At 48.1% G+C, this 68,689-nt stretch overlaps 4 protein-coding genes and 1 pseudogene across 10 annotated transcripts; 3 read left to right on the top strand and 2 right to left on the bottom strand.

Annotated features, from left to right (window-relative positions):
* The first annotated feature begins 12,869 nt into the window (after positions 1 to 12,869).
* Positions 12,870 to 20,119, top strand: GPKOW (G-patch domain and KOW motifs). Its single transcript, XM_068962646.1, has 11 exons — positions 12,870 to 13,088; positions 13,997 to 14,151; positions 14,251 to 14,375; positions 16,257 to 16,366; positions 17,169 to 17,382; positions 17,786 to 17,915; positions 18,483 to 18,609; positions 18,812 to 18,935; positions 19,024 to 19,093; positions 19,630 to 19,715; positions 19,808 to 20,119. The coding sequence occupies exons 1-11, from the start codon at positions 12,928 to 12,930 to the stop codon at positions 19,940 to 19,942; spliced, it is 1,437 nt and encodes a 478-aa protein (XP_068818747.1). The 5' UTR covers positions 12,870 to 12,927; the 3' UTR covers positions 19,943 to 20,119.
* A 3,907-nt stretch (positions 20,120 to 24,026) lies between these two features.
* Positions 24,027 to 26,980, bottom strand: LOC138071797 (large ribosomal subunit protein eL36 pseudogene; annotated as a pseudogene).
* A 12,640-nt stretch (positions 26,981 to 39,620) lies between these two features.
* Positions 39,621 to 44,842, top strand: WDR45 (WD repeat domain 45). 4 transcript variants are annotated; one of them, XM_068962451.1, is made up of 11 exons: positions 39,621 to 39,713; positions 41,118 to 41,189; positions 41,319 to 41,393; positions 41,483 to 41,587; positions 42,440 to 42,545; positions 42,668 to 42,762; positions 43,231 to 43,310; positions 43,423 to 43,631; positions 43,713 to 43,814; positions 43,901 to 44,046; positions 44,429 to 44,842. In XM_068962451.1, the coding sequence occupies exons 2-11, from the start codon at positions 41,135 to 41,137 to the stop codon at positions 44,536 to 44,538; spliced, it is 1,083 nt and encodes a 360-aa protein (XP_068818552.1). In that variant the 5' UTR covers positions 39,621 to 39,713; positions 41,118 to 41,134; the 3' UTR covers positions 44,539 to 44,842. The 4 variants fall into 4 exon arrangements, with proteins under 4 accessions (XP_068818552.1, XP_068818553.1, XP_068818550.1 ...); XM_068962452.1 differs by having other exon boundaries at positions 42,437 to 42,545; XM_068962449.1 differs by having other exon boundaries at positions 42,365 to 42,545.
* Positions 44,843 to 45,274: 432 nt separating this feature from the next.
* On the top strand, positions 45,275 to 47,968 carry PRAF2 (PRA1 domain family member 2). Of its 2 annotated transcripts, XM_068962713.1 has the most exons (4): positions 45,275 to 45,511; positions 46,528 to 46,745; positions 47,182 to 47,344; positions 47,502 to 47,968. In XM_068962713.1, exons 1-3 carry the CDS (start codon positions 45,333 to 45,335, stop codon positions 47,319 to 47,321), a joined length of 537 nt encoding a protein of 178 aa, XP_068818814.1. In that variant the 5' UTR covers positions 45,275 to 45,332; the 3' UTR covers positions 47,322 to 47,344; positions 47,502 to 47,968. The 2 variants fall into 2 exon arrangements, with proteins under 2 accessions (XP_068818814.1, XP_068818813.1); XM_068962712.1 differs by having other exon boundaries at positions 47,182 to 47,968.
* A 625-nt stretch (positions 47,969 to 48,593) lies between these two features.
* Positions 48,594 to 58,418, bottom strand: CCDC120 (coiled-coil domain containing 120). Of its 3 annotated transcripts, XM_068962240.1 has the most exons (11): positions 58,364 to 58,418; positions 55,740 to 55,876; positions 55,521 to 55,611; positions 55,247 to 55,380; positions 54,449 to 54,589; positions 53,577 to 53,874; positions 53,029 to 53,091; positions 52,562 to 52,736; positions 52,327 to 52,425; positions 50,213 to 51,127; positions 48,821 to 49,720 (listed from the first exon to the last, which is right to left on the bottom strand). In XM_068962240.1, exons 2-11 carry the CDS (start codon positions 55,791 to 55,793, stop codon positions 49,606 to 49,608), a joined length of 2,085 nt encoding a protein of 694 aa, XP_068818341.1. In that variant the 5' UTR covers positions 55,794 to 55,876; positions 58,364 to 58,418; the 3' UTR covers positions 48,821 to 49,605. The 3 variants fall into 3 exon arrangements, with proteins under 3 accessions (XP_068818343.1, XP_068818341.1, XP_068818342.1); XM_068962241.1 differs by lacking the exons at positions 48,821 to 49,720; positions 55,740 to 55,876; positions 58,364 to 58,418 and having other exon boundaries at positions 50,191 to 51,127; positions 55,557 to 55,569; XM_068962242.1 differs by lacking the exons at positions 55,247 to 55,380; positions 55,521 to 55,611; positions 55,740 to 55,876; positions 58,364 to 58,418 and having other exon boundaries at positions 48,594 to 48,943; positions 54,449 to 54,961.
* Positions 58,419 to 68,689: the final 10,271 nt, after the last annotated feature.

The raw sequence follows: 68,689 nt of genomic DNA, 5'->3' as shown, positions 1-68,689 counted from the left end.
TCGATCGTAGGGGGCCGTGAGGGTTCGCTGAGACTCAGGGTGGGACCTGATCTGTTCTTTTCACTCGCGCAGGCGGTGGCGGTCCCCAGCCCGAGGGCCCCCGCGCCAGACAGTTCCTGGCGCGGCTGGAAGCTCGTCCCCTGGCGGCCCGAGCTGCGGCCGACGTGGCGGCGCTGGTACGCAGGGCCGGCGCCACCTTGCGCCTGCGCCCCAAAGAGGGTGAGTGATGGAGCGTGGCCTTCCGGGGGCGTGGTCGGAGTGGAGCGTGGTTCTGAGGGGGCGGGCCCAGGATTGTTAGTTACTCCCCTCGGTGGGAGGGCTTCCCTGGTGCCTCAGAGGGTAAAGCGTCTACCTGCAATGCGGGAGACCCAGGTTCGATCCCGGGTCGGGAAGATTCCCTGGAGAAGCAAATGGCTAACCCACTCCAGTACTCTTTCATGGAAAGTTCCACGGTCGGAGGGGCCTGGTAGGCTACAGTCCATGGGATCGCAAAGAATCGTACACTAGTGAGCAACTTCACTTCTCTTGGTGGGACCAATGAGTGTGAATATGGAGGCCCGTGCTCGGCTGTGATTGGAGCGTTCTGGTTTTAGCCTAGAATATTCCTCTAGGAGGTGACATAGAGAGGGTTATTGGAGTAGTTGAACGCTGCAAGATTAGCTGTGGGTGGGGAGCTTGATATTTACTTTCGTCAGTGGGGTTTCAAGTGGTATTTCTGAGGAGGCCGTGCCTGGAGAGGGTTGGGGGCGGGCACTGGCTGAGGGGCAGGCCTGGAATGTTAGTCAAGGGGGCGGAGTCTATAAACGCACTGGGAGTGTGGCTGGAACTGTCAGGAATAATAGGTTGAGGTTTTATAGGTTTTACTGGTCTTCTCTCGTAGCTCAGTGGGTAAAGAATCTGCCTGTAATTCAATTCAAGAGACCCGGGTTTGATTCCTGGGTGGGATGATCTCCTAGAGTAGGAAATGGCAACCCATCTAGTATTCTTGCCAAATCCCATGGACAGAGGAAGTCTGGCGGGCTATATAGTGCATGGGGTAGCTATAGTGCATGAATCGGACACGACTTAGTGACTGCTGCTGCTGCTAAGTCGCTTCAGTCGTGTCCGACTCTGCGACCCCATCGACGGCAGCCCACCAGGCTCCCCCGTCCCTGGGATTCTCCAGGCAAGAACAATGGAGTGGGTTGCCATTTCCTTCTCCAATGCATGAAAGTGAAAATTGAAAGTGAAGTCGCTCAGTCGTGTCCGACTCTTAGCGACCCCACAGACAGCAGCCCACCAGCTTCCTCCGTCCATGGGATTTTCCAGGCAGACTTAGTGACTAAAACCCGGCTAATTAGAGAGCAGGACCTGGAATCCTGGAGAAGCACGGCGTAGTGTGGGCCTAAGGGTTTAAAATGAGGGGCAAAATCTATGTTTTATTTGAGGGATGTAGGAAATTTGGAGGATTGCTTGAATATTTGTTGCCAGGGTTGTTAGCTAAGAAGGTGGGATCAGGATGGTTATTCGGGTGGGTGGAGCCTGGATGATTACTAGGGTCTCGGCTTACATAGTAAGAGTGGTGAAACCCGGACGTGAATTCAAAGAGAAGCGGCTAGAATGTTTATATAGGGAAGAGCCCTATCCAGTTTCACAGGACCATCATTAAAGATTTTCTTTAGCAATGTGGGAGACCTGGGTTTGATTCCAGGAAGATCCCTTGGAGAAGGGAATGGCTATCCACTGCAGTATTCTTGCCTGGAAAATCCCGGACAGAGGAGCCTGGCCAGCTACAGTCCATGGGGTTGCAAAGAGTCAGATAGGACTGCAGGACTAACACTAGTCTCTTTTATTCTTTCGCCCTTAGAATACCAGAAGGACAATGACATCGTGGATTTGTCCCAAGATGCCCTTGCCTCCTAGGAAGAGTTCCTGGCATGTCAAGTACAGTTGGTTTTAAAAGTCTTGCGTTGCACTTCCCTGGTTGTGCAGTGGCTAACGTTCAAGGCTCCCAATGTAGGGGGCCAGGTTCAATTACCTTGGGGAATTGGATCCTAAGTAACTAAGACCTTGCACAGCCAAATAAGTAAGTATTAAAAAAAAAAAACTTGTGTAATTTTGGGAAGCTTGAACTATCCATCTTGCCAATATTTCCTTCATGAATCTTGGGTTATTGGATTGTGAGAGAGGGTGGAAGAGAAGGATGGGAGCTGCAGGAGAGCACTGAACAGGGCCATGCTGAGAATCCAGCACAAGCTTTGAGTCAATATTGGATGTCTCTCCATTTATTTAGGTCTTCTTTAATTTCTTTCAACAATGCTTTGCATTTCCTAGAGTACAATTTTTATGCTTCTTTTGTTAAATTTGTTCCAAAGTATTTTTATTATTTTCAGGCTGTTGTGAATGAAGTTATTTATTTCATTCTTGTCTGTAGAAATACAATTTATTTTTGTATATTGATTTTCTATCCTGTAACCTCGTGAAACTTATTAGTTCTAATTGTTTTTCAGTTGGTTCCTTAGGATTTTCTATGTAATGACATTTGCAAATAGAGATGGTTTTATTTGTTAAAAAGGAAACAATCAATGCAAAATGGAGTGACTTGCGCTAAGCTCCACTGATATTTAATATCTAACCTAATTGTACTTGCAGGCTATCCTAGGAATTGAATTTTAAGCCAATTAGTCCGTGAGGTTTTTTTTTTTCCTGGCCAGCACTAGTGAGGTAATCTGCTTAAGACATCCTCCCTTCCCTTCCCCCGAAGGGAAGGTGACCTTCCCAGAAATAATTCACTGTTTAAATTGTGGTTTAGTCACTAAGTCCTGTCTGACTGTTGGGATCCCATGGACTGTAGCCCACAGTCTGCTCTGTCCATGGGATTTCCCAGGCAAGAATGCTGGAGTGGGTTGCCATTTCCTTCTCCAGGGAATCTTCCTGACCCAGGGATTGAACATGCATCTTCGGCATTGCAGTCTCCTGCATTGCAAGTGAATTCTTCGCCACTGAACCACTTACTTGTCCTTTCTTTTGTCAACATTTTCCAATATGGATGCCTTTTATTTCTTTTTCTTGCCTACTTTTCCCAACTAGAATTTCAGGTACAATATTGAATAGAAGTAGCAAGAGCAGACATTGTTTTATTCCAGATCATGGGTACAAAGTATACAGAGTTTCATGATTGAGTAAAATTTTAGCTGTTTTCTGGACCCACTGTTTATGATAAGAAGCCTGCTTGGGACTTTCCTGGTGGCCTAGTGGATAAGAATCCGCCTGCCAGTGCAGAGGACAAGGGTTTGATCCCTGGTCCGGGAAGATTCCACATGTGTTGATGTCCTTTAATGGACCGGAACCTGGTGGTCTGGAATCGACGATGAGAAAGTGAAAGGAGAGAGGCTAATATTTCCTGGGTTGCAGCCGGCTTTTGCATTCCAGGAAATCAGCCAGAAATAGAGAGAGAGAGAGAGAGAGAGAGAGAGAGAGAGAGAGAGAGGAAGAAAGAGAGAAAGAAAGAAAGACACGGGACCAAAGCTCTGATGGAACAAAGGTGTTTTAATCAACATGGTGTGGGCATATATACTGTAGTTATTCTCAGCAAAGATAAGGATTAAAATTCCAGACTTACAAAACATAGGCGATCCATATTAAAGAGAGAGTTGTAAACAATCACTTTTACCCTATGGTTCATAAGGTACCATATTGAAAAACTAACGAAGGAAATGCCTGGATCCCTGAGCCCCGGGAGAGGCTTGCCTATAAGGAACAGAGGATTCCTGACAGATCCAGAACAGCACACAGGAAGCCTCCTGTTAAATGCTTCCTGACACACATGCCAAGGAGCAACTAAAGCCCTTGAGCCACAACTACTGAGCCCGAGTGCTGCAACTACTGAAGCCCCTGTGTCCAGAGCCTGTGTACCGCAATGAAAGAAGCTATCCCAGTAAGAAGTATGTGCACCGCAAGGAAAAGTAGCCCCCGCTCACTGCAACTAGACAAAGTCAGTGAGCAGCAATGAAGACCCAGTGGAACCAAAAAAAGAAGACTGCTTGTAATATTAGTTACCTTGGGGTTACCTTGTAGATTAGTCATTTTTCTCTTTGTTCTTTCAAGGTTTTCTCTTTGGATTTTAACATTTTTGACTATGATGTGCCTAGGTATCTATTTCTTTGCATTTATCCTGCTTGGAGTTGGTTAAGCTTCTTGGACATGTAGATTTTAGCTATTACTTCTTTGAGTCTTTTTGGCTCTTCTCTCTATCTCCACTTCTGCTTCCCCATTACACATATGCTGGTGCACCTAGTCGTGTCCCATATTTGTCTGATGCTCTATTCATTTTTTTCTTCATTCCTTTCACAATCTGTTCTTCAAATTGCATAATTTGCATTGAACTCTCTTCTAGTTCACTGCTCCTTTCTTCTGCTAGCCCCAAAGAGCTACTTTTAGTCCTTCCGCTTATTTTTTTTTCATTTTGGTTATTGTCCTGTAGATGAAAAACTAATTGGTTGATCCAAAAAAGAAATGAAAAATTTTATTCAAGTCAAATTTGAGGATTATAACCTGGGAAGAGCATCTCAGAAAGCTCTGAGAACTGTTCTGGCCCTTAGAAGTCAAGATACAGTTATATGTTTTTTGAGACAGAGGGATATACATCAAGTGATGTATGATGGTTTACATAATCCAGATCTAAGCATCATCATGGTAGGTCATGTTACAAGATCAAGAAAGAATATTGTCTTTTAAGGAGTTGTCTTGTTGATGCTTGAACCCGCTGTCTTTTAATTAAGATTTTTGCAGGAAGGGGGACCCCTTCCAGGGCCTCAGAGTGGACTCTTGTCTAACACTCTGTTAGACAGTTCACTCAGAAAGGAATTGTCTGAGGAGAACCCTGTGCTGACAAAGCAAGAGACTGTATTGGGAAAGGGCATCTGGGTGGAGAGCAGGAGGGTAAGGGAACCCAGGAGAACTACTCTGCTACGTGGCTCACAGTCTCGGGTTTTAGTTAATTTTTGGGTTATCTCTGGACCATGACTCTGACTCAGAGTCCCTCTTCCATGGCATGCACACTGCTCAGCCAAGATAGATTCCAGCAAGAAGGTTTTTGGGAGGTTGGTAGGATATATGGACTGGCGTCCCCCTCTCTCCTTTCCTGAATTATTTCGGTTGTTGGTAGCTTGTTAGTTCTCTGTTCTTTACCAGGACCTCCTGTTGTTAAGATAGTTCATGCAAGTTGTTACTGTGTGCCTGGCCAGGGCAGGCAGTTTCAGTTAGTGCTTCCCTAACAAAATCACTCACCTGGCATCAGGACTTACTGAAGCTCAGGTTCTTTATGTCTCAGCACAGAAGGAATTCAGAAAGAGACAAAGCAATGGGCAAGAAGTAGGCATATTAATGTAGGACTCTTATGAGGGAGACAAGCGTGCAGGCAAGGGGCACTGCCCCAGGAACTAAGTGGGAAAGTAGGTTTATTTAGGGAGATACACACTCCATAGATGGGCTTCTCATTGCTGTGGCTTCCCTTGTTGTGGAGCATAGGCTCTAGGGTGCACAGGGTTCGGCAGTTGTAGCATGAGGGCTCAGTAGTTGTGGCTTATGGGCTTAGTTGTCCCATGGCATCTGGAATCTTCCCAGACCAGGGATCAAATCTGTGTCCCCTGCATTGGTAGGTGGAATCTTTACTACCGAGTCAGCTGGGAAGCCTTGTAACTTTATTTCTTTACTGATATCCCCTATTTGATGAGATATTGTTTTCATACTTTCCCTTACATCTTTATACATGATTTCTTACTTCTTTCAGCAAATTTAATAGCTGATTTTGAAACTGCACATGTCAGATTTGGACTCAAACCCAGCTGAGACCCAGACTGGGCCTTAAACCCATTGCCTTCTCATTGAAATCACACACCTGGTCTCAGGACTTAATGGAGTTCAGGTTCTTTATGTCTCATCACAGAAAGAATTGAGTGAGAGACAAAGTGATAGGTAAAAAGTGGGTGTATTTAGAGATATACATTCCATAGACAGAATGGAGTCCATCTCAAAAGGCAAGAGTGGCCTTGGGAGAAACACACTCCACAGACAGAGTGTGGACCATCTCAGAAGGTGAGAGGCCCTGAAATAAGGTGTGGTTAGTTTTCATGGGCTGAGTATTTCATAGACAAATGACTGGGAGGATTATTCCAACTATTTTGGAGAAGGGGCAAGGATTTCCAGGATTTGGGCCACAACCCACTTTTTGCTTTTTTATGGTTGGTCTGAGAACTGTCATGGTGCCTGTAGGTGTGCCATTTAGCATGCTAATATATTAAAATGAGCATATAATGAGGCTCAAAGTCTACTGGAAGTCAAATCTTCTGCCATCTTGGACCTAGTTGGTTCTAGTCATTTTATGTCATATCCTCAACTGGTATGTAATTCTTTTAAAGGTCGTGCCCTGCCCTCTTCCCTCCTGTTTCACTTTGAAGTTTATCTGCTAGGTCTAACATTTGAGTCCTCTAATAGTTTCTGTTTCCTGATGTTCCTGCCACTTTTCTTGTTTCTTTGCATGTTTCATAATTTTCTGTTGAAAACTAAACATTTTGTATAATATATCATAACAACTCTATATATAGAGCTATCCATTTTTGTTATAATTTCCTTGTTTACTGTTTAGTGGCTTGACTGGACTAATTTAGCTAAATCTGTTTCCACCTTATAAACTTCTTCAAAGGGTTCAGCTTTGGGCATGAACATAGTCCCTTTCATGGATCACAGCTTTGTCATGGTGAAGGGGCTTATGTAACTCAGTGAAGCTAGGAGCCATGCAGGGCCACCCAAGACAGATGGGTCATAGGGAGGAGTTCTGACAAACCCTGGTCCACTGGAGAAGGAAATGGCAACCCACTCCAGTGTTCTTGCCTGGAGAACCCCACGGACAGTATGAAAAGGGAAAAAGATATGACACCAGAAGATAATGCCCCTAGGTCAGAAAGTGTCCAATATGCTACTGGGGAAGAGTGAAGAGCAATTACTAATAGCTCTAGTAAGAATGAAGTGGCTGGACCAAGGTGGGAATGATGCTCAGCTGTGGATGTGTCTGGTAGTGAAGGTAAAAGTTGATAATAAGATCAATATTGCATAAGAACCTGGAATGTTAGGTCCAAGTGTTAGTTGCTCAGTTGTGTCTGACTCTTTGTGACCCCATGGGGTATAGACCACCAGGCTACATTCCTGAGTCTTAGTCACATAAAATGTTTTTGTTTTTTTGTCTTTAAGCCCAGAGCTGATGATTACACAACAAGACAACTCAGCTTAAACTCCGTACTAAGGTACTAAGGATTATATCGGCTTCCCTTGTGGCTCATTGTTTACCACAACAACATGTGGTAGAGAATCTACCTGCAATGCAAGAGACCTGGGTTTGATCCCTGGGTTGGGAAGATCCGCTGGAGAAGGGAAAGGCTACCCACTCCAGTATTCTGGCCTGGAGAATTCCATGGACTGTACAATCCAGGGGTCACAAAGAGTCTGACAAGACTGAGTGATTTCACTTTCACTTTCAAGGATTAGATAACAATGTATCCTGCTTGAGGATAGTTTCTCCTTGAAAACCTTCTGACTAACCCTGTTATCTTAAAATGTACATTATGATAGTGGGTCTGGTAAGATCTTTCTATTGTTAGTTCTAATCCTGTCATCTTAAAATGTAAATTGTGGGAGTGGGTCTAGGAAGATTTTTATAATCTTGAGATATTCTTTTGATTTATTGTAATAGCCAATTTAAAAAGTATATAGCTCCCTAGCTAAGACTAGCAAGTGGGGCACTCTCCACCCCTTTCTGATGTCTATGTCAGAAGCTTTCTCTGTCCCTTTTCATTGTAACAAAACTTCTGCCACACAAGAGCCCTGAGTGGTAAAGCCTGGTCTCTGGTCCCAAATCTAAATCTTTTTCTTTAGAGATCACGAATCTGACATCGTTCACCGTAAGCTATCAATACTATACCTAACTTAACTGCCACTGAAGTTTTACAATACTCTGGGGCATAACTTGTTCTAATTAGCCAATTAAAATCTTATTCCATTAAAGTCAGGCCCCTTATTCAACTAAAATATTGGGTAGTCTTTTTAATCTTTTTTTTTAAGTGTAGTTGGTTTACAATGTTTAAGGTGTAAGCATGATGTAGTCTTTGAGAACAGCTTTTTTTTTTTTCCTTGAGAGGAGTCTTTGTAGCTTGCTCTGCCCCTAGAAGGACTCTTGTCAGCCGTTTCTCCCTGTTTTGCCTGTTGCTATCTTAATGGCTTCTAAAGCTCTTGTTCTTCAACTTCTTGACTTTCTGTTTCAAATAAAGTCAGTCCTCTAAGGGAAAGCTGTTAAACTCTCTGTTCTTTATATTCTCCCTCAAGAGTTGCTATATGCCCTTATGCAATTCCCAAAGACTTTATGGAGTTGGTTAAACTCAACATAGCTCATTATTAGAGAAATGCAAATCAAAACTACAATGAGGTATTACCTCACACCAATCAGAATGGCCATCATAAAAAAAAAAAAAAACTACAAACAATAAATCTTGGGCAGGATGTGGAAAAGGAAAACCCACTGCACGGTTTGTGGGAATGTAAATTGATATAGCCACTATGGAGAACAGTATGGAGATTCCTTAACGAACTAGGAATAACACTACCATGCGTGTGCTTAGTCACTCAGTCGTGTCCGACTCTTTGTGACCCCATGGACTGTAGCCCACCAGGCTCCTCTGTCCATGGGGATTCTCCAGGCAAGAATACTGGAGTGGGTTGCCATACCCTTCTCCAGGGGATCTTCTTGACCTGGGAGTCAAACTGGGGTCTCCTGCATTGCAGGCGGATTCTTTACCAGTTGAGCTACCAGGAAAGCCCAATCCCACTACTGGGCATATACCCTGAGAAAACCATAATTCAGAAAAATACATGTACCCCAATGTTCATAGCACCACTGTTTTCATATTTACAATAGCCAGAACATGGAAGCAACCTAGATGTCCATCAACAGATGAATGGATAAAGATATAGTACATACATATAATGGAATACTACTCAGCCATAAAAAGAAATGAATTTGAGTCACTTGTAGTGAGCTGGATAAACCTAGAGTCTGTCATACAGAGTGAAGTAAGTCAGAAAGACAAAAACAAGCATCATATACTACTGCATTTATATGGAATCTAGAAAAATAGTACTGATGAACCTATTTACCAAGAAGTCATGGAGACACAGACAGAGAGAACAGACTTGTGGACACAGCAAGGGAAGAGAGGGTGGTACGAATTGAGAAAGTAGCATTGGTTTATATACACTATCATGTGTAAATTAGAGAGCTTGTGGGAAGCTGCTATATAACAGGGAGCCCAGCCTGATGCTGTGTGACCACCTAAAGGGGTGGAATGTGGGCCAGTAACTGAAACTCAAAGGGAGGGGAGATATATATAATTATGACTGATTTGCGTTGATGTATGGCAGAGACCACCACAACATTGTAAAGCATTTATCTTCTAATAAAAAATAAAAGAATAAAAAGAAGTAAAACAAAAAAAAATTTCACTAGTGTTGGTTGCTTTGTTGAGGATAAGGCCCACCAAGCTCCTAGTACTACTATTCTGAATTCTCTATTTTAAAAAAATAGTGAAATAGAGAACATACATACTACATACACAAACAGTTTGACAAACTGTAAAATCAATACCTGTGTGACTCTCACTAGGTTAAATAACATTATTAATTTTCTAGAAATTCCTACATACTCCTCAAATTGCTTTTTCCATTTAACACAATACTGTAACTATTGTTCCTTGTCAAACCACGAAGAATTTTTAAACCATTTTAGTCAGGGTATAATGTAGATTCACTTATTAGCATACAGAATATCCTGCTCCAATTTTCCATTCTTTCCTTCAGATCTATTCTTAGAAATGTAGTCACTGAGTCAGGGAAGGCATGTTTATTATTATACTGCCCTGCATAAATGTCGAATCAATTTGTGCCCTTATTAACAATGTATGAACGTGCCCGTTTTCTTCTATCTTTAGTAGCTCTAGGATTCATCCATAGTACTTACTATTTTGTGATCTTGGCCAACTCAGCCTCTCTGGGCTGCAGTTCTCTTACCTGTAAAATGGATTTTTAAACTAGTTCCTACCTCACAGAATCCTTGGGAGACTAAGTGAGTGCTTAGATGGGCAATTGGCATAGAGAACCCACAGTAGAAGTGTTTGTCTTTTTAATTTTACCAGTGAGTTAAGAGAAGAACAGCACTTTATTATTTATTTGTTTGCATTGCTTTGAGTGTTTATTTATTTATTTGGCTGTGCCAGATCTTAGTTGCAGCATGTGGGATCTTTAGCTACAAGACCAGGGATTGAACCTGGGTCCCTCATATTGGGAGCCCAGAGTCTTAGCCACTGGACCACCAGGGAAGTCTCTGCTTTGAGTATTAGTGAGGCTGAGAATCTTTACATGTGCTTCAACTCTTTGTATTTCTCATTTCGTGAACCATCTAATTCTGTCTGCTCCCACTTTTTAGTTGGGAATTGCTTTCCTTTTATAGTTATTGAACTACAGGAGTGCTTTGTGTATTGAGCACGTTGTCTCTATACCTTTGATATACATTATTTTTCTAAAATACAAATTTTGTCATGCCACATAACCTTCGCATGGCACCCTTATCACATGCAGCAGAAAGTCTTTGAGGATTTGAGTCAGTTGTAGTGAGGTGGCCAAACTCCAGCCCATCACTCCAGCTTCATTTCCTGCCATCTTTCAGAATGCTTTCTGAATCTTCATCCCATCTTAGAAGTGGTATCATGTAAACCTATCCCCTCTGTCTTCTCAGCCACCCCTTCCCACAGTCCTTTATGTTTGCAGTCATAACCACGCTTGGAACCATGGATTGTCCCATTATCCCATAAGAGTACCTGGAGGGAAGAGTATATAATAGGGTAGGTGCTCAATTCATGTTATTCAATGAACAAAAGAATAAATGGTTGAATGTGCAAAAGTTTCCTATAGTCTTCTTACACTGCATGGTAAGCAAGTACTTTTCTTAATGCTTGCAAATAGAAAAAAATTCCTGATTTTGTTTTCAGAATAAAGGAAAAACAGAAAAATAGTGTCTTTTCTCCCACTATATTTTCACCGTGAAGACTAGGGTAGCTTGGCATGATCTCTGTGGCACATGTCAAGAGTTAGTCACAAATCAAGTGTGAACCAACTGAGACGGTAAGATTCTCAGGGACCTCTGGCCCTAGCCTGTGTAAGCCTGTATTGTGCACACTATCTCAGGTGGCTGCTTCAGGAAGTGGGTATCACTTCGGCCATGGACAGTTAGCCTCCCAGGCAATGTTCACATCATTAATAATAAAATAGAATGTTGTTGGGACTTCCCTGGGGGTCCAATGGCTAAGACTCCTTGCTCCCAATGCAGAGGGCCTGGGTTCCATCCCTGATCAGGGGACTGGATCCCATATACCATAACTTAAAAAAAGATTTTGTTGTTGTTGTTGTATATTTTGAAAACCACAATGGCTTCTCTCTTGAGATTTCAGGGCCCATCCCAGGATGCCTAGGGCTTATAAGCCTGAAAGCATAGCCACAAAATTTATTGAATATTGGGCTACCTATTTTCAAGAGCTTCCTATAACCCACTAAATCATTATTTACTTTCTGAACACTGTGACTATGTCCTCATTTCATTTAATTATAGCTTCACATTTAAAAGCTCTGTATTGGTTCCATCCAAACCATGTGCTCTAATTCATTTAGCCCATCCCCTTTTGTTGTTCATTTTAGTGGTCTTCAAGCTTTGCTACAATAAATAAGATATAAAATACTTTTTAACATCTTAGATGGTTTCCTTGGGATGAATTTTTAGATTTGTAGTTTTCTTTCTTATGACTATTTAAGTATCGGTCTTCTACTTTACAAACTCTAAGGTCCTACTCAGAGGACTGTCTCATTAATCTTCTGAGGCCTTAGGAGGTGGCTCTCACAACATTTAAAGTTGGTAGGAACATTTTTTTAATCCGTTTTGAGTGTCACTGTTTCCCACTAGACTTGGAGTCTCAAGAGAGGAAGCCAGACTATCTTATTAATACTGCTGGCCTTTGAACGATGTAGGGATTAGGGGCAACAATGCAGGGCAGTCTAAAATCTTCCAGATTCTGCATCTTCGGATTCAACCAACCTTGCATCCAACCGACCTCACATCATGTAGTAATGTAGTAGGTTATTTAGTGAAAGATCCACGTATAAATGGACCCTCACAGTTCGAACCCATGTAATCCAAAGGTCATCTGTATTTGAATCTAGTTTGTCCACTATTACATCTATCATCTTGAAGGCACCACTTACATGTCTATTATTTATTATTGTACACAATTGGCACTCACAGATTTTTTTCTTAATTATTTACTTTACCTACTTTCCCACACCAGTAGGGCAAAGCAGGCGATTAATAATGCCCACACATAAGAATGAATACTTAGCAAGAACGAACCCATGTTCTATCACGCCTACCTTCCCCAAGAACCCACCTGCCAACGCAGGAGATGTAAGAGACGTGGGTTCCATCCCTGGGTCAGGAAGATCCCTTGGAGGAGGGAATGGCAACTCATGCCAGTATTCTTGCCTGGAGAATCCCACGGACAGAGGAATCTGGCCTATGGGCTATGGTCCATAGGGTCGCAGAATCGGACACGACTGAAGCGACTTAGCACGCATACAGCTTCCCTAAGAACTACATTTCCCTCTATGCTTGGCGTCACGCGCTCCTGTGAAGTAAAAAGAACGGCAGTTACTTCCTACGGTCCCTATCCGCCTTTGCCGGCCAGTGCCGTAATGCTTCATGGGAAGGGTAGTTCTACCGGTCGTGCTCAAGGCCCCGGCAAAGTGAGCGTAAACTAAGCTTCCCAGAGAGCAGCACGACGGCCTGGGAAGAGGGGCAAGATGGCGGACGCCGGAGATGGTGTTTTGCAGCCGACGGGATCCTCCACTGCCCCGATTTCCTTCAGCTTCAATCGCACGTCCGCCCGAAGATGGCTAGCGGGAGACACGGCTCCGGAGGAGAAGGATTTCTTGAAGACCGTGGAAGGCAGGGAGCTGCAGAGGTGAAGTGCTGGGTCTTTCATCCCTTGGAAACCGGTGCGGTGGGTGCCTGCGGGAGGGTGGAATCAGTTCATGTCTTGGTGACAGTGGCCTGGGAAGTCTGAAGGACAGCCGGAGAAAATCTGTGAAGGAGAAAAGTCGGGAATCAGTAAGAGAGGTAGGGAGATTGGATCTGTTGGCCAGAGGGATTGAGAGGAGAGGATGTATTCCTGAGAGAGGGTGTGTTTAGGAGTCGAGGGGCCCTGCGGAGCGTGTGTTTGTGTTCTGAAAAAAGAAAAGGAATGAGAATGACAGGACTCCTAGTAGCCCAGGTGAAGCGGTGAGGCTTCTTCGATATGGGGACCGGAATTGAGCGCCAGATTCAGGTTGGGGGGAGGCCATCATCAGCTTAATTCGGAATGGACAGTTTGAGGGAGGTGCTTCCAGAAGAGAATCAACCACCCAGGAGGCTGGTATGGAGCCTGGAACTGGGGGGAGAGTCTGGGCTGAAGATGGTGATTTCTAGGTCCTTGTGGAAGCCACAGAAGTGGGTCTTGGGATGAACAGAAGGTTCAGAACTGAGGACTGATTCCACGAAGGCACTGACATTTAAGAGGTGGGGAGAGAGGGTTCTCTGGTGGTCCAGTGGTTAGGACTCCGTGTTTTCATTGCAGGGGGCCCAGGTTTGACCCCTGGTCAGGGAACTACTATCTCGCAAGTCACCAGGTGCAGCCAAAAAAAAAAAAAAAAGTTTGTGGTGGGGGAGAGAATCCAAAGAAAGCACCACTAGGGTATAACACGAGAACAGAGGGTGTGATCTATGGGGCTGGGGGTGAGTGTGGCTCTTGTGTTTCTTCTGAGTGAAGGGTTGTGGCTCAGGACTCACTGCTTGTGCTACTCTCCCAATTTCACTCCTCTGTGTCCACATCAGTGTGAAGCCCTCAGAAGCCCCCAAGGAACTTGTCATCCCTTTGATCCAGAATGGCCATCGAAGGCAGCCACCGACCCAGGCCCCTGGGCCATCCATACATACTGAGGTCTTGATGGATGGGATGCTGTCCCAGGCTGTGAAGGAGCTCATTGAGGGTGGGTAATCCCTCCTTTGCCTTGCCCTAGTGAAGGAAGAACGGGAGGAAAATGGAAGGAGAGGGTGGGACCTCATTGCTCCCTACCATTCTTCTTCAGAATCCAGGAAGTCTCTGGAGGAGAGAGAGAATGTGGGTGTTGACCCCACACTCACTATCCCCATGATCCAGAAAGGATGCATCCCCAATGGAGAAGGGACAGACAGCGAACCCCAGGCTGAGACAGTGAGCTGGCCCCTCACCTCCCCACTTCCCCAGTCTCTCATTGTCCTGTCTGCCAGGCTTGTCTCCCTGCACCAGCAGGAAAAGTCTGTGTGTATACTACAGGTCTGCCACCTCTCCCTTCCTTCTGTCCTTTTTGGAAGCATTGACAAATGAATCCAAATACTGAGGTGTGAAAAGGTTTGGACTCTGGGATTATCCGAAGGAGGTGAGGAGCAAAGGGAACAGGAAATGTAAAGATCCTAAGGGTAGACTCTGCTTGGAGCATTTGAGGAACACCAGGGAGACCAGTGTAGCTGGAGTGGAATGAGTGAGAGGGAAGGGTAGCAGATGAGGTCACAAGTGGGCCATCGTGAGGACTTGGGCTTTTGCTCTGAGTGGGATGAGAGGAATGAGAGGGCTCTGAGCAGAGAAGGGACAATACTTATGACTTGACAGGCTCTCTCTGGCTGCTGTGAGCAGAACAGACTAGTAAGCAAAGGTGGAGGCAAGGAGAGCAGCAGTCCATGCTAGAGGTGATGGTGACCCAGACCAGAGTGGTAAGACTGAGGCCAGGAGGATAGATAGGGTTTAGTGAGAGAAGGAAGAGGAGGTTGAGTGCTCCTAATGGCAGCAACCACCCAGACAATGGCATAGTGACAGGAAATCAGCATGGTATGTGTCCATCAGTGACACCTTGATGTGTCTAGAGTGAATATAAAGAATTAAGGGAGTGATGATTCTGATAACAGGAGAGATGAGGGGTGTGTCCACAGAAGTAACCAAGTCTGCCTTTCATACTCATGGACCCTACTTTCCACCTCTTCCTTCACAATTTTTTGGCAATGCTTATTTGGGTTCTAGTTCTCCTATAGCCCCAAAGCAGAGAGACTCTTTCAACTGAACCATTCTCCTCAGTCTTCAGACAACCTCTGGGTTTCTTTCATCTTAAAAAAGACCTTCACTTCACTCTCCATCCTGTTCCAGTTTTGGCCTCCTTTCCCTGATTTTCCCTCCTTTCAGAGCCTTCCACATCTCAGTCCATCACAGATCCATCCATCATTCCTCTCACTCAGCCTAAAAACCTTAGAGTCATCCTTGAATCCCTTCATTTCATACTCTATATACTGTCAGCAAAATCCCGTCATCTCTCTTTTCCACATATATCCAGAATCTGACCACTTCCCTCCATTACCACTACCACTCCTCTGGTCTGAGCCACCAGCATTTCTCATTTGGACTATTTCAGTAACTTTTTCACTGGTCCCGTTGCAGCTGCCATCCTGTCATGGCTTCTGGCCAGCTCTCCTGATTAATCTCTTACCACCCCTCTTTGCCTCCGCATCTGTTTCAATCACATTGGCTTTCATGATGCTCTTCACACACAACAGATCTTGTCCTGCCTTGGGGCCTTTGCTTTTACTGTCCTCTCTGGAGCACTCTTCCTGTATCTTCAGGGTTCCCTCTGTCATCTCCTTCGGTCTCTACTCAAATATCAACTTGGTGACACTCCCTTCTCCATCCCTCTGCATCCCCTTAACCTGCCTTATTTTCCTTCATCTGACTTATCCCTACCTGACATATCATGTTTTAGGCATTTCATTTATTCTGTCTCCACAACTAGAATGTAAGCCACACAAGGGCAGGAGTTTCTGTCTGTTTTGTTCACTGCTTTATCCTCGGCACCTGGAACAGTAGCTGGCACAGAATAGATGCTTTATAAATATTTGTCCAAGGACTGAACATGGAGGAATAAAGTGAGGGATGATGAGAGGAAAGAAAAACTCACCCTTGAGCTCACTGGAAAAGAAGCCTCAAGTGTCACTCAGTGGGTGATAGCAAGTACACTTCAGTGGGCCCATGGTAAGCCAAGCCTGACCATCCTTCCTCTGCCTAAACCCATAGGTGCCGGAGGAGGCTGATTACGAGGCAGTCCCTGTAGAGGCCTACGGGCTGGCTATGCTGCGGGGCATGGGCTGGAAACCTGGCAAGGGCATCGGCCGGACCTTCAGTCAGTGAGTTTCTCGGGTAGGGACAGGGGACAGCAGACAGGCCAGGGGACAACTGATGGGCCAGGGAACAGACCCCCCATGGTTACCGCCCACCCAGAACCATCCAGGCAGGGAGAGGGCACGTTACCACCCTAAGTATTTCAATAGTCACTTCCACTGCTGTTATAAACTCCTGTTTGCCCATTGAAACTCCATTAAGAGATCCTGTTTATGTAAACATTGCCTCCCTGGGCATCAGCTTCCTCATCTGAAAAATGGGGATAATAACAGTACTGACCTCGCTGTTTTCAAAGTTAAGTGAAATGATACACATAAAGCCCTTATAGTAGCCCTTGGCCACAGATAAGCATAGGCTAAACCCTTGATATTGTCATGATCATACAGACCTGTAATCCCTTCTCTACCTTCCAAACTCTAAAGAATTCTGAAAACAAGACTTTTTTTTTCATGAAATATTTGGTAGCCAAATATGACCTGAATTGACAGTGAGCATTTTACAGTCTATCTTGTTTGGTGTGAATAGTTTCCCGTGTAGAAATATTGGTATATTTGGCTATTGGGACCTGTCTCAGAATCCACTCTAGATACCATGTCATAGATGGTATACTCAGCATGTTATTCGATTGAACCAAATGAAATTGCCATTTCTGTAGGTCATAAATAGTCCTAATATGAGATTGGGAAGGATGTTCTTGAACATGTTGATAGGATGGGAGTTAAGTAGTGGTTGGGGATAAGGGTGGGGAACAAGACATTGAAGACTGATGCATCCCCCCAACAAGTCCATATTCTGTGCTCCCTGCAGAGTAGTGAAGCCCTGTGTCAATTCACTGAGGCCCAAGGGGTTAGGACTGGGCGCCAACCTGACCGAGGTCCAGGCCCTGGCCCCTACCAACCCCTGCCGCCTGCCGAGGCCAGATGAGGAGCAAGAGAAGGATAAGGAAGACAAGCCTAAAGGACTGGTGCCTGGAGGAGCTGTGGTGGTTCTTTCTGGCCCCCACCGAGGCCTCTATGGGAAGGTAAGGAACCTTGATGTGCCTGGAGCCAAAAAACAGGCAGCAGGGAAGATTGATGTGAGGGTCAGAAGGAGGCAGAATTGGGTGTGGAGTATAAAGGCTGGAAGTCCTTGTCTTTTAGGGCTGCCAGACCCACTATCTTATTCCGTAACTAAGGACTACTTGCCAGGCCTTTCTGAGCCTCAGTTTTCAACTAAAAGGGAGAGAATGCCTTTTGCCACAAGTCCCTGAGGATTAGATACTTAAAATGTATCCAAGCCTCATAGTCTGCTGGGAGAGACGCATAGAGATAAGATGCTTATTAGAGATAAGGGTGGACAACTTGGTCCTAGGAACATGGGTCAAGTCCACTCAACCCCTGCCTCATTTCCCCCCGCCCCACCCACCCGCCCCACACACACTTTAGGTGGAAGGCCTTGATCCTGACAATGTTCGAGCCATGGTCCGTCTGGCTGTGGGGAGCCGCATGGTGACTGTTAGTGAGTATTGCCTGCGGCCTGTCTCCCAGGAGGAGTTTGACAAGAACTTGAATCTGAGTAAGTGAGCCTATTACTCATCTGGGGGAGTTGGAGCAGTGTTCCTGGGAGTGAGAGTTAGATCTGTAGAGGGATGGGACAGTGGTCTGCATGGCAAGGGTGACTTCTGGTCAGAATTAAGAGGTGAGAGTGAACATAGTGGTTTATGCAGTTTGACTGAAGAGAAGTTTCTCTAGTAACCCTGGGTCTTTAGCCTCTTTCTAGGGAGGAAGCAACAGGAATGGAAACCAGTTCCTACCCTTGGAAAGTTTGTGTCTCTCGGGTGGTGGACTGCTCCATTGCTAGCGATGGAGAACAGCTAGGACTAGGGCATGATGGGGAGGAAGGCATTCTAGGCATGGATGGGCCAGTTCGGCACATGGGAGTTGGGTCAAGCAAGGCCTCCTGAAGGAAGCCGAGACAGCTGAGAGGAAGCAGGCAGTGTTCTAATAGCTAAGGCAAAGGCTAGATGGTGAGCCGGGGTACTCTGGCAGATGAGAAGTGGCCTGAGGCTGAGGTGTGGCCTGGAAGGGAAGCGAGAGAGATACCAAGGCTGTTTCTGGGTTCCCTTCACACCCTATTGAACAGGTCAGGTGAGCAGAACTTCCCCTGGGGGACAGCGCAGAACAACCTCATCACGGAAGACCCTCCAGGATCAGGACAGCCACATATGCTGGGAGGACTCAGAGAGGAAGCGGAAACACCATCCAGACCGGTGGGACACTGAGCATCTCGGGTGTAGGGGTAGGGGCAGAACTGTGGGGAGGCTCCAGCAGAGAAGGCTTCCAGGGCAAGGCAGGTGCCTAGAAAGAACTAGGAATGGCATTATGGGTGGGTTTCAAAACATTGGCAAAGGTGGGGTGACTGGAACATGCCCCCCATAAAGAGCTATGCCTGGTGTTGACCCCTCTCCACAGACAGGATGGGCCTGCAGCCAAGAATGAGAAGGCAGCCCCCCGGAGTCAGCACTGGCTGCACAGGGATCTGCGAGTGCGGTTTGTGGACAAGCTGCACAAGGGCGGCCAGTATTACAACACCAAGGTGGGAACCCCACACCTGGGTCTGCTTCTTCCCCCGGGGAATGGGTCCCCTTAGCTAACATTCTCATATCTGCTGACCCTTTCCCCAGATGACAGTTGAAGACGTCCTGAGCCCGGACACCTGTGTGTGTCGGACAGATGAAGGCCAGGTCTTGGAAGGTGAGTCTGAGGGATGGTTGCTGGGTCTTCATCATCCCGGAGGCAGATGAGAAAACTATCTTGGGTCAAGAGCCTGACCCAGGCAGAGGCTGGGAGTTTGGGCAGAATTGGGTTTTTTTGTAAGGCCCAACACCCTCTGACATATCATTAGACACTTCTGTGATGGTGAATATCTGAGCCCCACTTGCCTCTTCTAAAAAATTATCATGAAGATAACCTATTTCTCCCTCTTGGGACTGGTACCTTGCAGGGATGTGTGTAAGCTCCCCATGTAGGGCAGGGCATACGATGTGCCCACAATAAATGGTGTCTGTTATCACCCCCCACTCATCATTGTTGTACATAAATGGTCCCTTTATTACAGCTATTGCCAGGAATGGCTCCTTAGGTTTCTTCCTCTGGGAAATGAATATGGGGGACCACCATCTGTCAACAGGTATAGAGTGGCTCCAGGGAATACAGGAGAGGCCCTTCTGACAGGACCCTGGCTGGGCTGGCATTTGCTGCAGGTCTCACTCCCCTTTCCTTGTCCACAGGCCTGAGGGAAGACATGCTGGAGACCCTGGTCCCCAAGGTCCCAGGCGACCAGGTGATGGTGGTGCTGGGGCAATGGGCTGGAAGGGTGAGTTGCAGACCTAGGAAACGGGGGCAGGGGCCCACGGGAACGTCTCTGATCTGGCTTGGCCTTGCTGACTTGACCCACCCCTGCTATAGGTGGGCCATCTGCTGGACCAGGACAGAGCACGGAGCCGGGCTCTGGTACAGCTGCAGAGAGAAGACAGGGTGGTGGAGCTGCACTATGATGCCATCTGCCAGTTTGTGGGCCTCTGGGACGTGGAGGAAGACTGACCTGTGGATACGCTCCCATCCCCCGGGCTGTTTCCAGTCCTGTACAATGTGAAAAGCCCGCCTTTGTGAAGGTGGGGGGAGGGGGTCATGGTTTGCCCTCCACTTGGCAGTGCAGCCCTGGGACAGGATGGGTCAGAAGGGAGGCTAGAAACAAACCCAGTTTATCAGAAGTTAGTATATAATAAAAAGTTCAAATCGTTGGTGAAACAAAGAAATCATAAATGGTGTGCTAAGCTGTGAGTGGAGATGGGAACCATTCCTGTTTTCAGCCCCACCTCCAAGCTTGGGCTGCCAGCCAAGTGGAAGGATCCATTTGCTCCTGAACACACTATCAGAATCCCAAAGCTATGAACCCTGTCCCTGAGCAGAGACTAGGGATTTGGGTATGCTGCATCTCTGGAGAACATCCTAAGGAAGAATCTTGCAGGCTCTGCTTTTACTTGTGATCCACAGAAGATGCCCACAGGTTATCTTGAGCCTATGACAGGATTCAGGCTGAAGGGAGGCTTCTCCCCACCAATGGGACGTGTTAGCACTACTTTCCAGAGGAGCTAGTTAATCTCGGGGCCCCTGTTTTAGTCCCAAAACTTTGAAGGTAAAAAAGTTTTGTCTATCTTGGGTAGAATTTCTCTGGTTTCTCTGAGTAACTAGATTCTCAAAAGATTATCTTTTTCCTACTAAAGGATTCCAGAGAATCCTTTTCCCTGTTTAATGTCCTAAGATAGAAAATCAACAGGGAAGAAAAAAAATCCACAAGGGAAGTCAGAGTTTAGGCACAACTGTTTGTAAATCATCCTCAGTCATTAAATCATTGATATAATTAGTGGTGTTTGCATTAGATCTAGGCTTCTGGTATAAACTCCTGATGCTTCAGAACAGGGCACTGCTGTGGAGAATTTGAATACTTTCCCCTCAAGAAGAATAATACTGGTAAGCTGCTGTCTACACCAAGCAGAAGCAGATTATTGTTCTGAGCCAAAACGAGCAGGTATAGAAAGACAATGAGTTGGCCATGGGCCCAGTAAGCCAAGGGATTAGAAAACCTTCTAGTATTGTCACCCCAGTATGAGGGACACTTGCACAGACTGGCTTAATTTTTTTTTAATCATCCCTAACTAATTCCAGAACTCATCTGTTTTCAAGATTAGCCAAACAGGGTTATTAAGGCAGATACCAGAGAATAACCCCACCCTCAACCCCTCCAGTTCTTGCATCATCACTGTGATTGTATACAGTGCCCTGGAATTACAGGCTGACTTGTATTTTTAATCTTGGAAAGGGTTGGGAGTTCTGTGCTTAGTCGCTCAGTTGTGACTGACTCTGCCACCCCATGGACTAGCCCACCAGGCTTCTCTGTCCATGGGGATTCTCCAGGCAAGAATACTGAAGTGGGTTGCCATGTCCTCCTCCAGGGGATCCTCCCAACCCAGGGATTACAGGCGAATTCTGCCATCTGAGCCACTAGGGAAGCCCCCATCCAGAAATCAGTTTCCTATGTTGTTAAATGCTTCACCCAGTCTAGAAGGTTTCCTCTTTTCTCCAAATCATAGTAAATCTGTCTTGGTAATGCCCTGGAGAACATAAAGCTCCCCAGGGAATGGCCCTGGTGCTGTATCTGCCCTGTAAAGATACATGACCTGGCAGTTTCAGACAATTCCTCCATCTCCTCTGTGCTCCTTGACCCTTAAAATAGATCTTTTATCAGATCCAGTTTCCTGGAGTTAATGTTTCTCCTGAGCCCACCTTTGGAAATGGGGCCTGAGGTTCTTGAATACAACCCTGTGTTCAGAAGGCCTAGCCCCTGGCAGATGGCCTGGTGCCACTGGGCAGATCACTGGGGCTTTTCATGCTTCTCCAAGAGGATCCCTCCTGATCCCTCAGTATGAGGACAGGCCTCCTTACATTCCAGGAAGCACAGACAGTACAAGGAAGCCCTCCCAACCTGCCCCTTGTTCACTGTGCACAAACACCTTCGGAGTCTACATGGTGTTCTCAGCTGCTGCACGTGCTGCCAGTGTTGCCTCCTTGGCAGCGGTTACTGCAGCAACAGCTTCCATGAGCTCATGAATACTCCACAGACCACTCACAAGCAGGGGACCATGACCTGTACAATTTGTCCAGACTGGCTTTTTCCCCATCACAGGGTCTGAGCAAGATGTGGGTGAAAAAGCATCTGCCTCTTTTGCCAAATCTCCAGAGTTTTCCTTGCAGGGTGCTACCCTGTTAGGAAGCTGTCCAGACACTGAGCCAGCCTTTGTGACAGGCTCTGGAAGAAGCTTCTCTGCCTTTCTGAGAGAAGTCAGTTATTTGGGTGACTGGGACTGCTGCCTGGGGCTGAGCTTGAGGGAAGATATATACAGGTAGGGTCCTCTTTTCTGACATGGCTTCCTCAGCTCCTCAGCCTCTACTCCCACAATGGGGCCTCTTAACTTCCCTGTTTGTCGCATCCAGCAGAGAGAGTAAGTAACAACTTGAAAAACTACTTCCTTACCAAGGAAGTAGTTGGTATTGCTACTTCCTATTGCTCCAATTGCTATTGCTATTGCTCCAGTTCATTCAATGGGCATCTATAAGTTATGACCAACCTAGACAGCATATTAAAAAGCAGAGACATTACTTTGCCAACAAAGGTCCGTCTAGTTAAGGCTATGGTTTTTCCAGTGGTCATGTATGGATGTGAGAGTTGGACTGTGAAGAAAGCTGAGTACCGAAGAATTGATGGTTTTGAACTGTGGTGTTGGAGAAGACTCCTGAGAGTCCCTTGGACTACATGGAGATCCAACCAGTCCATCCTCGAGGAGATCAGTCCTGGGTGTTCATTGGAGGGACTGATGTTGAAACTGAAACTCCAATACTTTGGCCATCTGATGCGAAGAGCTGGCTCATTTGAGAAGACATTGATGCTGGGAAAGATTGAGGGCAGGAGGAGAAGGGGAAAACAGAGGATGAGATGGTTGGATGGCATCACCGACTCGATGGACATGGGTTTGGGTGGACTCCGGGAGTTGGTGATGGACAGGGAGGCCTGGCGTGCTGCGATTCATGGGGTCTCAAAGAGTTGGACACGACTGAGCGACTGAACTGAACTGATTGAACCCCTACTGTATGCCAGGTACTGTTCTGCATGCTAGGGATACATAAAAGGTACATCATTCATTCAACAAACATCAAGTCCCTATTCTATGCCAGGCTTGATACTAGTTACTGAAGATCATGAGCAAAACAAGACAGATCCTTGCCCTTGCGGAGCTGACATTCCAGTGGGGCTGAGAGGCAATAAGCATGAGAATTATCCAGTACGTTAAAGGTGTGAACAACCCTGGAAAGGGGTGCAGGGAGAAAGTACAGCAGGGTAAAGGGGATCCAGAGTGGGCAGTATTCATAGGATGATCAGGGAAGGTTTTATTATGAAGGTGGCATTTGAGCAAAGATATGAAGTGGTGCTAGTGGTAAAAGAATCCACCTGCCAATGCAGGAGACCCAGGTTGCTTTAATTTTTTTTTTATTGGCATATAGTTGCTTTACAATGTTGTTTTAGTCTGATGTACAGCAAAGTGAATCAGTTGCACGTATACATATATCCCACCCCCTTTTTTTTTGGATTTCCTTCCATTTTGGTCACCACAGAGTATTGAGTAGAGTTCCCTGTGCTGTACAGTAGGTTTGCATTAGTTATCTATTTTACACACAGTATTGTAAATATCTATTATTTATTTTACTCATAGTAGTGTAAATATGTCAATCCCAAGCTTCCAGTTCGTCCCACCCTCTTTCCCCCTTGTTATCCAAACATCATTTGTTCTCTACATCTGTGTTTCTATTTCTTCTTTGCAAATTATTCATCTATTCCATTTTTTCTAGCTTTAAGAATATAAAGATTAGAGATACACCACCCCTTTTGCCATATCCTATTAATAGACCTTTCAAAAAGCAGTTCTTATATCTTCTGGATACAGATACTTTACCAGATATATGCTTTGCAAGTATTTTTCTTGGCAGTCTGTGGCTTGTCTGTTTGTTCTCTTAACAATGTCTTTTTTTTTTTTTTTTCTGAAAAGGTTTATTGTGCACAGAGGGGACGGGCTCAGTTGTTCTTGGCTGCCACTTTCCTCATGGTGGCCAGGACATTGCTCAGCTCCTCTCTCTTCCTCTTGGCACGGATGTATGTCCTCACCCTTTTCTTGATGAACTTGCGGGCCTGCTTGTCCTTGAAGACTTTGAGCAGCTCCATGGCCTGCCGCTCATAAGGGGTGAAGCTGCACACCTCCCGGATCATGTCCCGCATGAACTTGGTGTGCTTGGTGAGGCGCCCGAGGAGGTGGCTGTGCCTCAGTTTGCTCATGTTCTTGGTCATCCTGTGGCCCTTGTTAAGGCCCATGGCCATGGGGAAGAGCAGAGCTACAGCCACCACTCTGCAGTGGCTGGTGAGGCAGAAAGTTAGCAGTGGCTTTTGAAAAGCAGAAATGTTCAATGTTGATGTAGTCAAATTTATCAGTTTGTTCTTTGTGGATTGTCCTTTTGATGTCTTATCTAAGAAATCTTCGCCTAATCCAAGATCACAAAGGTTTTCTAGAAGTTTTATAGTTTCAGATAATATATTTAGGTCTTTAATCCATTTTGAATTACTTTTTGCAGTACAAGAGACCCAGGTTTTATCCCTGAGTCAGGAAGATCCCCTGGAGAAGGGAATGGCCACCCAATCCAATATTCTTGCCTGGAAAATGCCTATGGACGGAGGAGCCTGGTGATCTCCACTCCATGGGGTCGCAAGGAGTCAGACACAACTGAGCAACTAACACATTGTATATAATAGGAGGTATGAATCCAGGCTGCTTCCTTTGGGTATGAATATCCAACTGTTCTAGCACCATTTGTTAAAAAGACCATCCTTCCTCCACTGCATGGCTTTGTGCGTTTTAAAAGAAATCGGTTATCCAGGACTTCACTGGTGGTCCAGTGGCTGATACTCCACACTCCCAATGCAGGAGTCCTGGGTTCGATCCACATGCCACAACTAAGGCCCAGTGCAGCCAAATAAATAATTTTTGAAAATCAGTTCTCCACATTCTTTTTTTTGGCTGTGTTATGCAGCATGTGGGATCTTAGTTGCCCTGCAATGGGAGCACCAAGTCTTAACCACTGAAGTGCCAGAGAAAGTACAGTTGATTTTCGTACATTGATCTTGTATCCTCCAATCATGCTAAAATAACAATTTTATTACCTTTTTTATAGATTCCATTGGGTTTTCTACTAGATAATCACGTTTCTGCAAATAAAGACAGGTTTATTTCTTTCCAATCCAGATGCCTTTTATTTCTTCTTGCTTTTATGCATTGACTAGAATCTTCAGTACAATGTAAAAGAACAGTAGTGAGAGTAGATATGTGTCTCATTCTGGGTTTTAAGGGGAAAGTAGTCAGTCTTATGCCATTAAGTACACCATTAGTTGTAGGGGGTTTTTTTCCCTCTCTCCAACATACTTGTCATTTATTAAACAAACATTTAGTGCCAAGCAGGTTCAATTCCTGCTAATCCTAAACCTGTTTGTAAACTCAGCAAAGTCCCAGCTTCCTGTCATTCTAGGAACTCTGGCCATATCTTGAACCAAGGGTTCCCATGAGGAGGTTAGGACAGTTCTCCAGGGGCAGAGTTTTATTACTTTGTGGTATCAGGTAAGCAGTGATTCTCAAAGTATGGACCCTAGACCAGCAGCAGCAGCATCACCTGTAAACAGGGCAGAAATACAAATTCTCCGGTCCTTTCTGGACCTAATGAATTTGACATTCTGTAGTTGGGAACCAGCACTCTGTTATAATGAACCCCCCAGGGGCTTATGGTACAAGCACCAGTTACAAACTACTCTTCAAAAGAAAACTGCAGGACTTCCCTTGTGGCACAGTGGATGAGAATCCACCCTGCGAATGCAGGGGACATGGGTTCCCTGGTCCAGGAAGATCCCACATGCCGCAGGCCCACCAAGCCTGTGTGCCACAACTACTGAGCCCCTGCTCTGGAACCTGTGAGTCGAAACTACTGAACCCACTTGCCTCACCTACTAAAGCCTGCATGCCCTAGGGCCCATGAACCACAAGTGCTGAGCCCATGTGCCCAGACCCTGTGCTCTGCAACAAGCGAAGCCATCTCAATGAGAAGCCCATGTACCACAACTAGAGAGTAGCCCCCTACTCTGCAGTTAGAGAAAGCCCACTAGCAACAATGAAGACCCAGTGCAAACAAAAATAAAAATAATTAATTTTGAAAAGCATTTAAAAGAAAATGGCAGACCCGTTTCAGTGTCAAACCTTGGGCAATGTCTCTAGGACAAAGGCCATAGTGACAACTAGACTCTCATTAATGCAAAATGGAGAAGGCTTCCAAAATAGATTAACCAATCCATATTTTTTTTTCTTGCAAAGAGCTTTATTTTTTAGATCTTAATTGTGATGAAAATACTCAACATAAGATCTCTGCTTTTAACAAATTTTAAGTATATAATACATTATTGTTGATTACAGGTACAATGTACAGCAAATCTCCAGAGCTTATTAATCTTACCTAACTGAAACTTTATGCCTGTTGATTATTAACTTCCCGTTTCCCCCCTCTACCCAGAACCTGTTAACCACCATTCTAGTCTTTAATTGTATGAATTTGATTATTTTATTTTTAATATTTGTTTATTTGGCTGTGTTGGGTCTTAGTTGTGGCACATGAGATCTTCATTGCATTATGCAGGATCTTTAGTTGCAGCACCCAGACTTCCTAGTTGTGGCACATGGGCTTCAGTAGTGCGATGCAGACTGTCTTGTGTCTCACAGGCTCTAGAGCTCATAGGCTTAGTGGCCCTGTGGCATGTGGGATCTTAGTTCCCTGACCAGGGATTAAACCCATGTCCTCTGCATTGCAAGGTGGATTCTTAACCACTGAACCACCAGGGAAGTCCCAAATCTATTTTACATACCTCATAAGTGGAATCAGGTAGTACTTGTCTTTCTGTGTCTGGCTTATTTCACTTAGCAAAATGTCCTTGAAGTCCATTAATGTTGTTGCATATGGCAGTGAAAGTGTTAGTCGTTCAGTCGTGTCCAACTCTTTTGTGACCTCATGGACTGTAGCCTACCAGGCTCCTCTGTCCATGGAATTTTCCAGCCAAGAATACTGGAGCAGGTTACTATTTTCTACTCCACGGGGTCTTGCTGACCCAGAGATCAAATCTCCATTCTCTGCGTCTCCTAGATTGGCAGGCAGATTCTTTACCACTGCGCCATGTGGGAAACTTGCTATCACTTACATGTGACTCTTACAAGTGAAATCTAAAATATGATACAGAGACTTCCCTGATGGCCTAGTGGTTCAAAATCTGCCTTCCACTGCAGGTGGATGCGGGTTCAATTTAACCTATGGGAACTAAGATCCCACATGCCCTGGGGGAATTAAGCCTGCAGATAAATAGAGAGGCCTGCATGCTGCAACAAAGACCCAGCACAGCCAAAAAATAAAATATGATACGACTGAACTTATTTCCAAAATAGCAACAGACTCACAGACATAGAAAACAAATTTATGGTTAACAAAGGGGAAAGGGGATGGAGGAGGGATAAATTATGAGTTTGGGATTAGCAGATATATATATACACACTTTTTTTTTTGGTTGACTGGGTCTTAATTGTGGCATGCAGGATTTTTAGTTGCAGTATGTGAACTCGTAGTTGTGGCATTTGGCACCAGGGATCAAACCTAGGCTCCCTGCATTGGGAGTGCAGAGACTTAGCCACTGGACCACCAGGGAAACCCCAGAATGTATATATTCTTAATCACTTACGCTGTACACCAGAAACTAACACAACACTGTAAATCAACTGTACTTAAAAAAAAATCTAAAATGTAGTACATCCAATGTTTGGGCTTCCTTAGGGATGGTTTCCAGAGAAGGCAATGGCACCCCACTCCAGTACTCTTGCCTGGAAAATCCCATGGACGGAGGAGCCTGGTAGGCTGCAGCCCATGGGGTCGCTAAGAGTCGGACACGACTGAGCGACTTCACTTTCACTTTTCACTTTCATGCATTGGAGAAGGAAATGGCAACCCACTCCAGTGTTCTTGCCTGGAGAATCCCAGGGATGGGGGAGCCTGGTGGGCTGCCGTCAATGGGGCCGCACAGAGTCGGACACGACTGAAGTGACTTAGCAGCTTAGCAGCAGCAGGGATGGTTTCTATTTAGTGACTTTCCCCCTGTGTATGGTTTATACTTTATTTTTATTTTATGTATTTATTTTTGGCTGTGCTGGGTTACTCTGTTATTGTGGGCGGGCTTTCTCTAGTTGTGGTGAGTGAGGACTACTCTCTAGTTGCAGTGTGTGGGCTTCTCACTGTGGTGGCTTCTCTTGTTGCAGAGCAGAGGCTCTAGATTGTGGGCTCAGTAGCTGTGGCACATGGGCTTAGTTGCCCTGCAGCATGTGGGATCTTCCTGGACCAGGGATCAAACCCATGTCCCCTCCATTGACAGGTGGATTCTGAACCACTGAACCACCAGGGAAATCTGGTTTATACTTTCTGTTTTCATTGTAATTTAAAATGTGGACATTTGAAATAATGTGGCAGCTCTGAAATTCAGATTTTCTCCTCCCCAGGGTTTGTTGTTGCTGCTGTTTAGTGACTTTTCTTAACTATTTTTGTAAAGTCCTTTGTTGTGTGTGCTCACCAAAGTGACCTTCATTAACTTAGTAGCCAGCCAATAGAGATTTCCTTAAGTTCTTTGAACCAGGTCTTCAACCTTTGCTTAGGGTTTCTGTGTGTGTCATTGAATGCTTTGAAAACTCCAGCAAGGTAGTTTACAGCTCTGCCTTAGCAGAGTTTTCCACAGGGCATCAAGATCACGCAGAAGTGGAAATAATGCCATTTGTAGCAACACAGATGGACCTAGAGGTTATCATACTAAGTGAAGTAAGTCAGGCGAGGAAGGACAAATACCACATGATACCACTTATATGTGGAATCTAAAAAAGAATGATACAAATGAACTTAAACAGATTCATAGATCTCAAAGTCAAATTTATGGTTTACCAAAAGGGAAACATGGGGGAAAGTGATTCATTAGGAGACTATATTGGTCATATACACACTACTATATATAAAATAGATAACTAATAAGGACCTACTGTATAGCACAGTGAATTCTACTCAATGTTCTGTAATAACCAGTATGGGAAAACAATTTGAAAATGAGTGGAAATATGTATATATATATATATATATATATATATATATATATATATATGGATAACTGACTCACTTTGCTGTACACTTGACACTATCACACATTGTAAATCAGCTATACTCCAATAAAAAAAAGTCACCCAGAGGTGAAAGCATACGGTCTCCTCAGCTCTTTCCTGGGCATGCTTGCAGTCCTGCAGTTGCACATGCATGTGGCCTTCCAGATTCCCAGAAATATGTCAAGAGTTTTTCAAAGGTCCCTCTGGACATCTCACTCCCAGTTCTTCATGATTTTTTGGTCAACTTATTGTTGATTCCAGCTGTTATCACCACCTCAGCAGATGTGATTCAGAGAGAGCTCTGTATCAGGTCAAATAAAGACAAGCCCTGTAAGTGAAGGTTTCCAGGGAACTGCCATACAGATCAAGAATGATAATTCTCTGGGCCTCACACTCATTAGGATGGTTACTATGAAAAAGGAAAGAAGTGTTGGTTCAGATGTGGAGAAAATTAGAACCCTTGTGCACTCTTGGTAGGAATATAAAATGGTGCAGCCACTATGGAAAAAATATATATATGGCAGTTCCCCCAAAATTTAAAAAAAAAAAAAACAGAATTACCATATGATCCAACAATTCCACTTCTGCAAAAATATCCAGAATAATTGAAAGCACAGTATGATGTAGAGGTTGGGCCACTGGACCAGCTGAGGCTTGGGATACTGCTGGGAGGCCTGGGCTGTTTTTTTCCTAAATATATTTTGTAATACTGTACAACCAAATCTACCCTCCAAGGCCCTGACGCCTCATTGGTTCCACTGATTGAAAGCTCTTTCTCTTCCATGGACTTTAAGCCCAGCAGGAAAGAGAAATAAAGAGGTGAATCTTCCAGGCCCTTGACTGCTCCTTTGCGTGGGGCCAAGGTTTGTACTTCCCTGGTGGCTCACTGGTTAAAGCGTCTGCCCCCAATGCGGGAGACCTGGGTTCGATCCCTGGGTTGGGAAGATCCCCTGGAGAAGGAAATAGCAACCCATTCCAGTATTCTTGCCTCGAGAATCCCATGGATGGAGGAGCCTGGTAGGCTACAGTCCATGGGGTCACAAAGAGTCAGACACGACTGAGCGACTTCACCTTCAAGGTTTGTACTTACTATACCATGCATGACTCAGATGCCCTCAGGTCCTTTTCATTACAGTATGTATCCTGTGTTTGGGTTGAAACATTACCTGACATTAAAGGAAGGATCTGGAGAGACACTGCGTTGGTTGTGTCCATCTTTTGAGTTGTGACCACCCAGTATCCCCCACAGGTATAGGATTCCTATTCATTTCAAGGTATATGAGCTTTTGTAAACAGGTTCCTGCCTTTATAGGAGGAAGCTTCTTCCCTAGGGAGCTTCTTGTTCCCTTTAGAAACACTTAACTTCTTAAAGCCAGTCCATCCTATAACTTGCATGCTTGCCCCCTAGAGGCTTGTTTTTAAGCCTCCTACGTACCTTACCTGCAACATGGGAAACTGCCGTCCGGTGGATGATGTCTTGAATAGAACACAAATCAGATTGGATTTGTGTTCAGATCAGACCCATGGCAGTGACAGAACATTGCTTTTTCAAAAAAACGAAATTGGTAATGTTTTAGTTACCATCAGAGCCAGCTTTATAAACAGTCATTTATTTGGATTCATAGTTTTACAAAGGGAGTTCTCTCCCACCTTGTAGTAGAAGAATGATACAGTCACGTTTAGATCATTATAAGTCAGCCCTTTTCAGGGAGATATTTAAACATATATAACCTTAAAATACTGTAAAGTTACCACAAAAATAAAATAACAAAACTACCTAAAAAAGAAAGCACAGTATGTAATAGACTTCACATACCCATGTTCATTGCGGCATTAGTCACAAAAGCCAAAAGGTGGAACCAATCCAAGTGTCCATCAATAAATGAATGGATAAGCAAAAAGTGGGATATTCATACAATAGAATATTATTCAGCCTCTAAAGGGAAGAAAATTCTGACACATGCTGCAACACGAATGAACCTTGAGAACATTATGTTGTGTGAAATAAGCCAGTCATACAAATACAAATACTGTATGTTTCCACTTCTGTGAGGTATCTAAAGGAGTCAAATTCATAGAAATGTAAGGTAGAAAGGTAGTTCCCAGGGACTGGGGAGGGGCAGGAGGTTTAGTGGAGAGATGTTGTTTAATGAGTCTAGAGTTTCAGTTTTGCAAGATAAAAAAGTTCTGAAGATTTGTTTCACAACAATGTAAATATTCTTAACACTGATGCACTGTATACTTTAAAATGGTTGAGGTAGTAAATTTTATGTTATGTATAAAAAAGTGAAAGTGTTAGTCACTCAGTTGATCCCATGGGCTGTAGCCCACCAGGCTTCTCTGTCCATGGGATTTTCCAGCCAAGAATCCTGGATTGGGTAGCCAGCTATTCCCTTCTCCACGGAATCTTCCCCACCTAGGGATCAAACTCGGGTTTCCTGCTTTGAAGGCAGATTCTTTACCTTCTGAGCCCCCAGTGAAGCACTTTGTTGTGTATATTTTGTTACAATTAAAAGTACATGGACACCTACTATGTGCCTGGCATTCTGGTTCATCTTTGTACACCCAGTGCCTGCATATCATGAGTGCTCCTTATCATTCCCTCTCAGCAACATTTGACTCCCTTCTTGAAATGCTTTTTCTCTTGACTTCCAGAAATCCTTCTGGAAAGGATTTGGTTCTGTTCCTGCCACACTAGCTGCTCCTACTCAGTCTTTTGCCAGTTCCTCCTCATTACACTGACTTTTATACCTTGGAAATGCCCCAGGGCTTAGGCTTCTAACCTCACCTACTTTCACTTCCTAGGTAATTTCCTCTGGCTGTAAATGAGTTTGATATTCTGATGCGTCCTAAATGTGTTGTCTCCAGCCTGTACCTCACTCCTGACCTTTAGTCATATCCAGTCACCTACTTAACATCTCTAAATGATATTTCAGAAGCATTTCACAGTTCACAAGGACAGTACAAAACTCCTAATCTGCTTCTCCAGCTGACTCTCAGCTTAACTAAAACCTTCCACACACCCTGTATCTAATCCATCAACATAGTCCTTCAGCTCTACCTTCAAAATAATTCCAGAAAACATCTCCTCCACTGCCCAGTGTCCAAGGCACCACTGTGTGATTTACTGAAATAGCCTCTTAACTGTCTGTCTTGCTGCCTCTTCCCCTACTTCCTGCCTTCTGTGTGGTCCACACACAGAAACCAGTCTGGTTATGTTTCTCTTCTCTGCCCCAAACCCTCCAAATGGCTCCCTATCTCACTCAGAATAGGAGCCAAAGCATTTAAAATGGCAATGAGGCCCTGCATATTCTGCCCCCACAACATACTTCTGTGACTCACTTGCTCAGGCTGCTGTTCCTTCTCGCAGAATGCTCTTTCCCCAAACTTCCACAGACTTCATTCCCTCAGGTTTCTGCTCCAATGTCACCTTATCATAGAAGTTTCTCTGATCATCCCAAATAAGGTAGCAACCCTTCCTATCTCCTAATCCATTTTATCTCTAATTTATATATAAATATGTTTACTCATCCATTTATTCACCACCTTTTTCTTCCAAGGACATTGTTCTGTTTATTGTTCCATTCTCCAACACTTAGTACAGGTACCTGGTGTGTTGTAGGCACTCAATATACATTGGATAAATAAACAAATACATGTTAAGAATTAGCTATTAATTAAGGGGATTAGTATGTTACTTTTCAGAACATCAGAGCAAAACCTAATTTCTCACTTGCCAAACAATCAATTTTCCAGGATGTGTTAAGAGAAAATTAATTCATTGAGTCATATCCACAAAAGAAGGTGAAATGTTCCAAGGAGAAATTCTGATATTAAAGTTGACCCAACTGGGTTTGAGCAGAGCCATGTTTAACTTCAAGATTTCTGTTTTAAGAAAGATTTTGACTGAGATATAGATACTTGAAACTCATTCCCACAAACCTGGAATGCCTAAACATTCATCCTAGTTTGGATTTCTTCCACAGGTTACTCAGTCATGACAGGTGGGTCCTTTTTGATCCTAACGCCCTTCTTGTGACAACTTGGCATGACAGGCATGTGCATCATTCTTCATTCTCTGGTGACTGTCCTGTTAAGTAAGTAAATAATCAGACTGCTAGTTTGAAAAGCAAACTAAAAAGGATTAAAGACTCAGGAATACATCTTAATTCAAATAAGATGCTAAGTCCTATTTGCTCCAGGAAAAAAAGTGAGGTGAAGGGGCGAGGTGGTACTCCTACTATCAGAAGTTTTAACAGCACCAGGCAGGTTGTTGAAAGTCAACCTTGTGTTGAAGGACAATTCAGTTCAGTCCTCAGTCATGTCCAACTCTTTGTGACCCCATGGACTGCAGCATGCCAGGCTTCCCTGTGCATCACCAAATCCCGGAGCTTACTCAAACTCATGTCCATCAAGTTGATGATGTCATCCAACCATTTCATCGTCTGTTGTCCCCTTTTCTTCCCACCTTCAATCTTTTCCAGCATCAGGGTCTTTTCCAATGAGTCAGTTCTTCCCATCAGGTGGCCAAAGTATTGGAGTTTCAGCTTTAGCATCAGTCCTTCCCATGAATATTCAGGACTGATTTCCTTTAGGATGGACTGGTTTGATATCCTTGTAAAAGCATCAATTCTTTGGCGCTCAGCTTTCTTTATAGTCCAACTCTCACATCCATACATGACTACTGGAAAAACCATAGCCTTGACTAGACGGACCTTTGTTGGCAAAATAATGTCTCTGCTTTTTAATATGTTGTCTAGGTGGGTCATAGGTTTTCTTCCAAGGAGCAAACGTCTTTTAATTTCATGGCTGCAGTCACCATATGCAGTGATTTTGGAGCCCAGCAACATCAAGTCTCTCACTGTTTCCATTGTTTCCCCATTTATTTCCCATGAAGTGATGGGATAAGAAAAGTGAAAGTGAAGTCACTCAGTCATGTCTGACTCTTTGCGACCCATGGACTGTAGCCCACCAAGCTCCTCTGTCCATGGGATTCTCCAGGCAAGAATACTGGAGTGGGTTGCCATTTCCTTCTCTAGGGGATCTTCCTGACCCAGGGATCAAACCCGGGTCTCCCACATTGCAGGCAGACGCTTTAACCTCTGCACCACCAGGGAAGCATGCCATGATCTTAGTTTTCTGAATGTTGAGTTTTAAGCCAACTTTTCTACTCTCCTCTTTCACTTTCATCAAGAGGCTCTTTAGGTCTTCTTTGCTTTGTGCCATAAGGCACCAAAACCCACCGATTTACTGAAATAGCCTCCTAACTGTCTTTCTTGCTGCCCCTTCCTCAATCCCCACCTTCAAAAACAAACAAACTCATAAAGATCAGATTTGTGTTTTTCAGAGGTGGGGGTGGGAAAGGGGGAATAAGATGAAGAAGGTTTAAAAGGTACAAACTTCCAGATATTTGATAAATAAGTACTAGGGATGTAATGTACAACATGACAAATATAATGAACACTGCTGTATGATATATATAAAAGAGTAAATTATAAGAGGATCACAGGGAAAAATTTTTTCTATTTCCTTAATTTTATATGGAAAGATGGATGTTCACTAAACTTGTGATAATCATTTCACAGTGTATGCAAATCAAATCATTATCTGCACACTTCAAACATATAGTGCTGTCAGTTCAGTTCAGTTGCTCAGTTGTGTCCAACTCTTTGTGACCCCATGAACTGCAGCACACCAGGCCTTCCTGTCCATCACCAACTCCTGGAGTCCACCCAAACCCATGTCCATTGAGTCAGTGATGCCATCCAACCATCTCATCCTCTGTCGTTCCCTTCTCCTCCTGCCCTCAATCTTTCCCAGCATCAGGGTCTTTTCCAATCAGTCAGTTCTTTGCATCAGGTGGCCAAAGTTATTGGAGTTTCAGCTTCAACATCAGTCCTTCCAGTGAACACCCAGGAGTGATCTCCTTTAGGATGGATTGGTTGGATCTCCTTGCAGTCCAAGGGACTCTCAAGAGTCTTCTCCAACACCACAGTTCAAAAGCATCAATTCTTCGGCACTCAGCTTTCTTCACAGTCCAACTCTCACATCCATACATGACCACTGGAAAAACCATAGCCTTGACTAGATGGACCTTCGTTGGCAAGGTAATGTCTCTGCTTTTCAATATGCTATCTAGGTTGGTCATAACTTTCCTTCCAAGGAGTAAGTATCTTTTAATTTCATGGCTGCAGTCACCATCTGCAGTGATTTTGGAGCCCCCCAAAATAAAGTCAGCCACTGTTTCCACTGTTTCCCCATTTATTTCCCATGAAGTGATGGGACCAGATGCCACGATCTTAGTTTTCTGAATGTTGAGCTTTAAACCAACTTTTTCACTCTCCTCTTTCACTTTCATCAATAGGCTTTTTAGTTCCTCTTCACTTTCTGCCATAAGGGTGGTGTCATCTGCATATCTGAGGTTATTGATATTTCTCCTGGCAATCTTGATTCCAGCTTGTGCTTCTTCCAGCCCAGCATTTCTCATGATGTACTCTGCATAGAAGTTAAATAAGCAGGGTGACAATATACAGCCTTGATGTACTCCTTTTCCTATTTGGAACCAGTCTGTTCCATGTCCAGTTCTAACTATTGCTCCCTGACCTGCATATAGGTTTCTCAAGAGGCAGGTCAGGTGGTCTGGTATTCCCATCTCTTTCAGAATTTTCCACATATAGTGCTGTAAGTCAATTATATCTCAATAAAACTGGAAGAAAAAATAAAGATTTTCTCTTCATTGGTTTGGAGCAATTTTATTACAATGTGCCTTTGTGTAGTATTTTTCATGCATCTTTTGCTGGTGTTTATTGAATTTCTTGGATCTGTAAGCTTATATTTTTTATTAATTTTGGAAAATTTTAGGACTTTATTCTTTACATACTTTTTCTGTCCCCTCTGCTCTTCTTTGGGGTTTCAATTTCCTGCATATTAGGTCACACAAAATTGTTCTACAGCTCATATATGCTCTTTTTATTTTTGGAGATTCCTTTTCCCTTTTTCATTTTCTTAGTTTCTATTGCTAGGACTTCTGTCATTAACGTTTTTCTTCTGCAATCTCTAGTCATTAATCCCATCGGGTGTATTTTTCATCTTTAGAAATTCACTTTGGGTGAATGTTCCATGTCTCTGATCAACTTTTTTTTAACATATGGAGTGCAGCTTTTAATAACTTTTTTAAGAATTATTCTCTCCTAATTCTAACATGTGTGTCCATTCTGGGTCAATTTCCATTGATTGATTATTATGGGTCCTGTTTTCCTGCTTAAAAAAAACAACATTGAGATATAATTCACACACCACACAATACACAATTTAAAGTGTACAGTTAAATGTTCTTTTTAAAGGATACTTACAGGCTTGTGCAACCATCATCACAATCAGTTTTAGAACATTTTCAGCACCCCAAAACCCCACACTCCTTAGCAGTCATTGCCTTTTTTCCCCCAGTCATATCCCCCACCCACCAGCCCTAGGCAACCACTAATCTACTTTGTATTTCACTTGCCTATTATGGACATTATCTACAAAGGAGAGCATACAACATGTGGTCCTTTGTGACTGGCTCTTTTCACTTAGCATATGTTTTTCAGGGTTCTTCCTTCTTTTTATGCCTAGTCATTTTTTTTTTTTTGGTAACAGACATTGTGAATTTTACCTTATTAGGTACTAGGGTTTTATTATTATTCCTATGAATCTTCCTTATCTTTGTACTGAAATACAGTTACTTGGAAGCAATTTGATTTTTTAGTATCTTCCTTTAATGATTAATTGGGTATGGAGTGGTTCTAAGTCCAGGGCTAATTATTCCCCACAACCTTCCTGTGTATTTCATGCCCTGTGAATTATGAGTTTTTCCAATCGACCTATGTGCCAGGCCTTTTCGGGTTTTTTTGACGTGTACACACTGCTATATTTATTTATTATCTATTTATTTTTGGCTGCACTGGGTCTTCATTGCTGTGTGGGCTTTCTCTAGTTGTGGAGAGCAGGGGCTACTCTCTAGTTGTGGCGCACAGGCTTCTCATTGTGGAGGCTTCTCGTTCCAGGCGCACGGACTTCAGTAGTTGCAGCACTTGGGAGTTGTGGTGCACGGGCTTAGTTGCTCCACAGCATGTGGAATCTTCCCAGACCAGAAATAGAACCCATGTCCCCTGCATTGGCAGGTGGATTCTTACCCACTGGACGAACCAGGGAAATCCCAGGGGTTGTATCTGTGATACCATTTTGACAGTAGTATCAACACAATTTTCCAGTGACAAAGGAGAATCAAGCATGATATATCTGCTCTTTGGCTTGCATGACAGACTTGGTGTAATGGTGCCATTGGTTGAGATGAGGGTGACAGGAGGGTGTTTGAGTTAGGGAAATTCAAGAAATTTGTTTGGATGGGTTAAATCTCAGATGGCTTATGAGACATCCATGTGAAAATGTGCAACAAGCCATAGCATATATGAGTCTGGTGACTTCTAGGCCAGAGGCCTAAATTAGTGCATCTTACAAATATTTGTAATAATTAAGGCTAGGAGACAAGATGAAGTCACCTAGGGACAAAATATGAGCTATAAAAGTAAGGGGGCCAGGATCATGGCCAAGGATACACCAATATTTGGAAATGATGAAAGGGGAGCAGTAGTCAGAGATACAGGAGAAAACCAAGAGTGAGGGCAAGAAACTGGAATACGCTGAGTGGCCACAGGAAGGGGTAGAGAAGTAACTGCTGGTTTGGGAAGATTGTTAATCATCAGTAATCTGGTTAAGAGACGTCTCAGAGACAGGGAGTCTTGGAGACAGATAGAAGCCAAAGTGAATTAAGTCAAATATGCCTTAGGAAGTCCCTGATGGCCCACTGGCTAGGACTTGAAGCTTTCACTGCTGGTGCCTAGGTTCAGTCCTTGCTCAGGGAACTAAGATCCTGCAATATGCCAATGGCACAGCAAATTAAAAAAAAAAAAGTTACATATGCGCCAGGTTGTGAGAAAGTGGAGACTGAAGAGAGCCAGAAGATTGGCTTTGTGGAGGAGCATAACAATGGAGTAATGCCTAGAGTAGTAGAAAGAAAGAAAGTGAAGTCACTCAGTCGTGTCCAACTCTTTGGAACCCCATGGACTATACCCTACCAGGGTCCTCCATCCATGGGATTTTCCAGGCAAGAGTACTGGAGTGGGTTGCCATTTCCTCCTCCAAAGGATCTTCCCGACCTAGGGATTGGACCCAGGTCTCCCGCATTGGAGGCAGACACTTTACTGTCTGAGCCACCAGGGAAGCTATACAGTAGTATATGGGGCCAAAATTCACAAGTAAACATGCCTGTGGATGTTGTCAACACAGTCCATCAAACCACCTAGATGGCTATCAGTAGGGGAGAAAAAAGTGAAGTCGCTCAGTCCTGTCCGACTCTTTGCGACCCCATGGACTGTAGCCTACCAGGCTCATCCGTCCATGGGATTTTCCAGGCAAGAATACTGGAGTGGGTTGCCATTTCCTTCTCCAATCAGTAGGGGAACAGCTGAACAATTAGACATTTATTCCACGGAATACCATGAATCAATTAAAAAGGATACATTAAACCATTGTCCATTATATATTAGCAACTTTTGAAAGTATAAAAACAATACTTGAAAAAAAGTAAATGATGGGTGGATTGTATCAATATCAAATATATCAATATTCTCATTGTAATATTTTACTATAGTTTACTATAGTACATGTTACTATACATAACATGTTACCTTTAGGGGGAAGTGTTTAAGTACATGGGAATTCTCTGTATTATTTCTCAAAACTACACGTGAGTCGACATCTCAAAATTTAAAAGTTGAATAAAAAAATATTTCCACTACGTACATAATTGGAGGTTTCTTCCCCCCACAGAGAACATTTATCTTGCCATCAAAAAAAAAAACTTTTTTTTCACTTTGTGAATAAAACTTAGCGAGGGTGGGATGGGGAATCTCAACCTGGTTTTCCCTGGCTATTGTGATAGACAGCTTTCAAGGTTTCCAGGATCACCCCCGCCTCAAGGGTCCTGGGTCGCCCCTCCCTAGGAGTGTGCGGGAACTACAAATTGCTAACGGGGGCGGCCCCTCTCCCCACCTCGGTCCACGTCTTATTAGCCCAGAAGATAACGCCTTTAGCTGTCGGAGCTGGACCGAATTGAAGAATTCTCGCCCTTTTCCGCTCAGCGAGGGAAAGACTCTCGCCCACCCGTCCGCGGTTCCCTCAGACAGTCATGCCTTGGCTGAGCATCCTCTGCTTCCCGCGCCCTCCTGGGAGGACGCCACGCTCTCTCTCATTGCTCCAATGACCCAGAAGCTGAGCTAGCAGGACTGGCCGCGTTTTCTGGGCAGGGTGAATCATTTCCGGTCACAGGCTCCCTCCCCCGGAAGTGAGGCCTGATGTAAACACCGGAGCAGGGCGTCAAGGCCCGGGAGGTCAGAAAGCCGTGCCGCGGGCGGCACCGAGAACTGGAGCTGGGATCGGGGACGCACAGAGGTCAGGTCAGTGCAGAAGCAGGGATCTGGGGCATGGTCCCAAAATTGGTTGCGGTCTAGGGGACAAAGGGGTCTTTTGAGCAGGAGTTTTGGTTGATGGAAGGTATCTAGGACAAGCATCTTAAGTAGGTGCTGGCATTGGGAGGAGTATGAGGGTGGTCTTGGACGTAAGGGGTGGGAGAGCTATGTGTGAGGAATCCCTGGGCAGGGTTCTTGGGTGGGGGAATCTCCAACGAATGGGTCTTTGTGGGGAGGGGAGGTGAAGGCAGTCCAGTGGAGGTGGTGCGGACAGGTGAGGGGGACATTTGAAGGGTGGGAAGAGGGTGTGCCGGGGCAAAGATTTGGGGAAGATGGGTGTTTAAAGGGAGTATGAGGACTCTAGGGCAAGAATATTAGGGGAATCTGGGGCAGGCATCTTGCTGGGGGGATTGAGAAGTCCCAGGTAGGAGTTTTGGAATGTCTGTGTCCTGAGCAAGGGTCTTGAGGCAGTAGGGTCCCCTGGGAAAGGGTCTTGGGGAGAAGATAGGGAGTCTGGAGGAGGGATCTTAGGGGGTATGCAATTCCTGAGGGTAGGTCCCAGCCAACCCATGTCAAAGTCAGGGATAGCTGAACACATGCAAGGGTATGTCCCAGGGGTGGGGCATCTGAGTGATAAGGGAATTCTGAAGAAGGGTCTTTAGGGCATACAGGGATCTGGGGGAAGGTCCAGGTTGTCCATGATCAGGCAGAAGTTAGCATATCATGAGAGGGGTTGTCTGGAGGTAGGAATGGGATCCTGAAGGTATTTCGGGAAGCCTGTGAGGAGGGAAGGTGTGAGAGCTCAGGAGTGATAGAATAGGTTGGAGTAGAAGGACATGGAAGGAGAGCTCCTCAGAATGGTGAACCAACTATAGCAGGTTTCAGGGCCAGGTCAGGGAGGTGCAGAAGGAGGTGGGTGGTTGAGCTCCCTTTCCCGTTTATTGACAGGCAGACTTAGGTGCTAGGTCCAGGTGTAAGAAGAAAAGTGGGTATGGGGTGGTTCCAGGCCATGTTGGGCACTAAGGTCAGGATTGGCTGGGGGTAAAGAGGAGACATCACTGAAATACCTCCTACCTCATTATTTCCTGAGAAACAGTCAGGGCCAGGGAGTAAGGAGGAGGGGCAGGGGTGGTCGAGGTCGGGGTAGACACACAGAGTTGGGGTCAACCAAGTGTGAGAAGATGGGAACGTTCCTGGCCATGCTTCTTGGGGTCTTGAGAGCTTAGACTGGAGACCCTAGGATTCTTCCCCTGATTTTGTCTTCTCTGCAATACTGCTGGGGTTAGGTAGCAGAGTGGAAGGAGGAGGAAGTAATCAGTTGAGAACAGGAGTTCTAGGACTCAGAGAACAGACCAAAGGACTCTTCCCAACCCTACCCTCATTTGTGTCCAGGGAAGTAATCCTGGACCATGACTCAGCAGCCACTTCGAGGCGTGACCAGTCTGCGTTTCAACCAAGACCAGAGTGAGAGAGGCTTGTGCCTATGCCCTTTTGGGAGCGTGGGGAGGGAGAGAATGGCCACAGGTGGATGTTAAGCCCCTAGCTTCCCACTTGGGCATCCTTTGAGGCAGCCCGGATTCCTCCCATCCCCAGGCTGCTTTTGCTGCGCTATGGAGACAGGTGTGCGCATCTACAACGTGGAGCCATTGATGGAGAAGGGGCATCTGGGTGAGCTGTCGGTGGGGGAGGTGCAATGGGCAGAAGGGATGGGTTGGGCATTGGCACCCACCCCTACTGACACCCTGGTCCTTGTCCAGACCATGAGCAGGTGGGCAGCATGGGCCTGGTGGAAATGCTGCACCGCTCCAACCTGCTGGCCCTGGTGGGCGGTGGTAGCAGCCCCAAGTTCTCAGAGATCTCAGGTAAGTGTCCTCATCCCATCCCACCCTTGGCCCAGATTCCCTAGAATCCTGGCCTCCCAGAGGCACGGGCATATGAAGAGTAACTCAGAGTCACACAGTGAGGCTTACAAGTCCTGGATCTCATTGCTTGAGAAGCTTGGTGTTTTGTCTTCATTTAACAAACACTTGTTGAATGCCTCCTATATGACATGTCCTTACCTATAGAGCGCTTGCTGTGATCCTGGTGCTGTCCTAACCACTTTACATGTATTAACTCATTTAATACTCATAATAACTATGTGTGGTAGGAAGTATCATTATTCCCATTTTTACAGGTGAAGAAACTGAGGCCCAGAGAGGTTAAGTGATTTATCCAAGGTCACACAATCAATAGGTTTTAAAATCTTGGGGCAGTCTCCCCATTGCCCTCTTGCTTTGAGTCTCAAGCACCATCTTGTTTTAAGGGTTTTTGTTTATCCCACTGGGGCATGGCAAAAGAAGGCCTAGGATTCCTCACAGAAGTCTTCTGGGGGTGTATGGACTGGGACCCTGGAGGCAGAAATGGTTACCGATGGGAAGTTCCAGGCCTGGATATGAGTCTCTGCTTGGTTGCTGATGGGTTGTGAGGTCCTTGGCCAGATAGCCAACCCCTTTGAGCCTCAGCTTCCTCATCTGTAAATGAGTATAACAGTTCTAGAACCTGTCTCCTGAGGAATCACAAGTAGTCATGCTGTGTGAGGATCACATGGGGTGCTAGCAAAAGGTTAAGCAAGTGGGTTGAGGTCCCATGGGGAGTAGGGGTAGGTCTTGTGTCACCAGGGCTGCCCCTCACCCTACACGTTGGCCCCGACAACACACCCACCTGCCAAGCAGTGCTGATCTGGGACGATGCCCGGGAGGGCAAGGACTCCAAGGACAAGCTGGTGCTGGAGTTCACCTTCACCAAGCCAGTGCTGGCTGTGCGCATGCGCCATGACAAGTGAGCCTGAGGTGGACTGGGGGTGGGGGAGGTAGGAAGTCCCCCCAGCAGGCGAGAGGGTTCATCCTGCATGGGTACCCTGCCCTCTCTCATGACCATCCTGTGTTGTGTGATGCCCACAGAATCGTGATCGTGCTGAAGAACCGCATCTATGTGTACTCCTTCCCTGACAATCCCCGAAAGCTGTTTGAATTTGACACCCGGGACAACCCCAAGGGTGAGAGGACCCTGAGATGCAGACGTAATGGCAGGAGGTAGTGGATGGGGAAGAGGGACATGCAGAAAGGAACTGGGAAAGAGAGGCAGGAAGAAAGTGCATAGAGATGCTCTGATGGGCTGAGACTCCCAGTGTATCCATTTTCCCATCCCTTAGCCAGTTCTCTCTCTCCACTCTTGGCCCTGTCCTACCCCTGGCTATCTGAGATCACAGAGCAAAAAGGCTCAGTAAGGACATTTGCAGGTATGCCAGGGATTCCTGGGCCTCCTGGAACTGCCACAAATGCATTGGGAGTCGGAGAATCTGCTTTGATGGTGGGGAGCACAGCTGAGAACAAGCCCCCTGTGGGTTCTGTGGGTAACATGTATCGTAGAAGGTTGAAGTCCAGCCTTTATCCAGCTCTGTCCATCTGAGACCCTGCCTGGCCCCATCGTCCTCTTTACCAGCCCACCCCCCCTCGCACCTTAGGGCTCTGTGACCTCTGCCCCAGCCTGGAGAAACAGCTGCTAGTGTTCCCAGGACACAAATGCGGGAGCCTACAACTTGTGGTAAGCTGTCCAGTGGGCAGGGATGGGTAGGTGGGCTGGCTGTCCCTGTGGACTCTTCGCCACTGACCTCCTTACTACCTGCTCTAAGCCTGAACTGCTCCTTCTACCATAGGACCTGGCAAGCACAAAGCCTGGCACTTCCTCTGCTCCGTTTACCATCAATGCACATCAGAGCGACGTGGCCTGTGTGTCTCTGAACCAGCCAGGCACGGTAGTGGCCTCGGCCTCTCAGAAGGGCACACTTATTCGCCTTTTTGATACACAGTCCAAGGAGAAACTGGTGGAACTGCGTCGAGGCACCGATCCTGCCACCCTCTACTGGTAAGCACAGGGCATGGGTGGTGGGCTCTTGACCCCATGGCCAGCATGACATGTGGGCATCACTGCTGGTCTGTCTTTCAGCATCAACTTCAGCCATGATTCCTCCTTCCTGTGTGCATCCAGTGATAAGGGCACAGTCCATATCTTTGCTCTCAAGGATACCCGCCTCAACCGCCGTTCTGCGTGAGTACCTCCTGCCCTACCCTGCCTTACCCCCATCATCCCCCTGCACATATACCACACCTGAGCTTAGCCAGTATTGCCTACAGGCTGGCTCGCGTGGGCAAGGTGGGGCCTATGATTGGGCAGTATGTGGACTCTCAGTGGAGCCTGGCGAGCTTCACCGTGCCTGCTGAGTCAGCCTGCATCTGTGCTTTTGGTCGAAATACTTCCAAGAATGTCAACTCTGTCATTGGTGAGTAGGAATAGCCCTTGATTGGGGGTACTGCATGGGCTGAGGCCTGCAAATTGGACCTGAAAGAATTTTAGGTCATGGGAGGCCTGAGGGAGCAAAATGGATGGGTCACTTCCATCATCAGTGAAGTGAAGTGAAGTTGCTCAGTCGTGTCCAACTCTGCAACGCCATGGACTGTAGCCTTCCAGGCTCCTCTGTCCATGGGATTTTCCAGGCAAGAATACTGGAGTGGGTTGCCATTTCCTTCTCCAGGGGATCTTCCCAATCCAGAAGAGATGTGGCCAAAGGCCTGGAGGTAGACCCTAGGCTATGGGACACCTGAGAGGATTAGAGTGTGGCTTTGGCAGCCTCTAACCTTTTCCAATGCTCCCCTCTCTTCCAGCCATCTGTGTAGATGGGACCTTCCACAAATATGTCTTCACTCCCGATGGAAACTGCAACCGAGAGGCTTTCGATGTGTACCTTGACATCTGTGATGATGATGACTTTTAAGGACCCTGTGGGTTGTGCTAGGGACCTTCAGTGGCAGATTGCAAAGGCTGTGTGGGGGTGGGAGTGCTGTGGAAGCCGCCACCCAGGAAGCATTAATGGAGCGGGTGCCCACTTTGTCCCAAGCACTTCCTGATGACTGTGTGGGTGTGCCTGCAGGGCCAAGCCAGGGACTCAGGGAGACAGTGGACCCCCTGGAGCTCCCAGCCTGAAGAAAACTGCTAAGGACCCAGAGTGGGTGCCCTAATCCAACCTGTAGGGATTTTTTTAAAACTTCCCAGAAAGAGACTCTGATGTGATGAATATAAATAATAAAAGGCCCTTAATAGTATTTATGACTGGACCTTGGGAGTGGAGCCTAGAGAAGATGAGGCTGAAAAGGCCCTGCAGGAGTTTCCTGGAAGGTGTGACCCTCTTGGACCTTGATGGGAAGGAAGTGGGATCTTGCTCAGGCCCTTCTGACAGTCTCTGCGTGTTCTTTAAGATCTGGCTACTGGGTGCCAGAACAGCCAGCATCTCCCACAACCGGCCCTGTGGCGCCCCCGCGTGGGGGTGGATGGGAATGTCTCGCCCCATGGCGAAGACTTAATTTCCCGGCAGCCCCCGCTAGCCTACAGTTCCGGTTTGTTGCCTGCACTTCCGGTCACGTGCATCAGTGCACATGCGCAGTCACTGGGTCGTCCGGGTAGCGGCTGCAGGATCGAGACTTCATTTCCCGGTGTGCCTCGTGTTGGCGCGAGGTGGTACGGGTGTTGTAGTCTGACCGCTTCTCTGGTCCAGCTACATCGACAGGCAGGATGTCGGAGGTGCGGCTGCCACCGCTACGCGCCTTGGACGACTTCGTTTTGGGGTCGGCGCGTCTGGTGGCCCCGGATCCTTGCGACCCACAGCGATGGTGCCACCGCGTCATCAACAACCTCCTCTACTACCAAACCAACTACCTTATCTGCTTCGGCCTTGGTCTCGCTTTGGCCGGGTGAGGGAGGGAGGGAGGCGCCGGTTGGCCGGGGATGCCCACTGGCATGGAGGGTGGGCCCGCTGGATTTTTAGAGGGATGCAAGATCTTGAAGGGCGAATTCAGTAGTATGAGGAACTGAGGGGGAAACTGGGTGACAGAAGCCCTCGAAGAGGGCTGGGCCTTTGCAAAGGTTTAGGGACAGGTTGGGATGGGAGGGTCGGCTGGAATAGGTCCTGCGGGGGTAGGGTTAAGTGTGGATCTGAAGATAAGGAGGGCCTGAAATTGGGACATGACTGCCTGAGGGGTGATGGGACCAGCTTTAGGTGGCCTTGAACAATTTACTGCAGAGACAGGGGCTGGACTTGGTCAAGTTGAAGAGTGGACTTGTGGAGGATCTGGACTTGGAACCTGGCTATAATTGGAATGCTCCAGGAGCAGGTACTAGTTGGGAAACTTGAGTTATGAGGAAGGACCCCAGGATGGAAGGCCTGAGACGAGGGACAGATCGAGAACCCAGAGGAAGGACTTGGTCAGGATTGGAAGTTAACAGTGGTACTGAAAGCCTGGAAGGGGTTCTAGCAATGATGGAGGGAGGAATCTGTAGGAAATGGGAGCCTGGAGGGGGAATTTCAAAGAAAGGAAGTCTGGAAGGGACTCTGGGCTTGGGGAGTGGGAAATGTATGGAAATAGGACTGGAAAGAGTGGGTTTGGGGTCAGGCTTGGAATGGGGAGGTGCGGCTGGAGTGGGTTCTGCGGGGGGGGGGGGCAGAGTCAGAAGGAAAGAGCAGAGAAAGGCTGCAGGAAGATGGGACTGTAGGATTGATTTTTAAAAAAAAATCCACAGGGGAGCCCAGGGCTCCCAGAAGTGGGAACAGGGATGGCGGGAGTATTTGCTGAGCGGGAGGATCCAGAGCAGGGGTAGAGGTGGGAACAAACCAAAGCTCTTGGGGCCCATCCAGGCTTTGGTGGACGGTGGTCTGGGAGGCCCTCTCCCCGCCTGCCCGGGGGCTAGCTTAGTTCCATTGTCCCCACAGGTACGTGCGCCCTCTGCACACCCTCCTAAGCGCGCTGGTAGTGGCGGTGGCCCTTGGCATGCTGGTGTGCGCGGCTGAGAATCGAGCCGCCGTGCGCCGCTGCCGTCGCAGCCACCCAGCCGCCTGCCTGGCCGCAGTGCTTGCCGTCGGCTTCCTCGTTCTCTGGGCCGCGGGCGGCGCTGGCACCTTCCTGCTCAGCATCGCCGGGCCAGTGCTTCGTGAGTCTTCACTACCCTGAGATAACCGGAAAGCCAGCCAGCGCTCGCGAACGGCGCCGGGCCCGTCTTACCCCGGTTCCTGGGCTGAGAGGGGGCTGGGATACCCGGCGGGCAAGGCCACACCCGTCCCTTACAAAGCGCCTTCCCTGGCTTTGAGCCCCTCTCTGGGAACGCCCCTCTTACTACCCGCCTTTCTGGGCGTCACTGCGGGTATGAAGTGCCTTCCGCTGGCCACGTCCCCATTGCTGTGCACCCTTCTGGCCACGCCCCTGTTGTGAAACGTATTACTCCGCCATATTAGCAGGGTTTGAAGGCGACCTGGCTACCGACCATTCCGTTGGTCTGCCAGTGTTCCAGTTCCTTTCTCTGGCCCCCCATTAGCTAAAGACAGATGTCCCATCCCACTGACCCCACTTCCTCTCGGTATTGCCCACAGTGATCCTGGTGCATGCGTCACTGCGCCTGCGCAACCTCAAGAACAAGATTGAGAACAAGATTGAGAGCATTGGTCTCAAGCGGACACCAATGGGGCTGCTACTGGAGGCGCTGGGACAAGAACAGGAGGCTGGATCCTAGGGGCCTAGGATCTGTACCCAAAGGCATGGAGAATGCCATCCCCACCCTGGCCCGAACCCAGAGCCCTTGCCCAACCCTTAAAATAGGAGCCTCCCACCCAGTTCGAAAGACAACTGCAACCCTTTCCCCAGATCCCAAACTGGGATATTCCCTCATACCCACCCCCACCCCCCATTTTAGGAAACCAGAGTCTTCCCAGCCCTGAACTTGGACCCAGAGACACATCCAGCCCAAAACTGAAGAGTTGGAGACCAGAGCATCCATAGCCAACCTCAAACTCTAGGCCCACACCCCCAACCCCAATCTGGGACCCATCTATCCTCCTTGCTCAGTCCCAAAGCTGGGGTCTGGGACCAAGGCATTCTCAAATCCTGAACCCTGAACCAAGGCTTTTCCAGACCCCACCCCAGCTTTGAACCCAGGATCCAAGTGTTCTCAGCCCCCATCAGGGTAGAGGATTCAGGTATCCTGACCCCATTGAACCCTTGGTCCCAGATGACCCCAACACTCACCAGTCCCACTTGCCTCCCTCCAGCTCTGCTTAGGAGTTCTGCCACTTCCCCGAGAAATTCCACAGTGACAAGGACTGTGGGGTGGGGTGGTGTGGGGCTAGCCCTGACCAAGAATAGGGCATATATAGCAGTATTGCTGCAACAATAAAGGCTGTTGCATTGCTCAAGTCAATTCGGGCCTCTTGGGTAGTCTGTGTGTTTCAATGGCCAGAAGTGACCTGTTTTTCAATTCTGCTGGAGACTTTTCTGACTGAGTCTGTCACATATGTGAGCTGAAAAGACTAGCTTTCAGTTCCTTTCTCAAATCTATTACCTCTGGAGTGGCGGGTTTTTTTTTTTTTTTTTCAGTGCTGAGCAGCTTGTGGGATCTAAATTCCCTGACCAGGGGTTGAACTTGGCCCTTCAACACTGAAAGTGCAGGGTCCTAACCACTGTTCCACCAGGGAATCCCTAGAGTGGCATTAACACACAGGGAGTTAAGGGCAAGGAGTGTTTGCTGCCATCGTTTGTTTCTCTAAGGGCTCTTGCCTAGGAATCTGGGCATGGACAGGCAAAGAAGTTGCCCCACATCACAAAGCAAGTAAAACCAAAGCAGATTACATTATCAAAGGCTGTTTCCACAGTGCTATATATATATTTTTTTTTCTTGTTAAAATGTCATCTTAGGTAAAGATGTGGGCCCCCAAGGCAAGGCAGATAGGGAAGCAATACATGGGTTCAGTTTACACATTTATTATAGAAATCCCCTTCCAATGTGGTAGTGTTTTGGGTCCAGATCCATTGATACAAAAAGAAAAGTTTTCACACCAGGTAAAGGGGGTAGAGGAACCCCCAGCTTCAGAAAGTCACAGAAAGGTATCATAGAAAACACAGCTTGTATGGAATTTTTTTTTTAAAAAGTGGTGGATGGAAGGAAAGCCAAGAAGATGCGATGGAGCCAGTGGCAAGGCGTCACTTGAGGATTTCATTGGCATCTACCAGATGCTAGGTTCCACCACCGCAGCATTCCAGGACACAAAACACCCAATGGCTCTGCCCTTTGGTCCTCCTGTGGGGCTTCCTGATTGGGAAGAGGGCAGAGGCTGCCACCAAAGGCTGAGCCATCTGATTCTGTGGGCAGAGACAGCGGGCACAGACAGACAGAGTCTGGGGCACCTTCAGGCACCCCTGGGGAAGGGAAAATGAACCCAAGCCTCCCACCCAGACTTCAGTCCTTCCACATGTGGGCAGAGACTTCATTCCTTCCAAATGTGGGCACCTCTGCCAAGAAAAAATTGTCCCAGTGGATGGATGGCAGGGAGTTCTGTTCACATCAGTCTCCTGACTGCCCTAAATTGGGCCCCAAGACCCTATCTGGTCCATTTTGTGGAGGGGGTTCCTGAATGCAGCAGGCTGGGCACAGGGACAGGAATGAACCCAACCAGGATGAGATCACAGTTTCCCTTTTTATAAAACGTCTAGTGTTGGGGGAGGACAGTGAATACCTAAATCACAACTGTAAACAGAAATGGAGGAAGGGGCTTGGAGTCTCCATTGCATCACCTCCTCTCTTTTAAGCTGGCAGAAGGCCCCCAGTCCCCAGCACAGCATGAAAGGAGATGCAGGGTGTCAGACACCTTTATGGGCCCACGGGGAGCCAGGGGCCTTGGATGATCAGGTTGGTGCCCACCACCAGGAGTGACAGCAACCCTATCCCAGGGCTCAGCGAGGTCAGCTGTGCACTCCCCAAACTGGAGTCTTGCCCAGGCCAGTAAGGGGCATGTCAGAAGGGGTCAGACCAGCGTTCCCGGGGTCTGGGGGTCAGAACCGGAGGACTGCTCCCCCTCTAGCGTCAGGTCACTTAAACGAGCGCTCAGCTCCGGGGGGTACAGGAAATCCGCGTAGTATCTTTAGAAGGGGTAGCAGGAATCCAGAAGACAGGGTGGGAAGACCGGACAGAGGAAAAGACGGACAAGACACAGAAAGAGGAAAAGAGGCTCGTTAAAGAGGTGGAAACAGGCACAGGAGAGTACCTTTAGGCTCGCAGGTGCGGGGCGCGGTGAAAAGAGGAAGAGAAAGGCGAGGGGCACAGGACAGCCCTTCCTCCCAGCACCCTAGTTTCAAGGCTCATTTTTAGCTGACATGCACTGGCTGTTCAACTATTACAACTCTTGAATAGTTCGGTGAAGAACTGCTGCTACCGGGGCCCAAGATACCCCTCTGCCGAGGCCCCACGAATTAATGCGGGTCAGGCAGAGCCCAGGGACCACAGGCCAAGGCTGCAGCTACTTCTTTCGTGGTCCCTGTCATTAGCTACCATGACTAGCTGCTCCTTGGCCTGGACACCTTTGCCATCTGCCTCAAGAGACCCCTACCCATCAGTAAAAACAGCCCCCATACCTGCCGGAGACAGGGGGTGCCGTGAAACTCCTCGAGTGTGGGAGCGGCGCCTGGCTGGGGGCCCCGTACAGTGCCTGGCCCACCTCATAGCAGCGGGCATGAAGGAAGGGCGGGTGCTGCGGGCCCATGTGAGGGAGCCCAGGCCGGCGCTGGGGCCCCGAGGCCAGTCCCGAGTTCCGGATGTACCAGTCCCGCAGCCCCTCCAGGGCAAGGTTCTTGTGGCCACTGCGCTCACCGGCCGAGGGGATACGGGCGGGTGGGGGCATCCACAGCAGAGGGTTGGGATGCGCCTCCAGGCCCTCGGCGGCCTCCAGGGGCAGACCACAGGGCTTGGCGCGGGGGGCACGGCTATGGGGGTCCTTGCTGCGGAGGAGGGGGCTGCTGCCGTCAGCTGCATACACAGGCGGTGGGCCTGGGAGCATGGCGACGAGCCCATCGCGGCGGGAGAGGGGTCCTGGAACCTCAGCTGCCGGCAACAGCTCCCCCCAGCCTGTCCCGCTGCCCCCACGGGGCAGGCCCCGGTCCAGGGAATAGTCCAAGAGGAAGTCCCCACACACGGGTGGGAGCCGGGGGGGCCCGCGGGAGGCCGGAGCGGCTGAGCTGGGCCGGGCAGCCCGGGGAGGGTCTGGGAGGCCAGCCGTGCGGGAGGAGAAGGCAGGGGTTGGCTGGGGGCGCTCATATAGCACCTCACTGCTCTTGCAGACTGGGGGACCGGTGGCAGGGGGAACCAGAGGTGCGGGCGGGGACCCAGCTCCCCCACCCGCTGCCCGGTCCACCAGCAGGGCCTCGGAGCTATTGCTGCGGCGGGTGCGAGCTGCGAAGAGGGAGGTGCGGTCGGAGACAGGGTCCACCCGTGGGAAGCCCATCTGGGAGTCCTGGCTGCTGGACCACTGGCGAGAATGGAGGCCTTCGGGTCTAGGGGCACAGAGGTGGGGGTGATGGGAGAAGGGTCAGAAATATCAGGCAGATGGGATAAGCACGCTCCGCAACCCTTCCCCCAACACACGCCTCTCTCTGGGCCTTCATTTTCACACTCCAAAATGGGCCCCCGACTAGAAATGGGGTGTAAAGGCATTAGGGAGTGGCACATTAAGAGCAGCAGAGGCCCTAGCCAGGACTGGGGAGCAGAGGGGTTGAAAATGTATGGGGTGCCTGGGGCTGTTAAGCTCCGAGGGAGATGGAAGCAAGGGACTCCAGAGGAAATGCTAGCAGGGGAGGTCACTATTCATAGAAAGCAAGCGTCACAAGGATGGGGACTTTTGTTCACAGCCTGGAAAAAGTAGGCACTTGGTAAGTACGTATTTGTTTAAGGACTAGGAGACTACCATGGTTAAAAGCATGGACTCTTGAGTCAAATTTGTCTGGGTTCAAATACCAGGTCTTTGGTTTACCAACAAGTTAGTTAACCTGTGTCTCGGGTTTCTTATCTCTAAAATGAGAATAACGGCATCTACCTCATAGGGATGTTGTGATAACTAAATGAGTTTGATACCAAGTAAAGGACTGATTCCTAGCAGATGGTAGGTATGCAGCACATGTTAACCAGAACTCATTTATGCCTACAGCCTCTTCCAGAGTCAGGTATTGATATGCCTGTTTTACAAATGAGGAGACCAAGATTCAGAAAAGGGAAATGACTTGCCCAAAATGCACAGAAAAGCCCATACTCAAACTTCAATGCTTCTGCCCCAAATCCCCACCCTCTTTCTCCAAGGCGGGGGTTGGCTGGGGGTGCTCATATAGCACCAAGACAACCAAGACAACTCCTATTCAACTTTCAAAGCTCGGCCTTTCTTTTCTTTTTTTGGTCAATTAAAAAATTTATTTATAATGTGATGTTACACATACATTATGTATGGCATATTCCAAAATATATTTTACCTATATTTCTTTATCATGTAATAGGATGCATTATGAACAAAAGTTCTGAAGCATAAATAAAATTCTTGCTTCTTCATACAACCTACACAGAAAATCAGAATAAAACTGATGGATTCAAAGCTCAGTCTTTCATGTCCTACACTCTTGGAATCCAAATACTCTCCCCGGTACCCCCTGTTATAACTACCAGTTCCCTCCTCTGGTCCTCAAACTCACCCTTAGAGTCCACTTACTTGCAGAGCTGGGGGCCAGCGCCCCGGGTGAGGACAGGAGTAGCAGGCACACTTCGCCCCTCAAAACTGGAGGCACTCCTGGGCAGTGAGCGTGTAGGGCTAGACAGAGACATGCAGGCCCAGGGTGGGGGTGGGGGCCAGGTTAGAGACCGTACCTCCCAGCAGGTCCTCCTGCCCACCCAGGCTCAGCCCCCACTCCTGGCTGTGCGGAAGGAGTGGAGGGGCTCACCCTCACCTGGTGGGGCTGGCCACAGAGTTTCGCCGGCCCTTCAGATCCCCATAAAGATCTGATGGGGGTGGTTTCCATGGGGTTCGCCGCTCAGGGCTGCCCCCAGAGACTGCCCGCAGCTGGTCCCAGGCCTTGGGCGGTGAGGGGCGCTCAGCCAGAGGGAAGCAGCCACGGGGCTCCTCTGAGCAGAAGGGAGAAAATGGTGGAGGGGGGATTCAATGGGAGGGTTGTGGACAAAGCCAAGGGCAGGGGCTAGGAAGGTGCAGAGGGCTAAGCAGCAGAGGACAGGTAGAGGAGGAACCAAGGGAGGCAGGCAGGAACTGGGGCTGATAGGAGAGACAGGGGAGAGGGTGGTGAGGTGAAGAAGGTGGGAGCTCCGCCAGAGGATGGGGTGTGGCTCAAGAGGAGCTGAAGAGGGAGGGCAGGGGCGATGCGTCAGAGCACGGGAGAATTTAGGGGACAAGGGTTCTCACCATTATCGTGGCTGGCCCCAGACTCTGAGAGGGAGCTGCTCTCCGAGTGCAGAACCACATCCTCTACAGGTGAAAAGCAGAGACCCAGGCTTATCAATGCAAGGCCTGGGTGCCACCCGCTTACACCACTGGACAGTCTCCTCCCCACCTGGCACACTTCCCAAGAATCCACCTTTGCCTAAATCCAAGACCACCAGGGGCTGAGTCCCTCACTTTTTTTGTTGTTGTTGTTGGGCTGCACTGAGTGGCATGAGGGATCTTAGTTTTTATACCAGAGATCAAACCTGTGCCCCCTGCAGTGGAAGTGCAGAGCCTTGACCACTGGACCGCCAGGGAAGGCCCTGTCCCTCACTTGCCTGAGGCCTATTCCCAATGTCCCCACCCTTTCCTGGGAGCAGCCTACAATTCCTCTCACAGCTAGGGTCCCCTAAGTCCTGCCTACCTCCCCCAATCTTCACTGGCTGCTCATCAGCTCCACCCCTGCCAGGCCCCTTAGCCAGTGCCCACCTTCCCGCTCTCGTCGGTGGGATAACAGGGCCTGAGCTCACCATGGCTGAGCTGAGCAAGGCGCGTGCCCAGGCAGACTCCCTGGGCGGTGATAACGGCTCCTCCGGTGGACAGGGGCAGGGGCTGGGATGGCGGGACCCCCGAGAGGCCAAGGCGGGCCCGGACCTCCCCAAGCTGCTCCTCCAGCTCGTGCAACCTCCGAAGGGCATCTGCCTGGACTTGGCGCCGGCGCCGGCGCTGCTCAGCACTGAGCTCGGGGGCCAAGGCCAGGCGGCGGGCAGCTGCGGCAATCTGCTGTTGCACAGACACCTCTCGCTCCAGGGCCTCAAGCGCCAGCTCCTGCGGGGCCCACCCGAGAGGGTGCGACAGGACCAGATGTTGGAAACGGAAATGCCAGGCACCAGGACCAGGCGGTGTCAGAGTCTGGATAGGCTGGGGGCGGGGCCTGCCCCTCCTGGGGGCACCTACTGTTCCTCTGGGGGCAGGGTTTGTGTGCATTAGAGCTGCACCTGCTCATCTTCTGGGGCAGGGGAAAGGCTTATTCTGACAGTTAGGGACCAGCATCTTCTCTCAGACCTGGAAGCCACCTCCCTTAGGCTCCTTCCCTCCCCACCTTGAGAGTGAAAGTGAAAGGTGCTCAGTTGTGTCCCACTCTTTGTGACCCTGTGGACTATAGCCCAGCAGGCTCCTCTGTCCATGAGATTTTCCAGGCAAGAATACTGGAGTGGGTAGCTGTTCCCTTCTCCAGGGGATCTTCCCCACCCAGGGATGGAAACCAGGTCTCCCATATTGCAGGTGGATTCTGAGCCACCAGGGAAGCCTTAGTCTCTCCTTTCCCTGGCCATAAGCCCCTCTCAGCTTCCTCTGGGACCCTGTCCCACCCCTGCCTTGCTCGGCGTGCCCATCAGCTCACCTCGGTGGGGCACATGGAGTGGTGTGCTGGGTTGGGGTGCGGTGGAGGGTAGGCGCGGGCTGCAGGGGGACGCCGGCGGACCAACTGGGGTCGTTCACCAGGCTCCAGTGGGCACTCGGGAGGCAACTGGCCAGTCAGCTCCTGGGTGGGGTCAGGGATTGAAGACTACCAAGGGTTAGTTGGGGGGATGGGGCAAAACAGTCATGACACGAAGGTACAGAAGTCCCACTAGCAGCCCAGCCCTGCTCAGCGCCCACACCTGTTATTTCTCTTCCTCTTCCTAATTCTCCACCAGGTGGATGTGTGGCACACTCTCAGCCCCTCCGTGGCCCAAAGCCCAGGGCCGGTGGGCATGGGAGGCAGGGAAGCCTGCTTTGGAATCCAGAATCTCACAGTTTTTATAAAGGTGACACCGTCTGTATACTACATATTATATGACACTCCCTTCAGGGCCTGGACTGCATGCTCTGAACCGCATTACCGTTTCTGGCAAACTGTGTGGACATTCGCAGCGAGAGAGGTGAATCGAAACTATAAATCAGCCCATGTCACTTCTGGTCAGGTTTTACTGCCACGTTTGGGAAATAACTTCTTTTGTCTTTGAGGCTTTTCTTCTTCTTCTTTTTTGGATTTCAAATTGTTGATAAGGGATTGTGGTAAAATATTACCGTATTCGAAGACATCCAAGCTGAGCTTTGGGGAATCTCCAGCTCAGACAAGCGCCTCAGTCTGCCTACCTCATCCCTGCTCCTCACCTCCCTCTTCCCACCACAGACGCCCTTAGGTTCAGGCCCTCACCGCCTCCTGGAGACACACTTTCCTCAGCTCCTGAAGTTTCAGGCTCAGGGCCTCCTGCAGGGCCCGCTGCCGGTCGAGCAGACTCCGTAGACGTTCTGACTTCATCTGGGGGGCAGCCTCTCCAAACAGGGCAGCTGGACACAGAAGGAGTGAAGATCAGGGGGTGGGGGGCATCTTGGAGCAGCTGTGGGGCCAGGGCCCACTCCTTCCCACACAGGCGAGTGGTAACTCAGAGCAGGGGAGGAGGCAGCAGAAGGGGGAACCAGACACCGACCTGAGGCATTGAAGGTGGGAGAGCTGATCAGCTGACCTTTGACTTCCATCCTGAAGCTGTCAGGATGCCGTGACTGATGGCTGGACAAGGCCTAGCAGTGATGCAGGGGAGCCACTGGGGATCATCCAGCATGCGCCCCCAACCCTCCACCCCTACCCAGGTGCCCGTGCCCCAGCTGGAATAAGGAGGACCCTGACCCCACCCACCTGCTTGGCCTGCCCTCTCAGAATCTGTGCCAATGTCAAGGCCCGGGTACCTTGGTTCCCTTCCCATTGAGTGGGAGCACAGCAAGTGGGGAGCTGGGCGGACTTACAACACCTCCTCAGAGGCCCATGGGCCACCGTCAGGAGTCTTGCCTGGGAAAGGAGAATTAACAGTACAGATGCAACCAACTAGAACAACAGTGGGCCTTTATTAACCATCTGGTTACCTTATATGTCACATTTAATCCTCACAACCACCCTGCGATGGCAGTTTCTGTGACCATTATTACCTCCATTTTAGAGATACGAGTAAGACACAAAGAGATGAAATAATCTGCCTACAGCTAAGGATGTAGCCAGGCCCACCCTCTGGTCCAACACTCTCCCTCCCCAGAGGTGCTGAACCTCACGAATCCCTCATAACCTCTCAGCCCATCAGGGTTCCAGGCCTTTGCGCAGGCTGCGGCTGCTGTCTGGAGTGCACTTTCCCCTCCGGCCACTCCAGCCCCTGGTTCTCTCTTATATTCTGGGGCTTCAGTGTGATTTCCAGAGGTGGGCCCCACACTATGTCAAGACTATGCCTCCCTTGTACCTTTATGAGAACAGAAAATGTTATCAGTAACTCTGGCATTCAGAATACTTCCGGGCACACAGCAAGTGCTCAAGGGAGTGTCTGCTGGGTGAATAAAAGAATGACTGCAAACTCCTTGTCCCAACTCCGTCCTGTGGCCCTGGTGCAGCAGCAAAAGCGTTCACTTGGCCTCAGGACCCATCCAGCCCCACCCAGCATGCCAGCCTGTCCCGCAGAGGCATAGGGAAGTCACCCTGCCAGGACTGGGAGTGGCAAAGTCCACAGCTGCAGATAACAAGCGACTGCCTCCTTCTCGGCCCCAGACATCCTGGTTGGCCATGGAGCTGGCCTTGGCTGGTTGCCAGCCCTGTCCTCATCCCTTCCTTTGGAGTTTGCTCCCTCCCTCCCACAGCCTGCTCAGTCCCCAGCTGGGTAGCTAGGTGACATCACCTCCCACCACCTGGTCTGACCTCGGCAGCAGGCGACTGGGGGGACCTCCTGAGGCTATAGAGGTTCCATCTCTACCTGCCTCCGCAATCCCCAGCTTGTCGTTACGTGGTGGCCAGGTGTGGAGAAGACCCAGGCACCCTTGGTGGGGTGGGTTCAAGCCCCTTCTGTATGTGTATCTTGGAGTACATGGCCAAGCTGCTAATAGGGTGCCAGCAGTTTCTCAGCAGGCCTCTCACCCACCTCTTGGGGTCTATGCCCCTCCAACAAAGCAGGGGTTCCTAATCCTCAAAATCAGGGGCGGGGTCAGTCCCTAAAGCTATTTTGCACCCCCAGGCAGCAGTCAGCTTCCAAGGGCTGACATTGCCTGGCATGGCAGGCTTTCCTTGAGGTCCCAGCTTAGATTCCTCTGTTCCTTGGCTCCAGGGGTTCCTTCTTCCTCAGCTCCCATTTGGGTTTGAGGAAGGCTCCCCTAAACCTTCCTTAACCCCAACAGGAGCCTCAACTCCTCCCCAATGGGCCCATTCACCAGGATCACTCCTCCATCCCACACTGGGCTGCTTCATCTTCCTTCCATCTCCCTCAGCCTTCTTTCCCTGGGAGCTTGTAGAGCTTGTGGCATCCTGGAAGTCCACACGGGGTCCAGACAGGAACCCCGACTCCACACCCTGTCAGCCTGACCTCAGGGACATAGCTAGCGCCTGAGTCATGGGGTCATCAGGCAGGTTAGACACAGGTCAACGCCCCACACCCCCACACTCTCACACCCACTCCCAAGCCTCTGCCTCCACTCGCCTACCCTCTCCACACTGGCCTGGGGCAGCCTGGTTCCCACCCAAGGATGGTGAGAAAGAGGGGATCCCAGCAGCTCCCTCCCGACACACTCCCAACCAGCCCCTGGGTCTCCCTACTGGTGACCCTGTGTCCCTGTCCTATCTGAGGATGGGCTGCAGTGAGAGCTGCAAAGGGCCCCTACACACACCCAGAGGCGGCGGGCCCAGCAGGTTTTTCAGGTCTGCCCTTCTGACACCACAGCTGAGAAAGAAATTCCTGGCTGTAATGACTGTTTACAACCAAGACACTTCACCTGGGTGGCACCCCAACACCTCAGTGGGACCCCCATTTCTACATCCTGCCATCTCTGGAGCAAATAACAACTCCTGATGTATTGCACTGTTCCCCACACTGCCCGAGAGGTTCCCCCGGGGCCCCCTCTAGGGGGACAGATAGGGGTGGTGAGCAGACAGGTGTGGGAGGCAGTTCTCAATACCCCAGTCTACGCTTTCCTAGGGGGCTGAGCCCTGGGTTGAAGGAGGGCAGGGGCTACCCCGGCAGTGGAGGAAAGGGGACAGGAAGTAGGAGGCAGTGGAGAAGGGGCGCTCTTCTGCTAATAGGGTGCCAGCTTCTCTTCTCCCTCGTTCCTTCCCCTCATCCACTTCCAGCAAGGAACTGGCTTCATGCCAGGAAAGGAAATTGGACATTTTAGGCTTTGCCCCTTTAGCCAGGCCCTCCTTCTTGGTTGTGTCTCTCACACAAACCTCACTCTGGCAGGGAACTTCAGCATACCCATACCCTTCTCCCCTCACCCCTCGCCCCTGGCCCCACTGCTCCCGGGTGCTCACCCGTCAGAGAGGTGCTGTGGGGTGGCCTCAGGTACCTCAAAAAAAAAAAGTTGCTTCGACAAGGCCCTGCTCCCGCTGGTAGTGGCAATAAGTGGTGAGCCCAGTGGCGGATGCCTAGGCCACCTCCCACTAGGTAATGGCCCAGCCTACCTGGCCAGGGACTGGGCCAGCCCATACCTTTTAACCCTTGCCTGCCTGACACCAGGGCTTGGGTCACCCTTAAGAGCTGTCTTGGAGTCATGTCTCCCCCGGCAGTCCAGCATGGCCAAGAAGAGAGCCTGGACCTCCCCCTTTACCCCATATACCTAGCAGAGGACCGAGGAGGAAGGGCTAATGGTCGTGGGAGTGGTAGCTGCCTCTGGTGCTGCCCAAGTCCCCAGATTCAATCCTGCCCACCCTAGGAGCCGAAGGCTGGAGGTCTGGGGAGAGGTTAAGCACACAGAAGGATTTGGGTGCACAATGGGTGTGTGCCTCTTGTGGCAGCACCCATCACTTTCTGAATATCCTTTACCCTTTCCTCCCAAGGCGAGGCAGGTGTGGGAAAAGGTCAGAAGGCAATTCCCACCCTCGTTGAGGTAACAGTTTCCCAAAGTGGGACAAACGAGGTCCACTTTTCTAAGAGAGACCATGTCTCAGGACCCTACAACCTTCTGCAGCGCCACAAGAAATCATCCCAGCAAAGGGCAGAAACACACCAGTGGTTTAACCACCCCCCCAACCCCTACACACCTGAGAGGATGGCACAGACCCAGCTCCACAGAGCCAGCTTGGAGAGATGAAAGCGGGGGGCCTCCCCGCACAGGTGAAGAGGCCCAACTCTGATCACAGAGGCGTGAGAGCAGCTACAATCAGAACTGCAGGGGCGGGGTGCTGGATTGCAGGTTGACAGAGGCAACTCCTGCAGGGGAGGAGGAGTAGGGGCGGTTCACACTTCATATCCAGGCTGGGTCTCCCCCACCCCCTGGGGCATTTCTGGCCAGGAGTCAAGGAAATGGGAGGCTATCAGTCTCTGCGATGGATCAGACTGATGGACTGACTGTTTCCCCTACACCACCACCTGGGCTTTGGGCCTGCCCTGGCACACCCCACACACATCCTGAGTTCCATTAGGGACCATCTGCTCTGTGCCCTCAGGGCCCAAGCCCAGCCCAGGCCCTGACAGCAGCCCATGCCATGATGTGAAAGAGCAGAGTGAGGAAAGCTCCCTCCCCACTTGACAGGTGGGCCAAGGCTGGAAAGGAACTTGCTCTGTATCAGCAATGCCCCATGTGCACGCTACAGGCCTCCTGCTACCCTGCCCACCTTTCTTCCTGGCTGTGAGATTTCCGGCATGGGACACAAAGGCCACTTTCATCACCCCCCTTCTCCCTCCCTTTACTGCCTGGGGCTGATGGAGGCAGAAGCCACAAGCTGGGCAGCTGAGTGTTGGTGGGGAGTGTCCTCTCAGCCATGGCCCCCAACCCCCTGTGTTGTGGGACACCAAGGATGCTCAGAAGGGGGATATTTATAAATTCAGGGCTGAGAGGGACAGGGTATCTGGCCAGCGATGCAGACTGAGTCTCAAGGCTTAGGTTTCCACATCTGGAAAACGGGTAAATGGCGCAAACACAGCCAACCAACGGAGGCCAAAGTAACTTTGGAAGACATTTCAAAATGCAAGGAAACTCACACCATGTCATTCACAATTGCTAATAACTACATAATAAACTCAAGCACAGGTGGGTTGGGACGAGAGTAAGAAGGGAAAAGCAGGTAACTGGGGCTCTTGGGCGAGGCAGGGCGGAGTCACCCACACACATCATTGGCCTTGTCCATGACTTTTAACAGCCCCCACAAGACAAAGATGGGCACAGTAAAGGACAGAAATGTTATGGACTGAACAGAAGCAGAAGATATTAAGAAGAGGTGGCAAGAATACACAGAAGAACTATACAAAAAAGATCCTCATGACCCAGATAACCACGATGGTGTGATCACTCACCTAGAACCAGACATCCTGGAATGGGAAGTCAAGTGGGCCTTAGGAAGCAACACTACGAACAAAGCTAGTGGAGGTGATGGATTTGCAGTTGAGTATTTCAAATCCTAAAAGATGATGCTGTGAAAGTGCTGCAGTCAATATGCCAGCAAATTTGGAAAACTCAGCAGTGGCCACAGGACTGGAAAAGGTCAGTTTTCATTCCAATCCCAAAGAAAGGCAATGCCAAAGAATGCTCAAACTACCACACAAACTACCACACACTACCTCATCTCACATGCTAGCAAAGTAATGGTCAAAATTCTCCAAGCTGGGCTTCAACAGTACATGAACCGTGAACTTCCAGGTATTCAAGCTGGATTTAGAAAAGGCAGAGGAACCAGAGATCAAATTGCCACATCCGTTGGATCAAGAAAAAGCAAGAGAGTTCCAGAAAAACATCTACTTCTGCTTTATTGACTACGCCAAAGCCTTTGACTATGTGGATCACAACAAACTGTGGAAAATTCTTAAAGAGATGGGAATACCAGACCACCTGACCTGCCTCCTGAGAAATCTGTATGCAGGTTAAGAAGCAACAGTTAGAACTGGACATGGAACAACAGACTGGTTCCAAATCAGGAAAGGAATCTGTCAAGGCTGTATATTATCACCCTGCTTATTTAACTTATATGCAGAGTACATCATGAGAAATGCTGGACTGGATGAAGTACAAGCTGGAATCAAGATTGCCAGGAGAAATATCAATAACATCAGATATGCAGATGACACCACAATTATGGCAAAAGTGAGGAAGAACTAAAGAGCCTCTTGATGAAAGTGAAAGAGGAGAGTGAAAAAGTTGGCTTAAACCTCAACATTCAGAAAACTAAGATCATGGCATCTGGTCCCACCACTTCATGGCAAATAGATGGGGAAACAATAGAAACAATGACAGACTTTATTTTTTTGGGCTCCAAAATCACTGCATATGGTGACTGCAGACATGAAATTAAAAGATGCTTGCTTCTTGGAAGAAAAGTTATGACCAACCTAGACAACATATTAAAAAGCAGAGACCTCACTTTGCCAACAACGGTCCATCTAGTCAAAGGTTTGGTTTGTCCAGTAGTCATGTATGGATGTGAGAGTTGGACTATAAAGAAAGGTGAGCACCAAAAAATTGATGCTTTTGAACCATGGTGTTGCAGAAGACTCTTGAGAGTCCCCTGGACTGCAAGGAGATCCAACCAGTCAATCCTAAAGGAAATCAGTCCTAAATATTCATTAATAGGACTGATACTGAAGCTGAAACTCCAATCCTTTGGCCACCTCATGCGAAGAGCTGACTCATTGGAAAAGACCCTGATGCTGGGAAAGAATGGAAGTGGGAGGAGAAGGGGACGACAGAGGATGAGATGGTTGGATGGCATCACTGACTCAATGGACATGAATTTGAGTAAGTTCTGGGAGTTGGTGATGGACAGGGAAGCCTGGCGTGCTGCAGTCCATGGGGTTGCAAAGAGTCAGACACGACTGAGCAACTGAACTGAACTGAGAAGAAAACCACCTCTAAGCCACACCCCAGTGGGGACCTGAGTCTCCTGGGGCCTCTTCCTGTAGGGCTAGCAAGTGGTGGGTCTGGGATTCAAAAGTGTGACTGCTTGGGCAAGTCACTCAACTTCTCTGTAACTCAACGTCTTCATCTGTAAAATGGGGGTGATGACAGCAGTATATAACTCACAGGGTGATTGTGAGCATGACATGAGCTAAGAGATCCAAAGCTTGCTTGGGACAGTTTAGGACAGGTTGGCCCATGGTAAGTGGTCAATATGCATATGTACTATGTTATACATAATTGTTTCTTCCCAGTCCAAACTCAGGAATCAAATACACACACACACACATATTTCAGCCTCAAAACCCTCCCTACTTGCCACCCAGATATAGAATCCTCTCTACTTGCCAAACAAGACATATTTGAAACAGAGCTGTTTTTCCTCATTATCCAGCCTCTCCCTACTCAACATCAAAAATGCAGGAACCAAATATATTCAGAAAAATTGTCTGAACTCTCACTATCCAAATACAGGAAGTGAATGGGCTTTGATACATTTCTGAGATAGGACTCAATCTCTGAGCTGTCCTTTTCCTTTTTCACTTTCCCTTTTCCTTTTCCTCACTCTCTGAGCTTTCCTTACTCACCAGGCAAAATAACAGGAACCAAATATATTTCTATAACGAGATGCCCTTACTATCCCAATCCTTGCCACTGGAGCACAGGAAAATTAGTAGATCTGAACACATTTCTGAGTTAAAGCCATTATCCTTCACTACCTGAACTCTCCGTACTCACTCTGTAAAATGCTAAAACAAAATACCTTCAGATAACTTAGTATCTTTCACTGTGTGAACTATTCAAACTCTCCTCTCAGAACTTGGGTACCAAATACACTAGAATAGTGAGAGATGTTTGTGTTGTCATTAACAGGTTTGGATAAATGAAACAGGTCCGTTATTTCATTATTCAAACTCTCACTATTCTCTATGAGAAATACAAGAATAAAACAGAATTGAATGACATGTTACCTCCTCAGTACTCAAATTCTCCTTGTCTGTCTTCAAAATCAAGGAGATTCAGACAGTGAGAGAACTTCATATTTTTTCTTGATATTACTGTCACTACTGGATGGGCCTGATTCTAACAGACCCCCACCACACACCCAATACACACAGACCTGCCCGCAGAGGTAGGATCGACTTAGCATCAAGATTTGTATTGCTTCCTGCTGAGAGGAAAAGGATAAACTCCTGCCTGCATCCTATCTCTACCAAGCCCTGAAGCCTCTGGCCTAGAATGGACTTTTTTCAGGCCAGGAAAGCAGGGATCATTGCACCCAGGATCAAGACCAGGAGATGGGGATAACACGACCTAGAGGACTCACATCAGCCCCCAATGTAGCAAGGCTGGAAACATGACCCAGACTTCACAGACTTCCAGAGAGTCACTGAATAATTTAGGGTGCTCCTTCACACTTGGGGAGTGGCGGGGGGGGGGTGCCAGGAACAGTTCCACGCCCTCCTGGGGCAGGGAGAGAAATGCAATTTCTGTGTGAGATCACTGGGTGGGGGATGAGAGAAATCACATGTGAAAACTCCCTCAGTCGCAGGGGGCCCACAAGGTTGTTTGCTATTTATTTGCTCATGCTAAGAAAAGCTTCTGGGATGAATTTCAGAGATAATGGGTACAGTGGAACCTCCAAGTTCAAGGGGAAGGTATAATGGGACCCCTGTCCTTCTGGGCTCAGAGAAGATGGAAAGTGGATGTTACGAAGAAGAGAGATCTGAATGGCATGGAAGGTCATGGTAAGGGGCAGAAAAGGGGCCTCGGGTTGGGACAGGATGAAGGGACAGAACAGGAAGGAGTATAGGGAACAAAACAAAATCAGAATCATTGTAGGATGGAGGTCAAAAGACGGAGAAGGAGCCAGGACACTGGCCAGAGAATGGGATAGAATGAGGTTCAGGACAAAGGCCAGAGAAAAAGTAGGGGACAAAAGAGCAGGCAGGGATCAGGGTCAGTATAAAAGGGCAGTCAGAAGGCATGATGGAGGACAGGCCAAGACAGCAGTCAAGGAAGAGGGTAGGGAAAAGAGCAGGTTCAGGATGGAGGTAAGGAACAGGAAAAGATCTGGACAGAATGTAGATAGGAATGAGGACAGGGGTGGGCCTAGGGAAGACAACGGGAAACAGCATAGACTTGGGGGCAGGGGCATGGCAGGAGGCAAGAGGGAGAGTCTAAAGGTGATGGGCCAGGATGGAGTTCAGGAGTCAGGAGGGGGACCTGGGGGAGAAAGTACAGAAATCAGAGGTTGGGGATCAGGACAGACCTAGATCAGACTGGAGTTTAGCGGACAGGACATGACTGGTAGGGGTCCAGTGACTAGACTAGAGTTTAGGCAACAGGCACGTGAAGCATCAGGACAAAAACTGGGGTGATCAAGACAAGGCAAGATGAGCTTCGGAGACGGAACGGGTCAGGCAAGGATCTGGGGTCAGGTCAAGGATGCTTTGGGGTCAGGACTGGGTTTAGGGGGGCAAAACAAAGGTTGAGGATCACACCAGGCCAGAATATGGTTAGTCAGGGGTCAGTCCAGAGGTCCTTGGGCCAAAACTGGCAGGGGTTCCAGATTTAAAAAGATGGAGCCAGGTAAGTCAAGGGTCGAGAGGGAGACCACGGAGTCAGAGGTCGGGGGTGCAAGCGCAGGTACACCTCTGGTCGGCGTTTCTGGGCCTTCACCCCACCCTGTCTCCTCTTTTACAACCCCAAGCCGGCTCTACTCACCTAGTGTCCGCGCCCGCGGCGTAGGCGGTGTCCGTGCAGGCAATGGCGTGGGGAGGGGGGCGCGGCGCCCCTCCCTCGCTACCCCCAGCTCGTCCCCGGGCTCCTGCCTACTCCCTTTCCGCGCCCTGCCCGCGGGCCGCGTTCGGCCGCGCGACTGTGAGCCGTGGGGGCCAGACTGGGGACGCGGGGAGGGTAGGAGAGGAGTACCCGTTCCGCCGCGGGCGGTGGACCCCGGCCCCCCACCTTCAACTCGGGTCTGTCGGCTCCCCGACTGCACCTCCACCTCCGCCGCTGAGCGCGAGCTGGGAGGGGCGGGGTCGGGGGGGGGGCAGACGGGGGGCGGGGCGCGAGACCACAGCAGCGGCGGAGTCCGAGTGCGCAGGCGCTAGTTTGGGTCTTCGATTTTCCTGCCCTGGGAGCGCCAGGAGCGAACCAGCTCGGAGCGCGTGCGCACACGCTTTCTCGAGGCCGTGGATCTTTCTCATACCGAAGCCACGCCCCCTCAGTGATCAGACTAGTGTCCTCTCACCCCAAGTCACCCCGTGACGAACACCCCAAACTTCCTTCTGTCAGCCACCAGCACACCTCTGAATTCCCCCAACTGCCCTCCATGCCCCCAATGCACTCCAAACCACATTTCACATCTCCCAAATTGTATCCCCAAACTACTGTCCATTGATCCCAAAGCAGTACCCCCAATCTACCTCCGTTGAACACCTAAGCTGTAGGAATAAGCTACCCCCCAATACCTCAAATTGTTCCCCCAACCATCTACAATCAGCCCTGAAACCTTGAGTGTCCAAAGACCACTTCCAAATCACACTCATCTCCCCCCAGTATGCACCCAAAACATCCTGCATGGACCCTAAACCACTCTCCATGTACCCTTCTAGCCATACTCTTTTGACCCCCAGATGGCACTCAAGCCACTCCAAACATTCTCAACTACCTTTGGATGTGACCTTTACCTGCACCCCAAATCAATTCCAACAGTCACCAGCTCTAACTCTAAACTCCCTACCACCACCAAACATTTCACTGACCAACCCCACTCCCAGAAAAACTAACTTCCAAAGCCCCTATCACTATTCCATATACTCCCAACTACTCAAAGTGAGATTCCCCCAACTGCACTTCAAACTACCCTCCACACCTTCTCCATCTCCAAATACTGACCCATACTCTGACCCCAGAGCACACTCCAACAATCCTCAACAATATCTCCAAATAATCACTAACTTTATTTCTGCAGTTACCTTCAAATCATACTCCAGTGACCCCAAATGTGTCCCTCAAGCCTTCCAATGACACTTACCCACACCCTAAATCATTCTTAAGTGACCCTATTATATTACAGAGCATCCTTCAATGATCTTTTCTTAAAACAGCTTAATTGAGGTATAATTTGCATACAATAAAAGTCACTGACAAAACGTGGTCCACTGGAGAAGGGAATGCCAAACCACTTCGGTATTCTTGCCTTGAGAACCCCATGAACAGCATGAAAAGGCAAAAAGATAGGAAACTGAACGATGAACTCCCCAGGTCAATAGGGGCCCAATATGCTATGGGAGATCAGTGGAGAAATAACTCCAGAAAGAATGAAGAAACAAAGCCAAAGCAAAAACAACATGCAGTTGTGGCTGTGACTGGTGATGGAAGTAAAGTCTGATGCTGTAAAGAGCAATATTGCATAGGAATCTGGAATGTTAGGTCCATGAATCAAGGCGAATTGGAAGTGGTCAAACAGGAGATGGCAAGAGTAAGCATCAACATTTTACTAATCAGTGAACTAAAATGGACTGGAATGGGTGAATTTAACTCAGATGACCATTATATCTACACTGTGGGCAAGAATCCCTTAGAAGAAATGGAGTAGTTATCATAGTAAACAAAAGAGTCTGAAATGCAATACTTGGATGCAATCTCAAAAATGACAGAATGATCTCTGTTCGTTTCGAAGGCAAACCATTCAATATTACAGTAATCCAAGTTTATGCCCTGACCAGTAATGCTGAAGAAGTTGAAGTTGAACAGTTCTGTGAAGACCTATAAGACCTTCTAAAACTAACACCCAAAAAGATATCCTTTTCATTGTAGAGGACTGGAATGCGAAAGTAGGAAGTCAAGAGATACCTGGAGTAACAGGCAAATGTGGCCTTGGAGTACAGAATGAAGCAGGGCAAAAGCTAATAGAGTTCTGCCAAGAGAACGCATTGGTCATAGAAAACACCATTTTCCAACAACACAGGAGAAGACTCTACACATGGATATCACCAGATGGTCAATACTGAAATCAGATTGATCATATTCTTTGCAGCCAAAGATGTAGAAGCTCTATACAGTCAGCAAAAACAAGACTGGGAGTTGACTGTGGCTCAGATCAGTTCAGTTCGGTTCGCTTCAGTCGCTCAGTCATGTCTGACTCTTGTGACTCCATGAATCGCAGCACGCCAGGCCTCCCTGTCCATCACCAACTCCTGGAGTTCACTGAGACCCACGTCCATCGAGTCAGTGGTGCCATCCAGCCATCTCATCCTCTGTCGTCCCCTTCTCCTCCTGCCCCCAATCCCTCCCAGCATCAGAGTCTTTTCCAATGAGTCAACTCTTTGCATGAGGTGGCCAAAGTACTGGAGTTTCAGCTTTAACATCATTCCTTCCAAAGAAATCCCAGGGCTGATCTCCTTCACAATGGACTGGTTGGATCTCCTTGCAGTCCAAGGGACTCTCAAGAGTCTTCTCCAACACCACAGTTCAAAAGCATCAATTCTTCGGTGCTCAGCCTTCTTCACAGTCCAACTCTCACATCCATACATGACCACTGGAAAAACCATAGCCTTGACTAGACGGACCTTAGTCAGCAAAGTAATGTCTCTGCTTTTGAATATACTATCTAGGTTGGTCATAACGTTTCTTCCAAGGAGTAAGTGTCTTTTAATTTCATGGCTGCAGTCACCATCTGCAGTGACTTTGGAGCCCAAAAAAATAAAATCTGACACTGTTTCCACTGTTTCCCCATCTATTTGCCATGAAGTGATGGGACCAGATGCCATGATCTTCATTTTCTGAATGTTGAGGTTTAAGCCAACTTTTTCAATCTCCACTTTCACTTTCATCAAGAGGCTTTTTAGTTCCTCTTCACTTTCTGCCATAAGGGTGGTGTCATCTGCATATCTGAGGTTATTGATATTTCTCCAGGCAATCTTGATTCCAGCTTGTGCATCTTCCAGTCCAGCGTTTCTCATGATGTACTCTGCATAGAAGTTAAATAAGCAGGGTGACAATATACAGCGTTCATGTACTCCTTTTCCTATTTGGAACCAGTCTGTTGGTTCCAACAGACTGTCCAGTTCTAACTGTTGCTTCCTGATCTGCATATAAGTTTCTCAAGAGGCAGGTTAGATGGTCTGGCGTTCCCATCTCTTTCAGAATTTTCCACAGTTTATTGTGATCCACACAGTCAAAGGCTTTGGCATAGTCAATAAAGCAGAAATAGATGTTTTTCTGGAACTCTCTTGCTTTTTCCATGATCCAGCGGATGTTGGCAATTTGATCTCTGGTTCCTCTGCCTTTTCTAAAACCAGCTTGAACATCAGGGAGTTCACGGTTCACGTATTGCTGAAGCCTGGCTTGGAGAATTTTGAGTATTACTTTACCAGCATGTGAGATGAGTGCAATTGTGCGGTAGTTTGAGCATTCTTTGGCATTGCCTTTCTTTGGAATTGGAATGAAAACTGATATAATGGTCATGAGTTAAATTCACCCATTCCAGTCCATTTTAGTTCGCTGATTCCTAGAATATCAATGTTCACTCTTGCCATCTCCTGTTTGACCACTTCCAATTTGCCTTGATTCATGGACCTGACATTCCAGATTCCTATGCAATATTGCTCTTTACAGCAACGGGCCTTGCTTCTATCACCAGTCACATCCACAACTGGGTGTTGTTTTTGCTTTGGCTCCATCCCTTCATTCTTTCTGGAGTTATTTCTCCACTGATTCCAGTAGCATATTGGGCACCTAC

Source organism: Capricornis sumatraensis, chromosome X, assembly GCF_032405125.1.
Source record: "Capricornis sumatraensis isolate serow.1 chromosome X, serow.2, whole genome shotgun sequence".
Lineage (NCBI taxonomy): Eukaryota > Metazoa > Chordata > Mammalia > Artiodactyla > Bovidae > Capricornis > Capricornis sumatraensis.
Note: the sequence above shows the minus strand (reverse complement) of the source record. Positions and strands in the feature narration are given on the sequence as shown.

Excerpts from the sequence above, each read along its gene's own strand:
- CCDC120 (XM_068962240.1), bottom strand. The coding sequence starts at position 55,793 with ATGGGAAGGGAACCAAGGTACCCGGGCCTTGACATTGGCACAGATTCT. Across the intron at positions 55,381-55,520 it reads TCCCACCTTCAATGCCTCAG|CTGCCCTGTTTGGAGAGGCT; the intron begins GTCGGTGTCTGG and ends TTCTGTGTCCAG. Across the intron at positions 49,721-50,212 it reads GCACCCCCTGTCTCCGGCAG|ATACTACGCGGATTTCCTGT; the intron begins GTATGGGGGCTG and ends CCCCTTCTAAAG.
- WDR45 (XM_068962449.1), top strand. The coding sequence starts at position 41,135 with ATGACTCAGCAGCCACTTCGAGGCGTGACCAGTCTGCGTTTCAACCAA. Across the intron at positions 41,394-41,482 it reads GATGGAGAAGGGGCATCTGG|ACCATGAGCAGGTGGGCAGC; the intron begins GTGAGCTGTCGG and ends GTCCTTGTCCAG. Across the intron at positions 42,763-43,230 it reads CACCCGGGACAACCCCAAGG|GGCTCTGTGACCTCTGCCCC; the intron begins GTGAGAGGACCC and ends CTCGCACCTTAG.
- PRAF2 (XM_068962713.1), top strand. The coding sequence starts at position 45,333 with ATGTCGGAGGTGCGGCTGCCACCGCTACGCGCCTTGGACGACTTCGTT. Across the intron at positions 45,512-46,527 it reads CTTGGTCTCGCTTTGGCCGG|GTACGTGCGCCCTCTGCACA; the intron begins GTGAGGGAGGGA and ends TTGTCCCCACAG. Across the intron at positions 46,746-47,181 it reads CATCGCCGGGCCAGTGCTTC|TGATCCTGGTGCATGCGTCA; the intron begins GTGAGTCTTCAC and ends TATTGCCCACAG.
- GPKOW (XM_068962646.1), top strand. The coding sequence starts at position 12,928 with ATGGCGGACGCCGGAGATGGTGTTTTGCAGCCGACGGGATCCTCCACT. Across the intron at positions 16,367-17,168 it reads ATCGGCCGGACCTTCAGTCA|AGTAGTGAAGCCCTGTGTCA; the intron begins GTGAGTTTCTCG and ends TGCTCCCTGCAG. Across the intron at positions 17,916-18,482 it reads TGACAAGAACTTGAATCTGA|GTCAGGTGAGCAGAACTTCC; the intron begins GTAAGTGAGCCT and ends CCTATTGAACAG.